Source organism: Boleophthalmus pectinirostris, unplaced genomic scaffold, assembly GCF_026225935.1.
Source record: "Boleophthalmus pectinirostris isolate CB_2022bp ecotype Guang Dong unplaced genomic scaffold, ASM2622593v1 HiC_scaffold_14, whole genome shotgun sequence".
Lineage (NCBI taxonomy): Eukaryota > Metazoa > Chordata > Actinopteri > Gobiiformes > Gobiidae > Boleophthalmus > Boleophthalmus pectinirostris.
The window spans coordinates 18,275,331-18,346,341 of record NW_026571047.1 but is presented as its reverse complement, the minus strand read 5'-3'; the positions used below and the strand labels follow the sequence as shown (position 1 = coordinate 18,346,341).

Below are 71,011 nucleotides of genomic sequence, written 5' to 3'. Positions count from 1 at the left end.
ATCCTTGATCTCGTGAGCTCAGAATGCATGGCTTCGTCTACATCCATCTCAACCGCTTTGTTTACTGTTGTGCTGTACCACAAAAGGGACCCAGTCATGGTTTTAGTCATGCTCTTCACTGATTGGCCAGTTCACGGTCTACAAATTCCGGGGATCTTGCAGACCGTCTAGTGTATTCCGATTCCTGACCTAGTTGCTGGAAAGAAATGAGATTGAGCGGAGGCACTAGGTGGCGCCAGCCTGGCTAGTATATACCTCACCACAGATCTGACCTGTAACTTGGTCTTCTTTGGTCTCCATGAAGATAGAAAGATTTAATACGATACTGTGAAACATTTCAGACAAAGCCATAACAACTCTATGGTTGGGTTTTTATGTCAGTGGCATAAATTAGTTTCAGTATTATCATTTATTGTCTATATTTACTTCAACAATATGTCACACTTCAAAATGTGTTATTGTGACAGGCCTAGCAAAAGCCCTTTCTGCCTCTACAGCAGTCTTTTGGTTGGGTTATTGTGTTGTATTTCTCTTTGTTCATTCGCCTCAGTACCAGTTTACCGCCACCAACCGTGTCCCATGAGCCCGTTTTGTTTGGCATTTAATCTTTTGTTATGGCACCACTATCTCATGACCCAGAGCCTGTTCGTGCCATGCTTGTTCTACATCTCCCTAGTTCACATCAGACAGTATCACAATGACTTTTACAACACTGGTTTCTAAATAGGTCAGTGCAGAGGCTGGACTGTTTCATCTTTGTACTTGTTTGTGAGCTTGTTGTTTAGCATTAGTGAGTCGTGTTGAGCTAATGGGACATGTGTCAGATGAGGTAATGCCAGGTTTACCCAAGTCATAGTCATACAGTACAGGATAATACAGTAGTGTAGGTTGCAAAACAGGGTGATCCAGTGAGCATAGATAGATTAAAATGCAAAATCCTATGTTTATTAAAGGTGGGAGTGGCAAGATTTGAGATATTATACATATAGATATTAAAGGGAGAGTTCGGAATTTTGGGCATAGGACCTCATTTCCTAGTGAGCCAGAGTGTTGGAGATGTGTGGAGACACTTTTTAAAATATTCCATGCAGTCCTTGTATTTGCAGAGGTCGCTGGTGCTAGGCTAATGCATGTCAATGGCCATAGTTATCCTGCCACTAAAAACAGTCTTACCCACTCCACAAAACACCTGAAGCAAATCTATTATTATGCCAGACTGTCAATGTGAATGTCTGTGTTGATAGAATAAAGTTTAAAGCAAAACCAACCTTGCATCACATGAATTGTCACATGTTGAGGGACTATTTTCTCATATATCAGTCCGCCGCTGCCAAGCTTTCTGTCAGGAAGTACAACTCACTGCTGCTACTCACACATAAAACATTCAAATGCAAGGGTGGTTTTACTTCTACTTACTTTTACTTCTTCTTACACTCTGGTGTAATAATAGATTTGCTTTGGGTGTTTTGTGGTGTGTTTTTAGTGGCAGGCTAACTATGGCCATTGACATGCACTAGCCTAGCACCAGCGACCTCTGCAAATACAAGGACTGGATGGAATATTTTAAAAAGTGTCTCCACACGTCTCCGGAAATGAGGTCCTATGTCCAAAATTCCGAACTGTCGTTTTAAAGTTGCACAGTGTAACTTTTCTGGAGAGGATCTGTAACCAGTTTGTCTCCATGGTGATGTTAAATGTTGGTTAAAATTCACAGTATAGTATTTAACTAATCTGCCATGTATTTATTCCACTACAGGTGTTATTTATCTTAAATTCACCCATTCTTACTGTGAGTGGGCTCACCTCTGCACATATCTAACCTGTAATTTGGCATGCAAGTTTCCATGGATATTCTTAAATTTGTGGCCATACTGTGGAACATTCTAGGCACATCTCCATGAAGACAAGCAGCAGACAAGTTACAGAATGCACCTTTAAGAAGTTGATTAAATACATATCACAAAGACACTGCTATATTATCCACAGAGTAACAGCTACATGATTTTTAACAGGACTACAATTTTTCAAAGAGTGGACTAAGGCTCCACACATCTTGACAATCTTTTTTCACTTTCCCGCAATTTAATCTATCTTCCACAAAAAAAGAGTATATCTGAAATAAATTCATACATTTATTTTTTATAGGCATTAATGCTTTCAAACTTGATTTCAATACTAAGGAATTGACTCAATACTGATTAGGACTGAGAGCAAGAGCAATAAGAGCAATCACATTATCAGCTTATAATGAACCAACCTATGCATTATTTATAAACCTTCAAACTCTGACATTTTACGAATTAGTCGACCTTTACACTTTGAAAATCATGTTCAAAGTAAACGACAATCTCTTCTCAAAATCATTACAGAATATGATCAAAATCCGAAATAGCCAATATGAGCTCAGAGGTACAACCATGTTTATCAAAAAGAAAACCAGAGCAAATATTATGAAATCTGTTAAAGGGGAGGAGCTCTGGAAAAAATAAAATTGTGCACCACTCTCTTCTAGTTTATTAAGAAGTTTAAATGTTTAACTCTGGGCCGATAAATGAATTATGATACTTAGTTTGTGCTGTCGTACTTCACTGTACTGTTACTGATTTGTAAGTTTCCTCTTGCTGTATTTATGAAGATGAACTGGTGTCAAAATGACGCTCTAACAAAGGAATAAAGGGTAAAGGCAGAATAAGCTTAAGCTTCACCCTGAACCTTTTCGGTCTGTGTATGTTAAATATGACTATGTCTGTGAAATAATGTCAGATTATACCTGTGATGAAATAAATCAATCAAATCAAACACCACAATGAAGATAAAAAATGCTCTTTTTTTAGTAGAATGTAATTTTCAAGTTATTGTTGCAGTTATCATAATGTCTTATACTTGTTCTGCTTAAGATCAAAATTATCATCAAAAACTGTTCAGGAAAGCAAGAATTTTGACCTGTAAATGTGATTTTTTGCAGTATTGATACAGTATAAGTCTAGTTTGGAAATTAATTTGTGTATTCACAGTTCTGACAGTACCACAACAGATATGCAATGATGAATGGGACAAATAACATAAGCTCTTTAGCCAGCTTGTTGTTCAATATCTATTTTCTGATTCACCTGTAGGACTGAATACGAACATCCCTGTTAACCACCCACAGCTTGTCTGAAATGTACTGTAAAAATCTCACACATAGCAGAACATATATTCAAACCCCATGACTTCAGCGTCGAACTGAAGCATGACTTCAGCGTTATAAATCACCATTCAAACCTCCTCCCGCGTGATCCATCTTTGACGTTATTAGCTACTAGCTCCTCCCGCTGCTGAAGCCTTGTCCTTGCATGGCCCTGGATTACGCACACGCTGTCTTTGCTCTCATTTCCATATTGTTACTCTGATGTGGCGCTCTACATTGAAATGCACCACCCAGCTCCCCCCTAAAAGACCCAGGCCAGCCTCCACCTGCCTGTGTGCTAATGGGCTCTCAGTGTGTGTTGGAGGGTTTTTGGCTCGGTGAAGAGGGAGTGGAGAGTGAACAGGTGCAGCGGAGCAAAGCGGGCATTTTAGATCATTTGTACTAGTTTCAGGTCTGGGACGGAGAGAAGAATCTGCTGCTGAGGCTGAAGTGCTAGGGGGCGCTACAGGCTAGTAAACCCCATTAAAAATCAATTGTAAATAATTTGAAAATGGCTTTGTATTAAAACACAAATATGACACTTTTGAGCTTTAAGAAATGTTATAATGTTGTTACCTCATCAAAAACATACCTGATATTGTGTTTTATTTCATTCTCACATGTTTGAGTAATTCTTAATTATTAGTCTGTCTACATCTCCAAAAGTCAAAATGTTCTGTTCCACCCCTTGATGTCATGCAGTGGTAGTTTTCAAGTTAACAACTACATTTTACTAGCCAGGTTGGCGCTACCTAGTGCCTCCGCTCAATTTCATTTCTCTTCAGTGACTAGGTCAGGAATCAGAATACACTAGACCAGGGGTCGGCAACCCGCGGCTCCGGAGCCGCATGCGGCTCTTTAGCACACCCCTAGTGGCTCCCTGGAGCTTTTTCAAAAATGAGTGAAAATGGAAAAGGAATGTTTTTTTGTGTTGTTGTTTTAATCAGGTTTGTTTAGGGGTAAAACCCTCGTTCATCTCTGGTCATGGATCTGATCCATCAGCTGTGTGTGCAAATGCAAAGACATTAAAAGTGTTTCAGTAGAACAAACAAGGTGCCTCCACCTGAGAAGCACTTTCCCCGAAAAAACAAACAAACAAAAAAACAGGTGCGCAGACCGACAACATATAACGAACCAAACTGGATTCACGCTTCTGTCTGGATGCTTTGCACCACCTCGGAACCAGCCGCGGTCGAGCTCGAGCTCAGCGCTTCTGATCCGGGCTGATGTTGCGTACAAAGTTCTACATGCTGCTGTTATATGAGTGCTCCTATGCACGATCAGAAGAAATGCGACTGCTGCTCTGAATACTTCCATCCATCAAAGCAACAGGTAAACGTCGGTCGCACTTTCAGCGCGTCAGCTCCTAAAACTCCGTTTATCTCAGTTTACACACAAACGTGAAACCGGAGTTTTTAGAAAGACTCGTTTTCAGAGGCGAATTCACCGTTTGCGTGTAAACGATGTGAACAAACTAAGGGAAATGTCTCAGTTTTTACAAACACCCGTGTACATGTAAACGGGGCCTAAATGACAAAGGAATAAACACAAACCACCTGATTTCAGTGTCTTCATATTAAGCTTATATAAGTCTTTTAATTTTTTGCAGCTCCAGGCAGGTCTGGTTTTTGTTTTTTTGGGCCAATATGGCTCTTTGAACATTTTGGGTTGCCGACCCCTGCACTAGACGGTTTGCAAGAACCCCAGAAGTGCGAGTCCAGACACCAGCCAATCAGCGAAGAGACATACATTATGTGTTGGCAATGATTCCTGAGGATTTATAGCTGGAACAAAGAGAATGTTTGGTGAATTTTATCAAGGGGAAAGATGTTATTGCCCTTCTTCCTACGGGATTTGGGAAAAGCTTAATGTACCAGTTAGTCCCATTAGTGGTGCATTACATACATCACGACCAAATTGGTCGATTGGTAAAATTTTAAAAAGTACCCACCGACAGTTGAGCGAACGAATTCTAATTCTGCGAGGTCAGACAATTTCTACGAAGTGAAACTGGCTGATGAATCAGGCTAACATTTTACCTTTTGTTTAGTAGAAATGGGCAATTTTAGGGTTCAATCTAGGGAATCATCCAAATGATTGCAGTGAAGGAGCATGGAGTTTAAAAACACAGTGGAGCACTTCCTGTGTTACGACATGACATCACAAGGTGGAACAGCGTGGAGCCTAAATTTGCAGAGTTTGTGTGTTAAACATGTGTGAATGAAACATGTTTGTGATGAAGAAACATTATAACAGATCAGAAAATAACATAAAAATCTTTAAATTGACTTAATTGAAATATTGGGTACAACTTGGAGAAGGGCGATATCTGAATGGAAATGTATCGTAGTGCTGTAACTTGCATGTCTCTTTTTAGATTTAATCTATTCTGTGGAGTAGGGATGTAACAATAACCGAAATATCGTGATATCGCATCATCAAAAGTCTCACAATAATATCGTAGACCGTCACAATATATCAAATTACAAGTCCCTTTACTTAAATGAATACTTATGGTGATTTTTATGTCTTTCTTTGTGATTTTAACGTCTTTCTTAGTCTGTAAAGCACTTTTAATTATTTTGTGTACAAACTTGGAGAGAGAACTACATAGACCATGATTCTTTGCTGTTGTCAGTACAGACAGCATGAAGAAACAACAGTTATTAAACACTTTTAAATCTTAGGTCTTCATATTATAACTGTACCAAAGGTTTTTTCAAGGCTTTTATAATGAAAAAGTAGCATATTCGCAATTTTGTAATTTTCCACCAAATATCGCAATAAATATCGAACCGTGAGATGCATATCCTGAAAACATCATATCAAGGGATTTTGATATCATTACATCCATACTGTGGAGCATTTTAAAAAGGCGGTGGACCCTCGACTATAAATGTTACGCAGTGCATCTTTAAGAAAATACATATGTAAAGGATTGAGTCTGAAGAAGCTGCTATCCCTCTGTTCACTCTCCAACTTTAAAATCAGTCCTAGGAGAGGCTCACTCACCCAGTTTCACTTTGATCCTTGGCTCTGACTCAACTGCATTATCTCTGCTGCTCCTGTGTATTGTACAGTAACACACAGCCCCATGAAAAGTGTGGGGAAATAGTGTGCAGAACTGAAGCTGCAAGGTTTAAGGTGGGTATTGTTGTACAGTGTATTCAATAAAAGGATTTGGTGCATAATGGGATTAGGATGAACATCTACAATCCTCACTCAAATAAATATCCAAAAGAGGAATTACTACAGGCATTAGAGCTATTTACAGATTGTTTGTTAATGCTTTATTGAATTGCTCTTAAAATCCACTGTACTGATTTTTTACAGAACTAGTTTATTTTAAATGAGTGTTGCTCTTCAAAGTTATTTATTACTTTTTTGATGCATTCAGTAAACTCTTCATTGTCATGAGATTATAGTGTTTTTCATAACTTTCAGAGGCCTGTGTGGAGTTTTGCAGTAATGCTAACAGTGTACTAGCATTTCTTCCTGGTTCACAGAGTAACCTACTGGGGGAAAACCTGCTTGTCTCCATGGAGATTTTAATGTTTGGCCTGGAATGTCCTGATGTGGCATTAAACGTATCCATCTTGCATTGGCTCAATTACATGTTTTTTATTGACCTAAAAACGTTCTTACTGTGAGTGGGCTCGCCTCTCCACAAATCTGACTTGGCCTTGTGTTGTCACCGTAGAGATAAATACGTATAATGCCATTCTGTGTAACATTCCAGACAGTGGTGGGCCGTCAGAGCCTTCTCTGCTGGCTTAAAAAAATCTGAATCACAGACTGATGTTAATTATATTATTATTAAATAATTTCAAATGGTCTGTCAGCTTCCTTTCAGTGCTTTTCCGATGCTGCTTCCAGACTTGTATTTTCATATTAAAGCATTTGACCAATCACATTTCAGCTGTCATTTGTTGCCAGGCAGAATCAAAGTCAAAGAAGTGTCCCTGAGGCCTTCACAAACCGTTCTGCAGGCCCTTGAACACAAAATAAATGTCCATGAAACTGTTGCTTCAAACAATCAGATTTTGAGTTGGTTGTCGCCAGGGCCTTCTAGCAGGAGTACAACGTCACCGGATTGAGACCCAGTCAGAGAGCGAACCAGCCAAAGCAGCAAACTACATCTGTAAATCGAAATTAAAGGAGAGAGAGAGAGAGAGAGAGAGAGAGAGAGAGAGAGAGAGAGAGAGAGAGAGAGAGAGAGAGAGAGAGAGAGAGAGAGAGAGAGAGAGAGAGAGAGAGAGAGACCCTGAGCCTACGGAGCAGGTTGACGGGCGATGGCTGCGCATCGTTCCGTGAGGCATGGAGCTCTGCGGTCACACGACGGTCTACACGGGGGCACCTCTGGAGTCTTCCCGACACTCAGTCCTAGTCTAGTTCTGGTTCAGTGCTGGTCCAAACCTGGCCCAGTCCCAGTCCAGACTTGGCCCAGTCCTGGTTCAGTCCTGTTTTAGTCCTGGTCCCTCATGTCTCAGGTCTTTATCAGACAGTACTGCAGATATCATGAGCCTATGCAGGTTGTTTTCACCATTGCCAATAGCTCTGGTTTGACATTTAAGTTGTAGCTATTTCATATTTGGTATTTTTTTTATATGTCACATCAGGAGAAGTGGGTGGATGGCATATCCCTGTGTACTACACCCCTGATTGTGGCTACAGAAGTTGTATCTGTGATACAATGGCTCCTTATACTGTATTTCTGTGTAATAAGATGCTTTTATAACCATTAAACAGTTATTGAGGAGTGGATTGTTTCAGTTGGAGCTGAAGGCCTTCATGACGAGAAACAGGTGACGGACTTTCCACCTGAAAAGTTACACAGTGCACCTTTAAAAATGTTCCATTATTAGATGAAAAAAAAGTGTATAATGCATAGATTTAATAATATTATATTAATAGTATGTAAAAATGTTGTTTAGATATATTTTCAGGCTTTCACCTTCTCCTGTCACTCCTGCGTCAGAGCGTGTGGTGCGTTTCTGTGCAATTTGCATATTCTCACTATGCTCGTGCCTCCTACTGCTCTTGTTTTCCCCATAAACATAAAAAGAGGAAAAAAGTAAAAGGCACAAATGTCACTCTTGCTATCATCAAATTGCTGTTTCCACATTAGTTTTATTAGATGTTTTCTTATCTATTACAATAAACTAATCTCAATATAAACCTACTAGTACATCCAGATGCGGAAACGATGGTGCAGTCTCTAGAGGGTGAATATGACGGAAAAAAAGGAGAAGAAGAAGGGAGGATATAAAAGGACATGAGTCTCTGAGGATTACAGCACCACGTGTTCTCTGGCTGTAATGTATGAGACTTCACTGTAATTGCAATAATGAAGGTAGCGCTAAGGCCCGACTAGACCCTCTCTGAGCAGTGCAAATGAGCCCCCTGGTCCTGGAGATGGAGTGGTCCGAGCAGGAGGAGCACAGGGGCAGACAGGGCTGGTGTCTGCATGTATATGGGTGATGAATGGAGGTTTTCTGAGCAGGAGATGAGGAAACTGCAGCTGATAAAATGGATGTCTCTGCATGCTCCTCGTTCATTATTTCATACTGAAGTGGAAGTGTACTGGGTTATGTATAAGGCGAGGAGCAGCGGGCATCACAGTGTGGGGTGGGTGACTCTGGCGGTACACAGGGGGCTCTTGACAGTGGGACATAGGTCTTGTTTTGATAATACAATGGTTATTAAAGCATTAAATCTACGGTTTTAGTCCAGCCTCTTTCTTCTCTCTTGCTTTAGTGTTTTGAGATACCCTTAGTTCTGATTTAGGTTAAATTTTTTTTCTGAGGGTAAGGAACACTTGATTGTCCCTGTTTATGGAAATTTGTACGGTGGCGCAGTGCTACTCTATGTAACTTTTCTACTTGTTTCCATGGAGATGTTATTGCTTATCTTCGAATGGTTCACAGTAGGGGTGTAACGATACACAAAAGTCACAGTTTGGTATGTACCTCGGTTTTGAGGTCACAGTTCAGTTCATTTTCGGTACAGTATGGGAACAAAATGCAAACAACTAACTGCACTAACAGCTCCAGGATGAAATTTTACTCAATCTTCATATTTCTGGCCAGAACAACTTGTCCACTTTGTCTGCAGTAAGTGCAGATCTGCTGCAGTTACAAAGTCAATGGGGTGGGGAATTGTGTGAGGAATCACATGATTTGGAGGGACGTAGTCAAGGCAATTGTTGTCAAGGTGGCCGCCCTAACTATAAAGCACTGTGGGAAACACTGCCACCTCAATCACGGACGAGTTCCTTTGTGAATATTAAAGAGCTGAGATTTCGTGTAGCTGCACATGTCGTGGCGGAATGTAAACACACACAAACTCACAAGAACTCACCCGTGCACAGCCACGCACTGAACCGAACGTACCATACTGACATGGTTCAGCACAAATACATGTATCGTTACACCCTACAGTTCACAGTATGGCATTTAACATAATCAATTTATTTCTTTCTATTTTTAGTACTGAAATATATCTTGCAAAACATGCAATCTTGAATGCTTTTAATGCCATACTGTTGAACATTTTGACTAAGTAATTACATTTTCCTGGAGACAAGCAGACAAGCACCCTCCACCACAAAAGTGACAAGGTGCTAAAATGTTGTTATTTTTCCTTGGCCCTACCTTTGGTTTTGTTGATGCAGCTATGCATATATATATATATATTCTTTAAATCTTAGATGTGTGATTGTACTGTATATAAATCTACACATGTCTGTTGTATGATCAAAGGTAGAGACACTTTTGATTTGGTTTATTGTGTTTTACTATAACTAAAACCATAGTTAGATCATTTTCTTTCTCTTTTCCTGGTAGAGCTATAACTTGAAATTGTGCCAAAGAGATACACTCCCCGAACGCAATCGCAATGTCTACCCAATCATCAGATGCACTCGGTTTCCCTCCGTTTCCCTTCATGCATAATGATGTGCTCAGACTGTATGTAGGCAGATGGAGTATGCTGTTTCCATAGAATATTGATGGAGATGTGGTAACTACATACAACACCACTGCAAAATAATTCATATGACTGAATAAAAAGGCAGAGAAAGTACACTATGAGATGTATAAGTAAACATCTGGCTCTTAATGTACTAAAATAGGGACCTTTTTGACCAATAAGCACCAACAAGGTCAGAGCTCCCCCTGGTCGAGTGTGCTTAAACAGGCTCTTGAACACTGGATGGTGGTTGCTGTGTTATTATGGTGGTGATTGAAAAAGCTTTTTATACGACACAGATTTAAATGGGGTTGGACTGAAATGAAAATACCAGAAAGTTGTCAGTGATTTTCCATGATAACCTCTTTGATAATGATGATGTATTCTTTATTTTTTATATTTTATTTCATCAGTATCTTAGGAACGAAAAAACACTATGATATTATACTGTTTACTTTATGGCTCCAAAACCTAATATGGAGTCTTTAAATAAACCTGTTCTTCATGTACTTGATTGCTTAGTCCATTTATATTCATGCCTCCAATTTTGGAAAATTTTACAATATTTTTGCAATTATCATATTATCATACCTTGAGGAAGACATGTTCTTATTTTTTATATTTCATTAGCTCCAAAACAGTAGATAAATATAAATATAAAGCTGCAAAACATAACTGTCATGTAGACTTAGGCCTGTCATGATAATTACTAAATTAACTTATCTTCAATACGTGAAAGTTGGAACAATTTATTTTTGAGGTCAGTATTTATCATGTATACATTTTCTTTGCACTAGTGGGATATTTTTGGTTATTTTTTGGCAATATGATAAGATTTAAGCCTTCAAATGAATAATTTCTATGACTCATTACAGATGCAAACTAACTACTAAAGTGTTTAATTCAACTGCTCATTTATTGTAGCTCATTGTTTTTTTGTTTTGTTTTGTTTTGTTTTTTTAACAGTGTTGTACGTTTATAATAGTTTTTGTGGTTTAAATCTGCCCTTGTGTCAAAGTCCTGCACAGGTCCATATTTGGAGACCCACACCCAACGCACCCGCACAGTACAGCACCGCACCCGTATGTTAATCAATGATTTTTATTAAAGTTAAACCCACACTCGCCTGGACCCGTTAACATTCCACTCATTACCCACCCGTGAAAAGTTACGACTTCAAGATTTGTAACCTCTCTCTCTCTCTCTCTCATAAATCCAAGATTAGTCCTGGTTTAGACCTAGTTTAGACCTGATTTAGTCCTCGTTTAGACATGGTGTAGTCCTCTTTTAGACATGGTGTAGTCCTGGTTTAAACCTGATGTAGTCCGGGTTTAGTTCTCACCTGTCTATGTGTAATCACTACCCGCCTGCATACCCACCCATAAAACTCCAGAACGTTAAAACTAGCCCGTTTAAGCAACTATTACCCATGCGTACCTGACCCGGTGCAGGACTCTGCCTTGTGCCAATTATTGTTGTGTCAATGACTTAAATTATTTTCAATATTATCTTTTATCATCTATATTTACTTCAGTAATATATCGTACTTCAAAATTTGTTATTGAGTCAGGTCCATGTAGACTCTTAATAATACATTCATTAGGTTAAGTTACAATTTCATTCTTGATAGGGATAAGCACATTTTGTAACCACAGCGCGTGCACTCTAAAATCACACAAAGACAAGCTGGGTGAAGTGTTTTCCCTAAGGACACAGTTCATTTCAGTTCATTTTTGTAAAGCCTAATATCTCAACAGCAGAACGCTGTAACCACTGATTCTCTGACACATTCTTTATTTTACAAATATTGCACTTGCTATCTGGTTAGTTGTTGTATAAAGTATTAGTATATATTTATTCATACCCATCATCAGAGTTAACCGAGGGCTTCTGTCCTCATCCAAAGGTGCATTGAACTATTCACGCTGCCGTCTGGCTCTGCACTATTGAAACATTTTAGCATCCAATGTTAATGCTTTGATTGCACCACTAGAAAAAGCACTCAGTCTCAGGAGAATTTATACTTCAAACTTATATCAGAATATTCTGTCTAAATTGTAACATTTTCTGATCAATCCTCCAGCAAAGCACTTTTACTCTTGACATAGCTAAATTCAATTCATATTTGTATTTTGGAAGTACTAAAATGGCTGAAGTTAATACATGCCTCATCTCTCAATGTACATTTTTGTTTCAATTTCTGTTTCCTTATTTCAGTATTTATTACAACAATGTTTCTTGCCTAAATATAACCATCAAATCTTGCTATATTCTTACAAGACTTTCAATTTAAAACTATGAAACACTGAAATGCTCAACATACAATATTAATTCATGTGACAGCGTAATGTACCAAAGTAGGCCTATAGGATCAAAAGCAGGTATGTGTCCTGTGGGGAAAAAGCTGTTACATACAACATCGTCTCTATAAAAACACATTGACACACCATTTTATTAATAGAAGTGAGTTGATGAGAGCTGTGATCAAAGTGGCACTACAATTCCCCAAATGTCTTTAATATATTCTACTAAACAATGTCCAATGGGCACAATGGAGATTAAAAAAAGGATTGCACCTTCCTTATCATGTATTTTTCAGTTAAGGGTTATCTTTGTTTTAAATTGAATACAGTATAGTAGTTGCAAGCACATTTTAAAGGGCTCTTACTAAGCTATTTTGTGATCTATGTTATAAAGTTGTTTCCTCGTGAAAAACATACCTGGAGCACAGTAGCACAGTAAACTACATGGACCATAATCCTTTGCGGCTGCGACGGTGACAGACAAACAACAGACAGTATGCAAACACTGCAGTTCACTTCGGGAAATACTAGCAGCATGAGAAGTCACTTGATAAGTCGACACACCGAAAATTTTCAAGAATGTTTTCAGAAAATCAAGTCAGGACAAAAAACAGCGCTGCCTCACAACAACACTCAAGAAATACATCAAAGAAAATTAAGCAAGTCATTTGCATCCATTTTTCTAGGTGGATGGCGTTGGGTTTAAAAGGTTAGTGGCTAAACTGGAGCCGAAATATAAAATGCCATCACATTCAAGTTTGTTTTTTCATTTCCTGCGAGGAGGAGTCAAATATACATTGAGTAATAAACTTAAACTTTAAACTTAAAGCCACATGGCTCATTTGCATAAACTATAAGCTCTGAAAAAATAGCTCGCTCCTTGTGTGCTGATGTGGTTCAGCTTCTGTTGGTCTTACTCCGCGAGGGTCCTGACTATTGTAGCTGTAATGCTCACAGTCCATCATATAGTGCGGCTTTGTAGTTTACCAAAGTCATACTGAAACTTTGTTTAGTTGTTACTTGAATTTTGCACTTCAACTTCAAAGGCTTTTCAAGCTGTTCAAAATGTCACTGATATGAATATGACAATAAATGTTGTACCAAATGATGGTCAAAGCATTTTATAATGTCAGTCTTGTTATTATATTTAATATCGTAATATCGTGAGCCTCCATACCATATTGTGAGCTTTCCCACGATATCGCAATAAATATCCAATAAATATCGTACCGTGAGGTTCATACCGCGACAATATCGTATCATGACACTTGGATATCGTTACACCCCTAATAGACAGACTGATAATGCAAGATAAATGAAAGGTGTGTGAATGAAACAAAACACAACTCCAGGTAAGTCATAATAATGTAGGACCTTATACGAGGAAGGTTTGTTTACTCCCACTGAAATAAAAATTAAACTAATTATATATAAAAATATATATAAAAAAGAAATTGATAAAGGCAGTGATAAATTGAGTATGTTTTGAGGCATTCTGGCATTCTCGCAACTTGTGAAATGTTAGCTTTGAATCATAGAACACTGAACTGGGGAAAATTGCTCTTATTTTCAATGGGTGTAAATATTGAGTTTCCCAGTGTTTTGCAGTATTTGATCCACACATGTTTTGTGTTTTATCTCATCCTCTTCAGTTTTGGACCTGTTTTTGTGCTTGTGCGCATGTGGGAGGGTCTTTGTAAGCTCACTGTGGATCTCGAGGCTTCAGCCCCTCTCCTCTCTCCAGAAACACCAGGAAAACAGCAAAGCGAAGAGGAAGGGAGCAGATCAAAATAGCTCAGTAGGCAATGGCTGACTCATACTCACTGCTCGGAGTCAGGGAGCCATCCAGTTCTCCGGCATACATCAAATCAACTTGTTGTATAACGCAAACCAAAACTATACAGGCAATATATGACTTCATGTCCTCACAGTGCAATGGGGTAAGGAGACGTTGGTGGTACGAAAAGGTGTCATTTATCATTTGTGACAGTCCCTCCGATAGTGTCCCGTGTGGAGGGGATGAGGGGGAGAGGCCAAGGCCAAGCTGGCAGTGAATGGTCAGTTGAACCCCGTGCTCATTCATCACAGCACGACTAGAATGTAAGATGTCATAGCTCATGTTTTATTAAGGCCAATGAAACGCCACATCGGCACAGACGAAGGTGGCCTCCATTTTGGCTCATTTGTACAGGAAGGAGGAAGAATTATGAATAGGAGACCAAGAATAGGTCAATATGGATTTTTTAACCAATGCGCTATCCGAAATTTGTCTTGTTACTCTGACCAATAACTAGAGATCAACCAATGTTTTTTTTTTCTTTTTTAAAGACTAGTGCCTGTAAGCGTGGCCAATAGGGATGTAATGATAGCCAAGTCTCACGATACAGTATTAACCTCACTGTACGATATTTATTGCAATATCGTAGGAAAGCTCATGATATTTGGGGAGGCTCATGATTAGGCATGTGACAATATCCAAATTTGTCGGTGCGATATTCTCATGCTAACAAAATTAACAAAACTGTTAATATGCTACTTTTTCCTCTTAAAATGCCTTGACAAGACTTAATCCAAAGAACTAAGACTTAAATGTATTGTTTAGAACTGTTTAGAACTTTAGATTTTTTTTCTTTTAGCTATTTCTGCACCATGACTCTTAATTTAAGTAAAGACTTCTAATTCGATATATTGTGATGGTCCATGATATTATTGTGAGAACTCTGACAATAAGATATCGCGATATTTCAGTTATTGTTACATCCCTATTGGCCAATATTGATAATTTTCTCCAAATTTGAATTTAATGTAAACTCATCCAGGAAGTTGTTTTGCTACAAACAAGATAATAGAGCAGTCATTTCTACAGTAAAGTATTCATATAAGATGTCTAGTTGACCAAAACAAAATATCGGCCTCTGTTGGATTAAAGCCAATGTGCTAAAAGTGCAAATATTGGCCTGATATATGAGTCTATGTTTTAAATTCACAAATTAACATTTCATTCTAGTTAAAAATAATAAAATGTATTTAAATGGGATGCAAGATAATTTACTGCATTATTGTTAAACATACAGGCATATGTTTAGCGCTCTAAGCCTAATGACACAGGAGCACACACAGACGGGCCCAGTTTAGAAAATATATCAATTTAAATATCTGGCACATTTTTGATATCAGACCGATAGTGCTATCAGGCTCTGATATCAATGATACTGATATTGGAACCAATATGTGGCCTGTTCTTACAGGAGACAGACGTGATTAGGTATTGAGTATAGATGTGATGTCTACGATTACACTATGTGACTTAAACAAGTGCATGTGTTTTGTGAACTCAAACGTGACTAAGCAGTTAAAATAAAAGCATGAGTCATAAAGGGCCAGGGGCTGTTCTGCAAATATAACAGTGATGATTACTATTGTCAGTGAAATAACTGAAGAGAGCAATAAAAAAGATCCCGTAGTGCGAGTGCGCCCTGATCAAATTGTATTCATGATGATGATGTTCTTTTAGTGCCAAAAGTCATTGCTTACAACTAAATAAATGGGACAAGTATATGACACCAATAAAACTACCTTGTCATCTTTGTACGGAAGTACTTTTATGCTAATTGAGCTATCTACCCTAATAGTCTGAATTTTATGGTTTAATAAAAGTTTTATTTTTGACTATTGCCTTTCAGAGGTCACCACAGCAAATCTAGTCCCTCTATTACATTACATTATATCTATAAAGCTCCACTCTGTTTTCTATTATCTTAGCTAAGCCTGTCACAATAATTACTATATCAAGTCATTCATTCATTCTTTTGTTTTATTTTAAACATGTGTCTTTAATATATTTATAATGCATCTTGGCAGTGAAGGTGAAAAGTAGAAAATAAAGCACACAAAAAACGAAATAATATATATACATACATAAACATACATACACTGTACATATACACACACATACAGTATACATCAGATGTGGGACCAAGTCGTTGTTCTGCAAGTCTCAAGTAAGTCTCAAGTCTTTGACGCCAAGTCCAAGTCAAGTCCCAAGTAAAATACAGGCATGTCCAAGTCGAGTCTCAATTCACTGGCCTATAAGTCCAAGTCAATTCCAAGTCGTCTGCTTTAAGCTTCAAGTCATTTCAGGTCTTTAAACCAAAGTACCAAATATAGTTTTGATTTTTGCAATTTATATGATTTTTAAACTAAATTGTACTTAAAACATCATGGTATATGATGGTTTATATAGGAGTATTTATAGAAGTTATATGTCATTACAGTCAGAAAGAATTCACAAGTGCTTCATATCAGTTATTTTGTCATGTAGTCTGCACTGAGATGGAAGGATCATTTTCTATGTAATTCCCTCTGTATTACTGTATTTTAATGTATATTACTGTATTGTACTGTATATTACTGTATTGTACTGTATATTACTGTATTGTACTGTATATTACTGTAGTACATATGAGGATACCACATCACAGTACTTCAGTTCCAGTAACAGATAGTTACTTGTGGGAGGGACATAAAATATTTTTAGGAAAAGTATCAAGTCTTCTCAAGTCAAGTCAAGTCAAGTCTGAATATAGTTACTCAAGTCTGACTCGCGTTCAAGTCACGACTTGGAAGTCCCACCTCTGGTATACATACATACATATATATATATATATATATATATATATATATATATATATATACACATACACACATAAATACGCATATACATATACATACAACAATAGCACAACACACAGTGACATACAACATTGTTCAAAACATAACAGAAGGAAATATCATTGTCAGTATTTATTGAACTACAATGAGATTAGAGCTGGTTGAATGAATAAGTTTTATGTGCAGACTTCTATTTTATTCTGCTATTTATTTATTTCAGTTACTGTTTTTTTTTTTTTTTTTTTCATAAATTTTTTACATTTATAGTATTTTTTGGGATAATTCTACTTTAGGATTATTGTCTCAGAGGCACAAATTAGATAAAATATTATCTACAATAATTACGTCAGCAATATATCGTACTTGTGAACAACAAGTCGATATAGTAATTATTGTGACAGGTCTAGAATAAACAAAACCTTGTGACTTTCCTAATTCATTCTTTACACTGTTTCCTCAAATAGCTCTTCAACATTTTCAGCTCTTCCTTCTGTCTGCATCTCTAAAATTGCTTTTCCACTGTCTTGTACACAATCAAGTTCATATCAGGCTACTTGGTCTCATCCGCTTTCACTTATGTCATGCACTTACTCTTTTGAAATATTTAAAGTGACGTCCCGGCCAGCTAGCACACTGTGACCTTTTGACTTTATGCAAAAAACTCCAAGTCTTGTGTCTCCTCTTCTTTATTGTACACTGTGAATAATTGATGTCTGTCTGTGTGTGTGCTTGTCCCAGGTTGACGCTGTGAGCCATGCAGTCTCTCTATGGCGGGGGCGAGCTGGAGCTGTTGGGGTCCGGAGGAGGAGGAGATGCAGGGGGGGGCCTGAAGGACGACTGCGGCTCTGTGGCGTGGCGTTCCTCGTCTGTGTCCAATGACGATGTGTATTCCGCCTCCCACTTCGCCCTCATCTCGGCCTATCAGGACATCAAGACGCGGCTGTCCTGCCTGGAGCGCGAGAATACCAGCATCAAGAGGAAACTCAAGATTTATGAGATCAAGGTGAGAGAAGACTTTTATTATCAAGTATTATATAAAAAACCTACGCTAACATTAAAGCAAGGCAACATTTAATATGCTCTTTCTATGGCTCAGCTCTACATTTGGTTAGACCTGTGGTTCTCAAAGTGGGGTCCTTGGGTCATATTTTCTAGCCTGATTCATCAGCCGGTTTCACGTCATGGAAACCCTCTGACATTAGAATTCAGTCACTCGATGGTAGGTGGGCACTTTTTTTCCCAAATCCTGTAGGAAGAAGGGCAATAATGTCTTTCCCCTTGATAAATTTCACCAAACATTCTCTTTATTCCAGCTTTAAATCCTTGATCTCGGGAATCGTTGCCAACACAGAATGTATGGCTCTTCACTGATTGTCTGGTGCCCGAACTCGCACTTCCAGGGTTTTTGCAAACACTTTTGCCTATAAGAAACAGTGCAGTGTGCTCAAACAATGGCAGGACTACAGATTAGTTTATAGCCAATGTTTTGGCTGCATCAACCTTTCATTGGGATTGTGCTGATGTAACCACTTCTTTGATTTAAATAGGGACAAATGTCAAAGCATTATACAAAATGAACACACATTTTTGTTTGTCGGGACCAAAAATTTGGTTCCCATGTAGTAAATACTTCAAGATTAGTCAAGTAGTAATTATTGTTGAAGGTCCTATATTATGCAAAATTGATTCTTGTGAGCTTTTAGCCATGTTATAATGCTGTTACTTCATTAATTAAAAATTACAAGGAGTTTCAGCCCCAGTAAAAACTGATGGAGTCCATTCTTTGTGAACATTCTCATCAAAAACATACCCGGAGTTGTGTTTTGTTTCATTCACACATGTTCGAGTAATCTTTTTGTATTAGTCTGTTTACATCTGCAAAGCTCAAATTGCTCTACAGTATTCCACCTTGTAATGTCATGAAGTAGTTGTTCTCAAGTTATCAGCCAAATGATTCTATTTTATGAAGTGTATGAAGCACTTCCTGTATTATCACATGGCATCACAAGGTGGAACAGAGTATGTTCTGTTTGAGAGAAGGACTAAATATACAGAATTTGTGTGTTACACATGTGTAAATGAAACAAAACAAAACTCCTGGTATGATTTTGATGAGGACACTCATAAAGAATGGAATCCGTCGTCAGTTTTTATTGGGGCTGAAACTCGTTGTTGTAACTTTTAATTGATGAAATATTTTGTACTGGGGTACATTTAGCCAGCTCCAGCTCCATCTGTCTGGTCTGACATATTGACCAGTGAGCACAGAAGTGAATGACAAGCCCTTGTAATAGCCTATAACAATCTGTGGAGTCTATTTTGGGCAGTGCAGTCGGGCTGAGTGAGCTCTCTTTCATAAGCAATGAGACTGTACACAAAGATATAAACACAAGGAGGACTCTGGCCAGCTTTGATCCTGTGGGGACATTATTTAAACATAGAAACTGATCTGCATTTTAACAAAAGTGAGCTCCACATCATACACAGGGGAGAATAGAACAGGCCAGAATGTTCTCAGATAGATAAGAAAAGGATAAAGCTCTCTTCTTAATCAGTATTAAATAAAGGACTGCAGAGGGAAATTACTTCCTTTTCAAATGTAGAATCTGATACATCTTTACACTTAAAGCTACCATCTGTAAGCTTTTTATTTATTTATTTTGGTCACCAATAGATGGCTTATGTGAAACCTTACACATTAGATCTGTGGAGAGGTGACCCCTACTCGTGCTTAAACACCTGGAATTGAATGAATGAATCAGGCTATATTTATATGATGACGGTCTGAACAGAAGATGCAAAAGTGGCATCGCATCTTCACTTTTTATTCTACATTTAGAGAAGTGTTTTCAGGAGGAAATCTGTGTGCACAGGGTGATGCTTCAGTGTGTGGAATTCGACTGGGTATGCATGCCAGGTTTCTGTGTATTGTATGTATGTGATGTAAACCCGTACGCGACGTGAGCAGATCTGAACAGAGTTTTGCGTCTTGGGCAGTGTAAAAGCTACGGTGGAGCGTATTCAACTTTTCTACTCTGGAGGGTGGTTTCAGAATTTAGCATTTTTTTAAGCCCCGAAAATGCCATCACCATCTAAACGAAAGGCACTTCTGAAAAAATATTTTGTTGTTTTTACTTCCAAGCGTTCTCGTGTAAACAGGCCCTCAGTATGAAATAAAAATTGAAGTTACTAGTGCTTTTATTGCTAAAAGATTCCTGAAAAAACATGTGTTCCTACTCTGAGTTAGGTCACCGCTCCAGAGATCTGACCTGTACCTTGGCCTATGCTGTCACCTGCTTGTCTCCATAAGTTTAAAGCCAAAGTGTCAAACATTGTAAGTGATGCAATAATATCTCCAAGGAGGAAAGCAGGGAGCAGGCCCACTACTAGGAAAGGTACAGCATCATCTGTTTTATTTTTAGTTTAGTATTATAATTTATTTTGAAATATTTATCAAAGCATATTACCACATAAAAAATAAAAACATTAAGTGACATTTTCTTCCAAGGGAGAGCAATAAATCAAAACAATGGATAACGCTGTGTCCTTGTGAAGCCTATGGAATCCATTCCAAAAGCCTCAAATATTGGATCATGTGAATTTATGTACGAGCAAGAGCAAGAAACGCACCAAAACATCTACTGCGCTCTCCCAATATCACTATCATTGGGAACATTTCTGCTTGGCTGGAGACGCTCGAATGTGGTGGTAATCAAAGCATTTTTGGATGGATTACTGAACTGGTGAGGCAGAAAAGCACCACGCAGCAATAGGGATACAAGAGGAGACACACACACCAGCACACACGCAGGCACACACACAGGCACACATACATATAGATACACACACAGACACACACACACACACACACACACCCCCCCCCTCTTCCCACACACACACACACACACACCAGCGCACAGCCTGAGGACACCAGATTAGATAATATAAAATATGAAAGCGTAGTGAAGGAGAAATTATAGACAAAAGGAGGATTAGGCGTTGATTTACTACATTCTTGATGGTTTAAATTCACTCAAAGATGTTTTATGTAACTTTTCTGTTGGAGGGTCTGCCACCTAGAATGTTCCACACTTAAAGGTCTTATATTAAATATGCAGGTGTGCATACATGTGTTAAGTGTGTGAATAAAACAACTCCAGATATGTTTGTGGTGAGAAAACAACATTATAATATCTCAAAATAGTGTAACATGAGCTCTTCAAACATTAAAGTTATGTTGCATTTATTCAGTTTTCATTCCCCAACAATACCTCAATAGGCATTCTTACTGTGAGCGGGCTCGCCTTAACCTGGCTCACACCAGGTTGACACGAGTACCAACAGCTATCAGAAAACACCATGATGAATATTTGAATCTGATTGGTTGAAACATCAACAACAGCAGGAACAAGCCAAAAAAAATATCATCCTTGTCCACAAATGCACAAAGTGCTTACCCTCAGCATGTTTTTCACAAACAAAATAGTCTGTATTGATGATAGAATAGGCTGAAGTATGTCTGTCATCTGTCCACATTCAGTGGTGCGACCACCAGAATAACCGTACGGCATGTGTGCTCTAAGATGGATTCTTATGAGTTTGTGAACTTATGAATATGATGAAAATCCATCTTGCTGTGCAAGGTTAGGCTTGCTTTAGCAAACAAGCAGGTGATAGATCCTCCATCAGAAAAGTTACACCTTTAACTCAAACAGTATCTGAATGTCATTGTCATGGCTATAAGCCTGAATTCATGTGTTTTCATTATATTGTCATGTGGCCTTTGTTTGAAACTGAAGCGGAGGGCAGGTCAGAATTAAATCATTTTCTTTTCATGTGTCAAAATGCAAATATTCTCTCCAGGTTTTGTTTAATATAAGAAAGGAAAATACTGAATCTATTGAAAATCGTCTCTGCTCACATAAACTAACGGCATACTAGACTTTGTGAGGGGGCTCCTCCTGCACTGGGTGCTGGGTAAACAGCACCCTTTACCCCCCCAGTCCCACGCCCCTAGTTGAAAGTGCACATAGCTATCAGATCCATTTGGAAGTTTGTAAAACCACCCTAACAAAAATAAGTCCAGAATTTGTGCACTTTCTGATTGGATATTTTCTTCAAAAATAGTGAATCAATAGACCCCAAACTGAAATATCGACCTTAATTATGTTATGTACCTAACCTAGTATTTCTCCAACTCCAAGCTTCAGTCCACTAAAAGAACAAGTCCCAGTATTGTGTGCATGACTACAGAGAACAAAATGTTTCAAAATGACAAAAGCCGTCAGACTCTGTTGTTCTGGAGGAAAACTAGCAAACGTGAACCAAGGAGAGGCAAGCTGTTGCAGCATTATGGTCCACACAGAATACAGAGAGGCTTTGTTACGTAAGAGACTCAGAAGAGCAAGTCATCAAAAGAAGACTGGAGTTGGATAGCACACATATTTAACTTACTAAGCTAACTGGTGCTGTTTATTTGTAAGACATATCTAGTGATGAAAATGGTAAACGGTAGAAAAAAATATGCAAAGTTCTAAGGCTTCTGGTGTAATTTTTTTGTGCTCCATCTCAAGAGGTTGTAGGGAGTATTATTGAAAATGTATACAAATTGTGTAATAGCATAATTAATACAAAAAAACTGAATGCTTAACTGAAAGACCTCCTCTCTCCCTCTTTCTCCTCCTTTCTTTTTCCCCTTCTCTCCTCATCCTCTCTCTCTCCTCCTCTATCTCTCTCCTCCTCTCTTTCCTGCTCCCTCTCTCTTCTCTCTCTCCCTCTCCTCTTCTCTCCCCATCTTCTGCTTTGTCTTCCCCTTCTCTCCTTGTCCTCTCTCCTCCTCTCTTCCATGCTCTCTCCTTCTCCTTCTCCTTCTCCCTCTCTCCTCTCTCCTCTCTCCCTGTCTCCCTGTCTCCCTCTTGCCCTCCCTGTCCTGTGTTTACTGTAAGTGAGACTAAAGTCCTGATGGTCTGAAGCTAACAGCTGTTAGTTCACTCTGCAGACTGCTGTTGACTCACTGGCGGGTGCGTCCTGTCCCACACGGCTTCTCGTGGATCTGCCCCGAGACAGGTGCGAGCTGGGCAGATGTCGCTTTGTTTGGGCCATCACACCTGTGCTTTACAAATATATGGCTTTCATCAGCAGAATTGAATAGGAATGTGTTCTCGGCAAGAAAACTAGGTTTGGAAAAAGAGCAGCTTAAACTGAGACATATGATTTTATTCATTATTTAGATCAATTGATTCTATAATAAATTTAAATCATCTTTCATGTTTTCACTAAAGCTACCACCTTTTATTTTATTTTATTTTATTTTATTCTGTTCTATTTAATTTTTTCACTAGTAGATAGCAGATGTAAACCTGTAAAACTTCACTTGGCCTTTGTTGAGCCTCTGGTTTTCTTCAGTCAGACCAAAGTTGACAGACTATCAGACTACAGTAGAGTAGATATCATCTTGTGATGTGTGAGAATACAACAGGGTCAGTCTAAGTACAGATTGTAGCTTTAACTCACCACACCAAAATGTACATGTTTTACAGCATTAAACACTTTTTCAAGTTTATTCAATAATTTTTATCAGTTAATCTAAGCAAAACATGTCTACTATATAAACAAAAAAAAGAAAATATGCACACTTTAAAAGCACCATGAGACCCCCTTTCCTCATCTCCTGTCTCCACTGCAGACACCTGTGTCTGTAACATTCACTGCTAAACTGAGCAGAGAGCTGCGAGGCTGAATGCGAGATGGTTGTTTGGTACTCGAACCGAAAATGACTTCACTTCCACTGCCTTTAAGAGTGTAAAAAGCCTGCGGCACTCTAAATGTAAATGTGTGTAGTTATATAAGTGGTCCTCTGTTTATCCATCAGCGTGTCTGTAACAGCCATTTAGCAGCAGCAGTCTAACCTTTGCATCTGCTCCAACAGAAAATGCTAACTTGACAAAACTACGCTAAATATTTCACGGCCCATTAGCTCTTACATTCTTTATGGTTGTATAATCTGTCACAAGCTTCGCCGCTGAATATCACTGGGCTTCAGATCACATTACAATATTGTAAAGACCTGTAATGTTGAACTGCAGGAGATGGGAAAATGTCTATTGTTTATTTGAACAGTTTGCAGTGTAGTGTGATAAATGGAGCTTCATCTAAATGATCAGTTTTAGAATTTGTGAATTTCCTTTTTCAGTGAATATACCACATACATGAAGACAGGGATACTGGGCTATTCCTAGTTTTTACTTCAACAATTTTTCACTCATTCAATATGAAACCCATATAATACATGGTCTTTATATTCCAGGGCTTTAAAGCAGAAATAACAAAAAGGATAATTCAAAAATGCTGAACCACAGAATTTATTGTAGATCGTCTGTAGTGACAAAACAAGTAAAAATGAATATATAGGGCTTATATTACACAATTTTATTTTCTAAATCAACACATTAAAAATAGAAATCATATGTAATTTTTATTGTAAACAGTATTTAACCAGAGCGTTGCAGTATCATTTGAAGCCCAGCCATTATAGACCATCTATATTTCTCCATAAATCAGATAAGTTCGTCGTATATATTATGTAATATTAATGAGGCTCACCTGAGGAATGTAAAACCTTGCAGGCCCCAGAGTCCTTCAGAGCTTTAGGCCCAGGACATATTGATCCAACATGTGTTTATGTAACTGTGCCTCACCTCCAAATGAACTCACACAAACTGCAAGACTCTCACTCTATGCACATTTTAGGTTTGAAATGCAAAAATATCTTAGCTTCACATGTTAAATATACTGTATATGTATGATGTTATCTCAAGAGAAACAAATTAGGTTAGATAGTACTTTTGTCATGATATCAAGATTACTGTCACAATGATTAATTAAAAATATAAAATAAGTAGGAAAAGAGTTTGCGTCTCTTCAAGTGGTGGGAGATTATGGAACAATATGAGTGTGGAAATAAAACTTTCTATATACCTAAGGCAGTTCAAAAATAAATAAAAAAGCTCATTTTCAAAAGCTACAGAGAGAGAAGTGCAGAGATTACTGTGAAGTTAATTGTATGCAGAAGTCTGGTATTTAGTGCAGATACACAGCAGGAAGCATCAAATGTAAAATCCTGCTATTAAATGTAAAGTAAAGGAGTGGAATTAAATAAATTGTTAAAACTTCTTTCCCACTAATGAACATGATTACATAATATATTAATATAATATATGTATGTATGTTTTGTGCCTGCAGTGTTTAAAATAAATGATCGAATGAAAAATGAATTTTGATGGCAGTAGTTCTCTAAAATAATGAAGGTAAACTTAAAATTGTCTGCATTTAGATTTAGTGAAACAAAGTGTGCAAACATTTTAATGTGAACTAAGCTACTGTTTACTGCAGTCATATCAAACTCAGGCCCAGGGGCCAAATTTGGCCCGCTATGTAATTATTTTTGGCCCGCGAGATCATATCATTATGTATTAGAGCTGGCCCACCTGATACAAACTATGGAGACATTGTTTATCTACATTTTTTTAATTATTATTATTTTATATTCTGCTTATTCTGGATTTAGTGTTTAAGCAAAACTGTTATTAAACATTTATTTTAATAAAAAAAGGTTTAACATTACATATCTCTAAAGTAGAGAAAACATGCAGGTGTTGTTGAAATTTTTCAATAAATGTTTAGTTTGGCCCACGATTTAGTCCCAGTTTTTAATTTTGGTTCTCTGTGAATTTGAGTTTGACAACCCTGGTTTACCGCAAACAAGAATCTTGCTTGAACCTCCACACTATTATAATACACAATTTGACACTTAAAGGTACACTATGTAACTTTTTAGTTTGGTGTCTGTCACATTGCTCAGCCTGGAATGTTCCACACTGTGACATTAAACAGGATCTACATTACATTTATTCAATTACAGGTGGTTTTATCACTCATGAATATCTAGAAAAACAAGCAGTGGGGTGAGCGGGGTCGCTTCTCCACAGATCTGACCTGTAACTGTAAACATTCCAGATAAAGCACAAAAAAAGCATTTGATGGACCCTCCACCAGAAAAGTTACACAGTACATCTTAATTTATTTATTTTTTTTTACTTAGAAATTGCTGTTGTGGCACCTTATGTAGGTTTCAGAACATAATATAGTGTATAATTCTATGATACTGCTACTTCCTTTTTCTGCAGCCGTAGCACAAACCTCTGATGTATTAAAAATAAGTGTATGCCATCAATACTACACAGTCATATCTGGGGCACGCACAGTTACAGTTGATATGAGCTGAATTTTTCATAATGCCAGTGTGAGCTCATCAAAAATTACCAACATTTGTGGGGAAAGCGTCGAGAAAGTGCAAATGTAATCAAGCAACAAAACAGGAATAATAATGAGTCAGGAAATACACACTGTTACTTTATTTTTTAATCACATCTAAGCTTTTGTTTTGTTTTTCGTTCACAGTTTCCGATGATCAGTGAGTTTGGAGAAGATAACTCATACTGTTCCTTCGAGAGCAAAGAGACGGCTCTGCTTCAGTCGGAAAATGGGAATCTTCTGGAGAGGGTCAACGTCCTGACACATGAGGTACTGATTATCACAAATCAGTAAGTCTGTGTATATAGTGACTGAACAGGTAAGAATGAATATTAAAGGTGCATTGTGTAACTTTTCTTGTGGAGGGTCTGTCAAATGCCTTTTTCCATGGAAATGTTATTGCTTTGTCTGGAACGTTTCACCTTTCTATCTTCATGGAGACCACACCAGACCACGTTACAGGTCAGATCTGTGGAGAGATAACCCCACTCACTGTTTTTTTTGGGGGGGAGGAGGGTTGAGTTATAAACCTGTAATTGAATAAATGTAAGGTAGAGCTGTTTTATGTCATACTTTGGAACATTCAAAGCAGAGCAATGACATCTCCATAGAAACTTGAAAGTGGCATACCCCCAACCAAACAGTGCATCTTTAATATGAATCAAATCTTCTGGTTGTAAAGTAAACATATTTTCTATTCACTGCTGAAAGCTGATTGGGCAAACATCAAAACTTTTACCTGACCAGCCAGAACCACATGCTTTGAAAATCGTTTTGAAAGATGAGTGGATCTGCAGCTGTATCCGGTCTCCCGGAGAAAAAAAACAAAACAAAACATGCTGCTTACACATAAAAATGAGAAAAAATGACATGAGACTGAGAAACAGTGCAAATTTTCTCAGACTCAACAATTAAATCACCAAACTATTACTTATCTTGGGTAAAAGAAGTTATATGTTGAAGTATACGTTTTCTCCAATCCCATTACCCAAATGAACTGAACAAACTTTACTGTTTTCACATTTAAAGTTTGTTTTCCTTTCACACATATTTTCTGGCACCAGAATATAAAAATCTTGTTTCATATCTCTTCCTGATGCAGTCCTCCTTATTCATGCATGCATCAGATTGGCACCAATATAATCAACAAATAAACAATTTCTCCATTTTGTTGTTTTTATATCAAATCCATTTCTACACTGAAGGTGCAATGTTTTGGCCAAAGAAATTGTTTAGTTCTTTGTCTGGGAACAACAACCAAAAAACAAAAAAAACAAAAAAACAAACAAACAAAAAAAAAAAACATGTTGAAATCCAACATGAAATCATAAAAGCTTTATTAAATTACTTGGCAGTATTTAAATGAGGTCAGTCCTTGTGGATACAGTACAGCAGAAGTGTCCAAGGCTAATTAAAATGAGCAGTCTAAGCACAATGCAGTCTTAATGTGTTTAAGGATAATGTATGTTAGCGCTGCTGTAACATGGGACCATAGCACAGACTTTATTTTTAACATTAAACATAATTGGGACCAAACTTGTCGTCCAAGAGTCTGCTTATGTGTTTGCCATAAGGCTTCCTACGCATTTTGGACCAACCACTGAGGACAAATATAGATTCAACAAAATCCTTCTGTTCTGTGCCAGATTCATGGTAAAATTATAAATGTAAATCTACAATGAAAAATGATCTGGACCAAAAAAAGTATCTTAAGCCATATTGAAAGTTATAAGTTATACCTTAAGTTATAAGGTACACGCATGCAGCTCTCAGTACGGTGGTGTATTGCTCTCACTCCCCAAAAAATATTTTGGCTCAGTATCACGTAATTACGTGAAAAGTTTTACGTTATAACGTGATATTTTTCACGTTATAACGTGGAATTATCACGTTATTTCATGATTGAAATTATCACGTTATTACATGATATGAAATTATCACGTTATTTCGTGATGTGGTATTTTCACATTATAACGTGAAATTATCACGTTAATACGTGATATGAAATTATCACGTTATTTCGTGATATAAGGACCCTGATAGCATTAGGATCCGCAGCAGATTCGCTTTCGGTCCCCCAAATTCGCCCCACAGTCAGTCCGCTTTGCGGATTGGCTGTACTATCAATGAGCGAATCCGCGGCTAAACCGGTTCAGATTCGCTTTGCGGACGCGTCATTGACTCATCAGCTGTTAGCGGGACCTGAGTGGAAAGGAGGAGCACTCACCTGTTGTCCGCGGATTTAACTGTAAGTAATAGTTTAAAAGTTAATTGTATTAGTCATCATTAATGTACACAACGTTAACGTTACATTGTGATGTCTGTACGTCTGTGATTGTGTGTTTTATCAGTTTTGATGAATGCAGTAGCAGTAAAGTTAGCGACAGTAGCAGCTAACGTGATGAAGCGAGGTTGGGTGTCGAGACAACTCCATCTCTTGAGGTAAATCTCAACCTAAATACTATTTTTATATATCGCTACTTATATTCATATATGTTTTTACGATTACGGAATTAAAACTCTGCTCTGTGATCATTAGTTGTTGCTAACGGGCTCGGTTCTGGCTGGACACCGCTCTTGAAGCTCTCCCCTCGGCTGTGGAGCCACTGTGACACCGGTGTCTGAACTGGTTGTGTTTTTAACCACAGATTATTATTATTTGTGCAGTGTGTTGACTCTTAAGACTAAAGTGCAATCATGTCGGTGCGTTAATACAATAATGTAAGGCATAACTTTTAACAACAGATAACATTAGCTAACCAACCAAAACTTATATTCTTTTCCCCAGATGACCGCTCTTCTGCTGAGTGTCCCCAAAAGGAGCCCCTGCACATTGATCAGAAGTAAAAGTTAAGTTTTAAGAATAAGATATTTGGCTACTCTCATCTGTCCATGCTTTTACTCATATGGCTTATATTTGTATTTTTGCTTTTTTTTTAAACTTTGCTTAATATGAACTATTTTAGTAAAGACTGCAAATTGTAATTTTCATTTTTAGAACAATGCATTGGTTAACTCAAAGGGCATACAGTCCTATACCGTTAATAATAATTACTCATGTTCTAAGATTTGTAATAAATGAATAAAATAAACATCGTTTACACTGTAAAAATCTGCTGCTTCTTTTGTTAAATAATGAGATTTAATGTTAGAATATCACTGATCCAACTTTGAGTTGTTGAGGTTCATGTTTTTAAATGTAAGCATCTACATCCTAGTTGTGATACTTGCTGTAAAAGGTCTTTTATGTACAGTTTCAATGCAAATGTTGCTGTGCGTATTTAGGTCAGTAGGAAGTGGATCAGAATTAAATCTGAAGCACATTTAGGCTCCTAACGACATAATAAACAGATCCGTGGCAGAACCGCAGCAGATCCGGGCCAGATAACCCGGTTCTGAACGCGGATCCAAAACGGGTCCTGGGCGGGTCCGCGAGATACGCAGCTAATTAACAAATATCAGGTTCTCTGTATGTTTAGATTAAAACATTCATGGCTACAGCCACAGCGAGCATCAGTCAGTCTTCACTTCAGCTGCATTTCTCGCATGAAATGCCACCAAAAGTTCCTCAGGACGCTGAAATGTCCCAGTTTACGCCAAACACTACCAAACTGTCCTGGTTACGACGTCACAGCCAATGAAATGTTACACATTACAGTTTAATGCAGCTTCCAGCAACAATTAATGTTCGTGTTTACAGGCAACACCTTGGTATGTTTACAGTATTTACCGGTAAGTATAACGTCACTGTAACGTGGATGGATTTGCTAATTATAACCCATTATAACTCATGTATAACCCATTGTCTGAAATGTAGCTGAGATGAAGGTTAAGACTGACTGATGCTCGCTGTGGCTGTAGCCGTGAATGTTTTAATCTAAACATACAGAGAACGCCGATATTTGTTAATTAGCCCTGGGATAACGTTACGTCGGATGTCAGCCAACTGGCTACCACTATGTTATCTAACATATAGGTGCAATTTCCCGTTCAAAGGAGGTGTTTCTACACAATATTATACAGCAGCGTTCGGTTCCCGAATTCAAGACATTTTTACAATAGATTTTAATTAACCCACTTGTTGGTCGCTGTTGTAGCTTCTTGTGCTATTACTCTGTGTTTACCCTCTGCTACAAACTTGAGCATGCGCAGTCTTGATCTTGATCGATGTTTCTTCTGCTCGATGAATAATGTTTGTGAAGTGATGACGTATTTTTGACAGTAAAGTTCCGTCTGTGAATTCGTATTCGTACTGATGAAAGCGTAATCGTAAATTTTCATTTCGTGATTGTAATTCATGACGTCGTAATTTTTCAATTCGTATTCTGATGGATAAAATACACACAATATACGACTGGAGTCATTTGAGAGTTTACAAATATTTATTTTATGCGCAACTACAGCCAAATATGCACGGATTTCCCAAATACGCACGGATTTCTATTTTACGCGCACGAATATTTTTGACAGCTTTCTTACTCCATACCCTTCAGTCAACTCCAACGTGAGCATGGTCCAGGCTGAAAGTGTGGATTCTCCACTCTCGAGATTTCTTTGGGCTCGTGGTGTACCAGAACACTATCTCCTTCCCATGGAGCAAGATCTTGTAAGAGTATTTTACTGTTTCGTCCTCAAGATAGCAGAATGCTCAGTAAGCAACTGCTGAACGAGTGCTGTAGCGAGTTGTTCGCTGTGGGCAAAGAGCTGCTAAAATTGCAATTCTGTTATAGCTCCATAGTTAATGACAAAAGCATTCGTTTGACACATGTCGGTGTTTCAAGTTCTTCATGAATAAAGACCATAAAACACCACGGCCGTCCTCATCCCAAGTTATCATCATAAACTCATAAAACAGCACATGTAGCCTACAACTTTGTACACAACTCGCTGCACATCAGCCCAGAAGCTCTGAGTTCGGGTAACAGCAGCAGCCAACAGCAGTAAAGACATCGCTGAGCGGTTCCGTGCCGTCCTCTGCGCGCTGGTTCCGTGCGGGGAAAGCGAGAATGCGCAGTGAACTCTAGGTCCGTGCGGGTTGCTCCGGTGTAGCGTTGCGGCTGGTTCTGAGGTGGAGTAAAGCATCCGGACAGAAGCGTGAATCCGGTCTGGTTCGTTACTGTTCTGAGCCTCCGTGCACTTGGTTCTTCTCGAGAAAAGCGCTTCTCAGGCCGAGGCACCTAACCACTCCCCGCTCCAGATCATCTGAGCCCGGCCTGAACCGGAGGAGCACAGGGACCTGAGCGCTGTCCCCTGCCCAGGCCGGGCTCAGATGAGTTGAAGCGGGGCTTAGCTTAGCTAACTACACCACATTTTCTGAATAACCTTCTCTTACACTGTCTATGTCTGAGTGCATACAGGCAACAATGTTTTATGGTCATTATTCATAAATAACTGGAAACACCGAAATGTGTCAAATGAATGCTTTTGTCTTTAACTAATTCTTAGGAGCTGTAACAGAATTGCAAACAGACTAGGTACTTTTAGCAGCTCTACCCACAGCGAACAACTCGCTCCAGCTCTAATATTCAGCAGTTGCTTACAGAGCATTCTGCTACCGTACGACAACACAACTTGGGGACGAAACAGTAAAATACACTTACACGATCTTGCTTCATGCGAAGGAGACAACACGAGCCCGAAGTAATCTCAAGAGTGGAGAATCCACATTTTCAGCGTGGGCCATGCTCAGGCTGGAGTTGACTGGACCGAGGGAAGCGTGGTTTGGCTGTGGCTGATCTTATAATGAAATCACACAAAACCATAATTGATGTTTTCACGTAATAACGTGAATATATCATGAAATAACGTGATAAATGCTTATCACAAAATAACGTGATAAATTCATATCATGTAATAACGTGATAAATGCTTATCACAAAATAACGTGATAATTTCATATCACGTTATAACGTGATCATTTCACGTTATAACGTGAAAATACCACATCATGAAATAACGTGATAATTTCATATAATGAAATAACGTGATAATTTCACGTTATAACGTGAAAAATATCACGTTATAACGTGAAACTTTTCACGTAATTACGTGATACTGAGCCGAAATATTTTTTGGGGAGTGATAGCAATACACCACCGTATCTCAGGGACTCATCTGCATGATAATGTTTCTAGAGTCAGGACTAGACTAGAGTTAGTCAGGAGACTACCTTAGAATTGTAACTATTGAGCATGTTTTGGGTTGATGGGAGAAACCTGTAACCTGGCTCATACCAGGTATGGTATGCCAGGTACATACCTGGCTGACATGTGTGGCATTTCAGTTTTGCACATTATCAATGTGGGATGGCTACTGAAAGTGTTCAGAAAATGTGGCGCATCATGGCAACTATATGAATTTGATTGTCGAAGCATCACAACAGCAGAACAAGACGAAAAATTCAAACTTTTGCTACATCCATTTGAGAAAAAAGTGCTTACCTTCTGCATATTTTTCACAAATAAAATAGACTGTATTGATGTTAAAATAGGCTGAAGTACATCTGTTGGTGTTGCCATGTTTGTTTTGGTTTGTTTGGGTGCTTCGCCTGTAGCTTCTGCACAAACCTCAGTTCTGTGACGTGATTGGTCCCCCTGCCTATAAAGTGGGCACACTCCGAGATGGATTCTTATGAGTTTGTGAATCCTGAGTGCCCAGAGTACATCCACACAGACACAGAGAGAACATGCAAACTCCGCACAGACAGCACAGAGCACAGAGCACAGAGAGCACCTGAAACTCTGTTGTTGTAAGAGTGGTATCCACTGAGCCGCTGTGCCCACATAAAACAAACACATACACTAAGTACCCCTTATGTAAAACAAAGTGCTAAAATGGTGAAGTGTTGGCAGTCGTCTTGGCTTACATCTCTGCATTAGGCCTGAGGGAATATCCACTGAGTGATAATTAATTTAACATTCTTTAAAATGCAAAAGCTGTTTAATAGATTGAATAGATTTCTATGTCGTTATTTAATCAAACTTAAGGATGTATGTGACTTTTTTGTGTCCCTAGAGACATTACTCATTTGCCTTAAATGTTCCACAGTATGGAATTATTTATTATTATTTATAAATTTTATTTATCTAAAAGTTACAGGTCTGATCTGTGAAACGATTCACACTAAAACTTATGTTTTTTTTTCAAGGTATAGTAAAACACCTTTTAAAAATCAGTGCAGGGTTTAAGTTTAATGCCATACACAGAAACATTCAGATGAAGCGATAACATCAAATAAGTTACATAGTTCATCTTTAATACTAATATTTTATTTGTAAATCCAGTCTCAATGCACCCAATAATCTGTTGTTGATAATTAGATATAGGATGCTGAATATGGTTTGAATAACATAATTATTGATAACTTTTGGAGACTTGTATAACTCTTTTTAGCTGAACCAACTTTTCCAAATTTTCTACCATTAATTAAAACTATTATCTGCATTCATATTTATAGATTCCTTTGCTCGAAAAGCCCGTCCAAGTACAGCCAAGTTCCTTTTCATCCATTGTATTGTTGTTGATGAACACAGCTCACCTTGGCAACAGTTTCCACAGAAAAGGATTCTGCTTGATAGGCTTATTTATTTGTATATCTTTGCACATAAAACTCCCACTTCTTATCCCTTTACAGCTACACTGTTCTAATTTATATCCGTTTCTATCATTAGACTGACTTCCTGATCTGCCCTCTACTCTGTCAAACAACATGTGATTAAAGCATCCACAGACACTAACCATATTATTAAACTGAAGAATAGACCAGCGGGATAGCAAAAGTACTTCAATAAAGAGGAAATATAGTCTTCAATTTGAATCACAATGTCAAAAGTGTTCCCATTTCTACCTTTTAAGAGACACTTCTAAAAACCTCTACAGACAATGTTGGATTAGCCCATCACTGTCACACTGTGTGTGACTGTGAAAAAATGAAGACTTTATTATGTTTCAGCTCCAGAAGAGGAAGGAGCGCGAGGAGCAGCTGGAGGACGTGATCCAGGCCTATGAGAAGATCCACCTGGAGAAAAGCAACCTCCAGAGAGACCTGGACAAGATGGTGAGAATATTTCAACTATTTAAGTTACATAAGCAGTAAAGGAATATAATATCCAAGGTGGGACAAGATACAATTTTCAGAAATGAGAGTAGGTCAACTAGAATGAGACAAGAGGAGATTTTGATATAATTTATAACGAATCAAGTGTGTGGTCCAGTTCACAATCTTAGCCTCATAATTTATCATATTTAATATTTATTTATGATGCACTACTTTTTTGTGTGAGGAGTGAGTGAGAAGAAAAACATTTTTGATTTTGGAGTCCAATTAGAAGTGTTTTATGAGACTGATGAATAATCCCTTTTTATTTTAAAAGCGATAGAGCTTTATGCAATTGTCTATATTCATATTTGTAGTAATTTAAAAGTCAGCCCTTTTCTGTATTGAATTAATTAATTATTGTGGCTTGTACTTATCCTTGTAAGTTTCAAGAGCCACTTATTTCGAATCCCCTTAAAATAAGATAAGATGAAGTATATTTGAAGTGCAACCATATTGCTTAAACACAAATAAAAGCACAAGTGTAGGAGCATACGTTATATGTTTCAGAGGAGCGTGGGAGGAGTGACTCTAAAGCTGCAACAGAGCCTCGGGGTTGTTTGGCCGATAAAGAAGAAATTAATGTTTGAAATGTGTCTTTTGGTCCAGGTCAGGTCCAGGTCAGTGTTGAACACCAGAAAGCTCCCATAATGCATCTCTGTAAGACCTTTGCTTTCTCTATTAGTTGTGCTATAACATGGGGTCATTTGTTGCTTAGTTGCAGTGTTATTGTGTTAAACAGAAAGAAGTGTTTCCAAAAATGCATGTCATATCAAAATCATCAAGACTACAGCACACTAGTGACTAGACAAAGGCACAGACGACTGATAATTTGCAGTGACTGTTGGGCAAGTTATTTCAAAACTGTCATGTGTTATTTTTTACTTGTTACTGTCATTTCAAAGTGATTTGTTACATTACAATATTACTGCATTTAAAATGTAAGAAATTACACAACTATTGCAGAACTTTAAGTTACTCTCACCAAAATAACTGTCGCTGATCGTTAAATTACAATCAGCGGCCGAAGATGCTGAACTTTTGCGCCCTATATGAATGAGGACTAAACCAGGACTGAACCGAGAACTAAACCAGGAGGACTGAACCAGGACTGAACCAGGACTAAACTAGGACTAAACCAGAGCTGAACTAGGTCTGAACCAAGACTATACCAGAACCAAACCAGGACTAATCTTGGACTAGGACTTGGAATCTAGGACCACTCCTGAGAGAACCCCGAGCTAATGGAGCAGGGTGTCCGCAAAACACAATGGGGCATCAGCTGTAATTAGCCCCATGGAGCGTGGAGTTCTGCACCAGTCCTTTCACCTGCGGTCACTCAACTGTCTACGTGGCCGCACCCCTGGTCCCGCCCCAACATTCGGAACCGTAACTTTCACTGCAGCTAATATCGCGGTGATTTTATTTGTATGAACATAAACGAAAAACCGACCACTTCAATCTAGGTTAAAAAAGCATTGTAACACGTGTTACTGACATTTGTACTGAATAAAATATCACAATTTTTTCCCTGTAATGCCAAACATTACTGCGTTACAGCAAAAAGTAATGCATTACAGTAATTCTTTACTTTTATAATGCGTTACTTCCAACACTGTCTACGTGTGTGTATGACGGAATCAGTCATCAATTATCATGGAGACACAATGCACACATTATCAAACATTGCCATAAAAGTTTTTAGATGAAAGAAAAATACATAATGGATTTAAAAACACATTTTCAGGAGCCTGTGCTCAATAAGGGGGGCATGTTTAATAGTAAAAATCAGCTCATGTGTTGTAGTTTCAGCTAAGTGAGTTCTTTCTGGTCAGATTGTGGTAAAACAGATTAAAGTCAAACAAAGTCTCAGACAGAGCATGCCTACTGTTAGAATCACATCAGCAGTGAATATTGATGACATCAGATGCAAATAATCAATAACAAAATGAACATATTTACACTGGAGACAGTCTGTAAAATGCTCATTTGTTTGACTAAAATATGACGGTGGATCCTTTTAAGACTCACTTCAGATTTCTGGCTGCGCACATGACAAGGAACATTAGACATACTACATTAGCTCACTTTACTATTTCTGTCCTCAAACCCATTAAAAAGTAATTTCCTTTTCATACAAACTTTTTTATTACTTTTTGAACTTTGCAAAGATCACTAAACGCTTTTCCCACACAGTGCAGTTTTAAATGCGATCCAGATCAGGTAGGTCCCCATGGGTGGACAGACTGAAGCTCACATTTATTATATAATGTTTGTGATTTCCTCTTAGTGGAATGTAAGTACTGTACATAAGTAAAAAATGTGGATATCTGTACTTTTACTTTTACTTCATTTCATTTGAGAGGATATATCTGTACTTTCTAATCCACTACATTTTGCAACAGAACTGAAAAGTAAAAGCATTTTTTATTATAATTTGACACCTGCTGAAAAGTCTGAGGGTTCATTTTTAACACATTTGTAGTTTGAGCCAATAAAAATATATAAAAGTAAAGAAAATAAATAAAAACAAAAATAGCTAGAAAAAAAAGTACTGATGCAGTTCTTTCTTTCAAAATTGAGCACAAATCTTTCTCAAAGTCAAGACATTTGAAGCCTCATAATACCTCAAAATATGCACAAAATATTTTTACTTTTTACTCTTTAAGTACATTTTGTGAGTGTTTTTTTTTTTTTTTTTGCTCCATTATCTGTAGTTTTAATAGTTAACAACATCGAGTACTTCTTCCACCACGGATGCAGACTCAGCAGTTTTGTGTTTGGACAGATTTAAAGGGATGAGATCTGGACTGATTTAAAGGGACGGGGTTTAGTCCGGGCCTGACGGATGGTGGCCAAGTGACACAGGGTCGATGTCGCCTCCAGACTGAAGCTCTTCTCATTAACATGTCCCTGCTCCGAACTCTGACTTCTGCTCATTGGATTTGAGAACACTTCTGATTAAGAGCTCTTTATGGATCTTAAAGTTTAGAGTACAGACCTTTATATTTAGAGTAGTTACATTCAAGTACTTATTACACAGATAAGGGATAATTCAGTTTAAGTCATCTAGGAAAGAGAAACGAAAGAGATATAGCTGACTACATTAACATTCCTTGGGGGTGTGAAGCTCTGTTACTCAAAACAATCTGACCATGAAGAACTGATTTAGCTGGAACTAGGAACTGGAGCTGATTTGTGCTCTTAAACAAGTCTCTCATACATATAAGATCTGTAGCATTAGGCAGCAGTTTTTCATTTACTTGCACTCACCATTGTTGCTGAACAGAACCATGACCGCTCGTGTTGATCACAGGCTCCTGAGGCTTTGTATTTTTTCATGAGTTTTCAGACGAGCTTACAACATTTCTCTCTGTTACTAATGTGTGTATTGTGTCACCATGGTAGCTCCTCAACATTTCACCTTTAGAGACACATGTAGAAGAAATTATTGTTGAGAAAAACGACCTTTTCCTCTCGTGTTTGTTAGTTTCTGCTTAGATAAAAATTACACTTGTCATACTTGTACTAGGAGTCTGTGCTGACATTCCCATGCAGAGACTCAGTGTTTATGCCTATACAATGACTTTGGCTACGTTCAGACTGCAGCCTGAAGTGACCCAAATCTGATTTTTTGGCCCCTGTGCTCCTGTATCTGATCTTTTAATGACAGTATGAACGACACAGATCAGATTTTTTCAAATGCGACCCAAGACACTTGGATATGTGGTCCTAAAAGCGATACATATCCGATCTTTTGACACGCGACTTCAGTCTGAACGGCCAAGGAGCATTCATCCCACCTACACGTTATCAACAAGCCAGAAATGTCACTATTCTGAGCTGAAGTAGGTGAAAATTGTTAATGAACTGAAGTGAAGAACATCGTTATCATACCACTCTTGGCTACGTCTCCACATCCACACGTTCCTTTCAATGGACTGCCCCACAAAACGCCATGGCCAAAAACCTCGTCCTTCTCCTTCTCAATCTCCTCCTTAAAACAAGTAAGTTGTTCATGTTCTGGCTCCGGGACAAGAGGAACTTTAAAATTTCCAGGTGCTCAATGCAGCGTCCATGTTTGGACAACTTCTGTAAACACAGAGCACACTCGCTGTGGTTGACATCATCGTGTCCTCCATTGCGCATGCGGGACACTTTTGGGCTGTTTATTGTTCACACTGGAGATCACATACAAGTTGCAGTTAATTGGAAATGTGAATGACCTCGCAAAAACATCGAACTTCACAAAAAAATCCGAATTAAGCGTTAAGCCCTGTAGTCTGAATTTAGCCTTTAATACGCAAACTATAGTGGAAGGACACTGTGGTTTAGACTTGGAGCCTCTTCATTGGTGCACGGGCCAGCCAGACCTCTTGGCACATTGCATAGTCCAATCAAATCAAATCAAATCAAATTTTCTTGTATAGCATATTTAAAACAGCCAAATCTTACCAAAGTGCTGAACAGTGAAATAAAACATACAATAGACAAACAAATGAGAATAATAATAAAAAATTATGATAACAGCAAGGTTCCATCCGGAGTGTTATCTGGCTAACAAGTCATGATATCATCCTTATCAGTAGTTCTTGTCCTGTTTAGTTAGTTTGCTGTTAGATTGGAATAACCTGCATTTGTCTTGACATATATGTATGAGTCTCACAGCTGTGATCAAGGCCTTTATCTTCAAATGACCCCGGTACAATAATGAACTATAGAAGTGATTATACAAAATAGCTAAGCCTAGTTATTTATCCTAACAGTATCAGTACCAGAGTACACTTTGAGCCAGTCCCAAGTCTGGGAAAATCTTTATATAACTTAATGAACATGTTTTATTATATTAGGGAGGAGGTAAGCCTATGTAGTTATCACACACAAATAGTATGAGCGCTATAATAAGAATATTTTATGTATTAACTTCTGAGGACAATTCCGAGGACAACTGAGCATGATTTGTACATTTGAGTACACTTGACATATTGTAGGGAACTCTACTTGTAAGAAGTTGGTAGCAATTTCATAGATCAGAAGAAGTTCAAACTTTAACACCATAATCCTACTGCTCATTATTGTTGTAGTGTGGCCTTATTTGGAATACTACATAAAAACTCTGGATTACGCTCTCACTTTCTTAATCTGCTCTGCTTTATAATACATATTGATTGTATTAAATAATGACAAACATACTGAGTGGAGATTATGAGCTGTATTTTCATGTGTTTTCAGACGAGTCTGGTGGAGAAACATGTGGAGAGGATCCTGGGTCTGGAGGCGGCTCTGAGACAAAGAGACAACTCGCTCCAAAAACTCAACATCCAACTGCACAGCAAAGATATGCAGTACCTCCAACTGCACTCTGGGCCTGATGCTCACAGTGAGTACTATGAATGGGTACTCTTTACACCGATGTACTCCTAGAAAATGTGTTTATTTGTTTATTGGGAATGGAGTCAAAATGGAAAGAGGTAATATGGATTGAAAGCATAAATAAGGATTACTAGAACTGAAAAATACTTTTTTGCAATAATCAAATTATAAAAGTACAAAACTAACTTATGATTTTGAAGTCAAACTATATAGATTTTTGTTTTGCTAAAGTGTTCATCCCTACACTAAAGATTCTGTTTTTTATAACAAAAAATAAATAAATAATGACTAACTGATGAAGAGAAATATAAGGTGTTTTCTAATTAGCAGATTTTACAACTATCCCTATGTCCTCTCTCTTGTAAATAAAGGTCCTAAAATGGATTTTTGTGAGCTTTAAGCCATGTTATAATGTTGTTACCTCCTCAAAAACATACGTAGAGTTGTGTTTTGTTTCATTCACACATGTTTTAGAAACCCTTCTTATCTGTCTACATCTCCAAAGCTCCTATCCAGTTGTTTTAGTGAAAGCAGAGTTTAAAACACAGTGGAGGACTTCCTGTAGGGAGTGTTTGATGAAAAAACAATATTATAACATAGATCAGAAAATATAGGTGCTTTATAAGGAAGCAAAACACTCTACAAGAAAAACCTATTTGATAAAGGTCGCCTTGTCAATATCACACCAGCTACTCACTCAAACACATGAAAACCCAGCAGGTATTACTGAGAACATGTGGATGTACATTTATGCAATTTAGTAGTTGTTTTTATTTTTTTGGTTTGCAGTTTATTGTAATCAAAGCATGATTACATGAGTTAAAGAGCCGATATTACGCTATTTTCAGATCTATGTTATAATGTTAATAGCCTGATTCATCAGCCGGTTTCACTTTGTGGAAACTGTCTGACCTCGCAGCGTTAGGATGCGTTCGCTTGACTTTAGGCGGGTACTTTTTTATTTAAGCAGTCACTGCTATTTGGTCTTGACGTATGTAATGCACCGTTAACGGGGCTAACTGGTATATTAAGCTTTTCCCAAATCCCATTCAAATTCACCAAACATTCTCTTTGTTCCGGCTTTAAATGCTTGATCTCAGGAATCGTTGACAACACAGAATGTATGGCTTTTCGCTGATCGGCTGGTGCCCGGACTCGCACTTCTGGGGTTTTTGTGAACCGTCTAGTGCACAGGTGTCAAACATAAGGCCAGGGGGCCAGATCCGGCCCTCCAAGACCTTTAATCTGGCCCTTGGCTGATTTTCAACTTAAATATTTTAATTAAAATATTGGTCTCCAGTGTCTCTGTACGTGGCCCCTCCCACCAAAGCAGCACAAATGAAGACTTGACTCTTTCCAAACGCTCTTAAAGGATGATTGTTTTGACGGTTGACCGTGACACCCTCATCAGAAAAATGTCAAAAATGAGAAAAGTGGAGCCGAGTGCAGGATTTTCCAAGAAAAATTGACTTATTCCTATTTGCATACAAGTTCATGTTAAAACATTGTGTTGAAATTGCATTTTTCTTAAAGTTTCAGGTTCTTCATAATAATATAATATTTTGTAAAAGAAAGAGTTCATCAATTTAAAAAGATTTCTGTAATAGATTTACGTTTCTCTGCACAAATATTTGAACTTATTGTTATTTTTGGGGTATATATTCCATGAGTTTTCGGATCAAAGTAGGTTGGATATGGCCCCCGGACCAAAATGAGTTTGACACCCCTGGTCTAGTGTATTCTGATTCCTGACCTAGTCGCTGGAGAGAAATTAAATTGAGCGGAGGCCTGGCTAATATTTCCTCATCAAAATACACAATACACAAATCCTGCATATTTAGTTCAAACAGTTCTTCTCTCACCACTGTGTTTTTAAACTCCGTACACCTTTAGTTGAATCATTTAGATAATTTCACTCCTAAAATTGCCAATCTGTACTGAACAAAAGGTAAAAGGTAACTGTTAACTTGAAAAGCAGAGCATTTTGAGCGTTAGAGATGTAGACAGAGTAACATGTGTGAATGAAACAAAACACAAGGATCTTTAACGAGTGTATCTCAGTGTAGGATCGCCACTGTTCCCCAAGCTAAAACCTCCTACACGAGACACATATCTGATGAATTATGTTACTGTTTACATATTCCACGCAGTCAGCAATACTATGACCGTAAAGCATGGTCTCTCTCCTCTGCACCACATGCTAAGCTCACTCCATGTTCTCCTCTCAGAACATTGTACAGTTATGTCCTTGTTGAGGCAGTGGGAGGATTATGGAAAAAAATCTGAAAACATGTCAACGCCACCTCAGCAGATGCCTCAACTGACGGCAAAGAAAAGACATTTTGCAAAGGCGTTCCATCGATTCAGAGACATGAATAAATGCGTAGGCTACTTTATGATGTTGATTAGTATCTGTCCAGAGTTTGAAAACACCACTGGGTATGTACTGTCTCTGCTTATATAGATGAGAGTTGATAATAAAAGGTGTTTCTTTTCTACATTGGTGTGTTTTTTCTGGCTAAAGGACGGAGTGTGTACGCGGCTGAATCATTGTGCCCACGCAGATCACATCACCCAGGTACAAGCTGAAAGACACTGGCCTTGGAAGAAGTCAGCTCTTTTGTTGTACAGTAACAGAAGCAGCGGCGTCAATAGGAAGCATAGAAATTAAAGCAAAAACAGGAATCTTTGCACATATTTAAAGGGCTCATATTATGCTTTTTTCTCATCTATGTTATGTTGTTTCCTCTTCAGTAGAGTTGTGTTTTGTTTCATTCACACATATTTAACGCACAAATCCTTCATAATAATTAAGTTAGAGTTCTTCTCTCATACTGAAAACACTGTTCCACCTTGTAATGTCATGTGGTAATACAGGAAGTGCTCCACTGTGTTTTGAACCTTCATACACCTTCACTAGAATCATTAAGGTAATTTCAGCTCTGGAATTGCTCTACTAAACAGATAAAACCATAGCTGTTGACTTGAAAACTACCAGTGTATGACATCACAAAGTGGAACAGAGCATTTTGAGCTTTTGAGATGCAGATACTCCAATAATTCTTAATAATTACTCAAACATGTGTGTATTTAGTTAATAAGGTTCATTTGGTCTACTGATATTTTATGTTATTAGGTTCTTTTTTAAGACCAAGAGTTTGTTTTCATACCTGACAGTTTCGACTGCTCACTAGCACTCTTCCTCATAGTGATCATGTGATGTTGCTGTGACGTGTCCGGTCAGCAGATTTTTTTTTACAGGGGTTGGCGCTGTCTTCCTACCGGTGGAGGCGGGATGACAGCGCCATCTGCAGTCCCACTTCCTCAGGACAGTATCCCAGGTGTGTGAGAGGAAAAAGTCCCTCTTTCAGTACACGAAAAAGGAACATGGAACAGAATGTGACAAGGAAACAGCGAAGGCAAGCAACAAAACACAAAGCAGAACAGGAACAACTCAAATCGGCCATTTCTGACCACTGTAAAAGAGAGAACCGCATTATGGACTGGGACGGAATAAACATCACTGGGATAGAGGAAAACAAACACCATCGCTGGATTAAAGAGGCAACTGAAATACGGAAACATGCCCATGGGACCATAAACCAGGATGAGGGGCTTTTTTACTCTCACACACCTGGGATACTGTCCTGAGGAAGTGGGATTGCAGGTGGCCCTGTCGTCCTGCCTCCACCAGTAGGAAGAGAGCGACAAAACCTGTTTAAATCAGCTGACTGGACACATCACAGCAACATTATGCGACCACTCTGAGTAAGAGCACTAGTGAGCAGTCGAAACTGTCAGGTATGAAAACAAACTCTTGGTCTGAAAAAAGAACATAATAACATAAATGTGTGTATTTACTGAAGCAACAACATTATAACATGGCTTAAAGCTCACAAGAGTAAATGTTGCCTCTAAAATTTCTATGCAGTAATTGCCCATTTATTACTTACTTATTAAGGTGCACTATGTAACATTTTTGGTTCAGGATACTCTATTTGCGTGTTCAGATATTGTAGATATTTATTACTTTATCTAGAAGGTTCGATAGATTGCAAGTCAGATCTGTGGAGAGGTGACTCAGCTCAGTGCACATTTTTTCATGGTATTTTTGAGTAATAAGAACTAAAACTAATAATTAAATGAATACAAAATGCCATACTGTTGAACATTCTGGGCAGAACGGAGAAACAAGCAGGTGGTGGATACGAACCATAAAAGTTACATAAAACACCTCAACTGTAGCAGCTGTAGTGCTTATAATGTTATCTCCTATTGATTAGTGTGATTTCTGTGGCTCTCTTTTAGTGCTGGACTGCCCCGGTATGACCCTGCAGAGCTCCCGTAGTTTGGACGCGCTTTCCGACCTGAAGCTGCAGCGTCTGGAGGCGGAGCTCGAAGGGGCGCGGCACGAGGCTCAGGGGGCGTGTCAGCGGGAGGAGGAGCTGAAGGCGGAGTGCGAGAGACTGAAGGAGGAGATCAGACAACTGCAGAATGACCAGCGCGAAAGGGTCAGTGCATAAACCACACAGATGAAATACTTTGAACATTGTAAAAGGTCTAATTTAGAACTTCTGATACACATCCAGCTTGTCTTTTTTTATTCAAATCATGCTCAGCTAGTAAAAAATATATCTGAGAACTTCTAAATCTCCTGAATATTCATTTTGACCATAACCTAAAAAGTCATTGTTGAATTATTAATCAACACTGTGATGATTAGAGATTACTGAGAGCTACAGTTAAAAGCAGAGTTGGGTCTGACCCGATAAATGGTAAATTATCACATTTTTATGCAGTGCTTTTCTGCTTTCACGGCACTTTACATCGAGGAACAACTCACCCATTCACGCACGTATTTATACGCCGGTGTACGCAGATACTGAGGGTGAGGTGGATTAGTGTCTTGCCCAAGAACACAACAGCAGGATTCTGTAGGAGCTGGAATCGTACCGTCAAGCTGTGGGTCAGTAGATCTAGAGCAGGATTCAAACTGTGGAAATAAGTGAAAAAATACTTTACAAACTAAGCTACTGTGGCCCAATAGTGTTCATATTATAAAAGAAGACTGATTATTGACACGTGTTGTAGATTTTTAAGTGAAATATTCCATTTAGATGCTTCTTATGAAATCAGAGAGTAAATGAAAATACCTTAGACATGACTAAAGTTGAGTTTAGCCAAGTTGAGTCATTAGTGTGTAATCACAGAGGAACCCTTCAGAGGCGGCTTTGCGAGGGCACTTTTTCTAAATCACTTCTGTCGGAAACTTTAATAGCGTTGCAGGTCTATTGCACGTTAATGGGATATTATTGTCAAATAATTTCTACCATTAAGATAGCGTCAAGCGTAAAATGACTTCTCAATCATTATTAAATAAGCCTTTAATTAAAACTAAATAGGGAGAGAGAGAGAGATTTATCAAGTGGATACTAGACATTTTTAAAATAGTAAAAATGAAGTAGATCATTTTGAACTTTGGAAATGCAAACAGGCCAGTAATTCAGCACTGATGTAACATGAGTGAATGAAACAAACTCCAGGTATGTTTCTGAGGAGGTAACAACATTCTAACATGGTTTAAAGATCACAAGAGTCAGTTTTGTGTCCAATTCAATCCAACTTTATTTGTATAGCACATTTTATAAACAAGACAGTTTCCAAAGTGCTTCACATAGCAATGTAAAATAAATAAATAAATAAATCAGCAGAATTATGTTTCAATAAATAGAATCAATAAATAAAATAATAATAATAAAATCAATGAACAAAAATGATAAAATCAATACATAAAAGCAGTACTAAAAAAATTAAAATAGATAAAAACAATAAACTCTAACCCTAAATAAATAAAATAAATAAATAAAAGACACAGAGGAGCACACAACTCACACGGTGTTAAAAGCCAAAGAATGAAAGTGGGTCTTAAGACGAGACTTACAACTCTCCACTGTGGGGGCTGTTGGGACGTCGAGGGGCAGAGTGTTTCATTGTTTGAAGGCCCTGTCCCTCCTGGTTTTAAGTCTTGTTTTAGGCACCACGAGCTGGAGCTTCCCCTCGGACCTCACCGCACGGGTTGTACATCTGGAGGAGGTCCGAGATGTGTTGTGGGGCCAGTTCATTCAAAGCTTTAAAAACAAATAATACAATCTAAAAATATGTTCTAAAATGTACAGGAAGCCTGTGCAATTGGGGTATTGGGTGCATTGGGGTAATCTGATCGCGCTTTTTGTTCCCTGTGAAAAGACGTGCAGCAGGACTAACTGCAAGCGATGAAGTACGTTTTGGTTGATTCCTGTGTAGAGTGCGTTGCATTTGTCCAGATGAGTCCAGATAAAAGCATGCACGACCTGTTCAAAATTATTAAAAGGTAAAAAAGGTTTCACTTTGGATAAAAGACAAAGGTGATAAAAACTGGATTTAACCACAATCTTTATGCAATTAAAGTAACACAATCAAATCCGGGTATCATTTATTCATTTATTTTTTTAAATAAAAGCAAAAATAAGAAAATAAAAAAAAACTACTGTTTTCCTCATTATTTGTCTCCAAAACCAAAATGAAAAAACAGATAATGATTAGTTTTTTCAGTTTTCGATTTTGTGTTGAAATGAATAATGGTAAAAATGGATCACCGCCGTTTCTGTGACTGCGACTGAACCAGGACTAAACCAGGTTCGACCAGACCGGAACCAGACCGGGACTAGGACCAGGACTTAGACGGGGACCAGACCTAGACTGAGCCTGGGACCAGGACAAGGACTGAGCTCGGGCCTGAGACCGGGGACCAGACCAGACCTGAGACCAGGACTGAGACCAGGACTGAGACCGGGAACAGGACCAGGACTGAGACCAGGAACAGGACCAGGACTGAGACCAGGACTGAGGCCAGGACCAGACCAGGACTGAGACTGGACCAGATCAGGACTGAAAACATTTTAGTCCTGGTTCAGTCCGTATGGGGTATAAAAGTCCGGCATTGCAGTTTAAGTCACAGAAACAAGAAACAGTTATCCGTTATCCGTTTTTTCCATTATTCATTGAAACACAAAATCGAAAACTGAAAAAAACTAATCATTATTCGTATTTTCATTTTGGATCTGGAGACAAATAATGAAGAAAACTGTTTTTTTTTTTTTTTTTTTTTCGTATTTTTGGTTTTATATTGAAAAACGAATGAACGAATGATACACGGATTCAATCAACCTAAGGAAATTAAACTACATGTGTTATTTACTCTGTGTATTCCCTTTGTGTACAGCTACTGTATCACTTTACAACACAAACCACCCCCATGAGGGACAGTTTAACCGTAGCACAAGGATGATGTTAAACAGAGCTGTCCTTGTTGGGAAATGCACCTCTAACCTTGTCAGTTTAACGCTGGCACTGAGCTGCAATGGAAACTGCCGGTCCCCAATATGCCACTGTTAAGGATTAACACAGGGCTAATGCGTTTGTGATTGCATCTTAAAAAGGCCAAAGTAATCATTTAAAACAGTGTGGCAGGAAAGGTGCTGCTTGTATTTAAACAGGGACCATCGCAAGCTAGAAAAACACAAATCAGAGCTGTGGAGCCATAAACAAGCTCTGCCTATCAAGCTTTCGTAACCATGTTCTTTCAATAGGCTTCAGGTGTCAAATTGTGTCCAATATTCCTACCTGGCCCTGCATACTAATCTAATTTCACGCTCTACTTTTGCAGGAAATGACTTCGCCTTGCAAGCAGTGCGATGTGGAGTGGATAAAGAAGGTGGGAGACGAACAGTAAGTACCAGTGCATTGTGGGTAGGTGGGAGGAGGGGGCGGGGGTTCAAAGTGCAATTGAATAAGAGAGGATAGATACAAGATCATAGTGCAGAGATGGAGAATGAGGATGTCAGAAGTGATCACAAAGGAGATGAGGAGATGTGCTTCAAAGTGGGGTTGGATGAGTTACCCAGTCACAGACACAGAATCACCTCACGTCAACTATTCGTGGATATCAGGTATAAGGATTCATGATTGAAGATTTGGCATAGCAACGGCCCTCCAAATAACACAATTAAAAGCAAAATATTATATCTTTTGAATTTGGGAAGGTCCTCACTAAATAATTCATATTACAAAGGAATCTTGAAACCCATGAATAGAGCCCACTGAGCTCCAAGTTGTGTTGGAGACATAATACTACTCCACACGTCTTAAAACTAACTGTGTTTTTCATTCAGCCTTTTTCAGATCATATCATTTCACTATGCCACTATGTACGTTTTCTGGTAAAGTCTCCTCCACCTACTTGTGTCCATGGAGATGTTATTGTCCTGCCTGGAATGTTCCACATTATGGCATTGTACTTATCTGTCTTACATTTATTCAGTTACAGTTATTTTATTGCTTAAGAAAAACATGTATTTCAACTGTAAAGCAAGGTTGCCCCTCCACAGAACTGACCAGTAACATAGCCTGGTTGTCTACATGCAGCTGCTCTACTCTCCAACAGAAAGGTTACATAGTGCACTTTCAGCATTTAAAAAATAATTTTCTTTGTGTGAGAAAATTCTGATCTGTTGTGCACTGAAATTGTCAGTATGTAAATTTGCATAATTGATTTAATGAATCCTCATAACATAAATCTGAACATTCAGAGAAGAAGAGAAGAAAAAAATGTTGTATGTTTGGGGTAACTGAACTGAAGAAATTAAATTGCTTTTTTTTCCATTTTCACTGTTTGCACTGACATGTCCAACTAACGCAGAGGAAGTGACTCTTCCCAACAGTAGATGGCAGTGTTAGCACAATATGAACTGCCTTACTGTCCTAGACAGACTAGAATTTTTTGTACTACTTTTTTGTGTCAATAAGATAATATTTATGTATCATGCAGGACCTGTGACTACTGATGACATTGATGACATTTAAAAATCTGAAATTACCTGATATGACCTATTGTAATCACTCTATTATTTCACTTTCTTTATCATTTTTACTAATTCCAGGTAGATTTACGTTTAAAATTGTAATCAGAACATTTGAGTCAGGTGTTTTTTGTGTCGAGGTGAGTGTACTGCGGCATGTTCCTCCCACACAGTGAAACCCCACAATTGTTTCTATGGGCACAAAGTGAAACTAAAACTTCAGACACTGACAGAGCTGTGGATGCCTACAACTTTTTCCAACCCTCGGTCACCTCTTAGTTTTAGTCAAAAATATCAATCACACCTGCCACACAAGCCTACAGCTCTGTTTCCTTTGGCAGAGCTTTTTCTTGTAATTGGCACATTTAGAGTAAACTGCAGGGCCTGGGTTTAAAAGAGGAGCTGAAATTTTAAGTCCTTTATGCATTTATTCTTCTGTTTGTGCAAAGCTAAAACTGGCAAAGTTATCAGAAGTAGTTGTTGATGTAAATTGATTTGGGTAAACTTTGCACAAGACTTTGAGTTCAATTGATAAAATTGCTCCAAATTGGAAGTTCTAAACATAATAAATATGTGGGATTGATTTTAAATGTTTTTGTTGTTGTTGTTTTATCAGAAATAGTGAAAATTATTTGTCTGTTGGGATTGATTTTAAATGTTTTTGTTGTTGTTGTTTTATCAGAAATAGTGAAAATTATTTGTCTGTTGTTTTTCCCCCTAAAATTATGCTAGCTGCATGAAGCCTTTTGTATTTAATTCCTCAAACATGAATTCCCTGTTTTTTAACCAAAAGTCAACCCACTATTACTACGAACTGATACATTTTCAGACTTTTATTTTCATATTTGACTAAAATCTCCCATAGACCACAACCACTAAAGTTTTGAAACATTGCAGCCACATGTCACTACCCCCTGTCTCTGACTCACTCCTCTGCATTTTTAGAAACTCAACTGGTTTACAATAAATGGCTTTACTTCAGTGATCAGGAGAAAATATTATTACAATTATGAACGTCATCGGGGTCATAATCACAGTAGAAGCATGATTAAAAGCATGTATGGAACTACTATGAAGGCTCTGATATTGAAGTACATTGTATTGTTGGTGTATGTGCGTGTCTTTGATCATAGAAGCGTTTGACACCTCTGTGCATTTCTCTTAAAGAACTCTTTGCAGAAGTCATTTTTGGAGTGTAATGTGTGAAAAGTCCTTCATGTGGTCTGTAGCTCTTAAGAATCATCGCGTGTAGGTCAGTGAGGTGAAGCTATAAAAAGATGGTGCACAACACACTTCTGAATCTATGTCCCCGGTATGGTGTTGATCTAAAATATAATGCAGTAAAAGTAATGATCTTAAAACTAAGGATGGTAAATATGTAAAGTTTCTTCTGTTTGTACTGTGTGGTAATGCTTTGACGGTACGTAACAAATACATTACAAATTTGAAACATTTTATCACAGACGACATGTCAGCTGATGATGACATCTGCCGACAATGTGCATGTGCATGATGTATGCACAGGTTAACACGCTCACATGCAGGTTTGGTGCCTGTACAAGACACATTTTTAAAGCGTACTGTATTATACACGACACACCTGTGATCAAACTACAAAAGAGCAAACACATGCAAACCCACTGTGGCGTATAATGACGGCTTAAGGATTCTGTTGAAAAGGCTGAGATGGGAAAGTGCACGAAACCTGTTTGTATCATCAGGCATCAGAACTTTTCAGGTAAATATGCTTTGTTTAATGCACAGATTCATCTGTCGCCTTAATGATTGTGAGCACAGTTTTTTCATGAGCCCAAGTAATGACAAACTCAGTACCACGAGGTACCAGCCTCAACTGTGGAGGCATTGCTATAGCAGTTTGTTATGAGTATTGCTGAGTGCGTTTGTTTTTTGTTTGTCTTTTTATTAAATTCTGGACCAAGAGTCTGTAATAAAAGTTTGATGTATTTTTTTTTTTTTATTGCACAATTTTAGGACTCTTTTGGTAAATAAAATATAAGTAAAATATAAATGAATAAGGATTACTTCTGTAGTGTGTCTTTAAACAGGTTAACATGCCGTTTTGAGTTGTTTAATTCGCTTATGCCTGAACTGAAAATAGTTCACTTTTAAATCTGAAAACCTTTAAGTGTCTGTGGATGTCCAAAGCATTATGTTGTTCTTGTTTTAGTTGAAGCTAGTCCCTCCTAACAGTAGTTCATTTGTTTACCTGTTCTATGTTGATGCACTTACCGTAGTGAAATAGTAGAACAGTGATTAAATGTTGCTGGAACTATTTGTGCAGTTATACAAAATAATGCACAGCAGCTGGCATTAGAATTCTTACCAACCGTGGTATAAAATGTAACATAGGCCTATCTATATTACAGCCTCAGTAATTTAAGGGATGGGTCAAATGCAAAGAACATTTTAGTGTAACTATAAAGGATACAATTTGAAATATTTGAGTAAGAATTGCACTGCAAAAAGCAATATCTAGGTAAATTAAAATGTCTTAAATTACGAGTATTATACTTCATTTGAGTAGATTAACTATGACATGTAAAATTACCGATGGAATATGTGTGTTTTCCTTAATTCAAGCAACATTAGATTTTGTTTGTTACTGCAAAGCATTGTTCTTTAGCAAGATATATTTTCATATTTTACGTACCAAAAGTCTTATTTTACTTGTCAAGTGAAATTTACTCAAATCATGATTAAAAAAAAAAAAAACTAAAAAATAAAAAAAAAAATTAATTAATAAGTAATCTTAACTTGGATAGATTTTAGTTTTTGCAGTGAAGGTAACAAAAATGATATTGATAGAATATATTGTTACTGAATCTTATCACGAGTTTGACAGACTACACTTGTTGATATTGGATCTGTATATGTATGTGTATATGTATTTATTCATGTTACAAATATGATAAAACATTTACTCTTTCCATCAGACCATCTTATTATCTACGATCAGTCTCCTTAGTTTTAACTCATGTGTTTTTGCCAGCATCAGACAGAAGCTTTCATCACGCCCACGCTTACAGTGCACTCTACACTGTACCCATATACGCAGTAGAATAGTACAGTATGTGCTCTATCAGTGACGGAGCCCGCAGTACGACACTTAATAGACGTGTTTTTGTGGTTGGATACAGTTTTAAATGTGCACTGTGTAACTTTTCTGATGAAGAGTTTGCTGCAGCATTTTCTCATTTTTTTTTTCTGTTTGGTTTTGTTTTTGCAATTCCAGAATCTGTAATAAAATAAATGTTAGATGTTTTGGGCTCATGAAGTTGGACTAATCGGCAAGAAAGTAACATCACCATGGAGACAAGCAGGTTGCGGACATCCAGCAGGAAAGTTACGATAAAAAGTTGAGATAAAAAAATGTGGTAAATACATATGGCGACATCTATAAACTAACAGCATTACCACCTCTAAATATGAATCTTAGCATTCGCATAAAGAAACCTATATAACATTTATTGTCACTTTGGTAATATATGACTAACATATGCTACGCCCACATTCGCAAGTAAAAAATGATGTTGTTTCTCAGAGGCTTCGTAAATTCACTTTATCACTTCAGGGCGGATTTACGATGCCGTTAGCTTAGTGCAAACTCAAGATGAATATTACAGAGTTACAGATTTGCATGCTCCAGAAAATGAAATGAAAAGGGATGATGTCTGAAGTGGAGAGGCAGGCAGGGGGCTCTGAGTCAGACAGCAGGAAATGCTGGTGGGCAAGACTTCATGTGCTGGTGGGTTCTTTTTGACAGTTTACAGGAAAACAGTGTGATTTTGAATTAATCATTTCAGTGATTTGGCTCTGATTTTTTGCTCTGATTGTTACTTTGAATAATAACAGAGATTTAAAACACACACACACACACACACTCACCAAGAATAAACTATGTCTTTAAATGTCATTAAAGGAGCCATGTTCTGCTAAACTCACTTATTAAAAAACATACATCTGATATTGCGTCATGAAGCATTTCTTGACAATCCTCAACACTACCAGCTGCAGTTCTAAATCTAATTTTAACTATTTTGCACTTCACATTGCTGCTGAAAAATTAAAATGTAAAAAAATGGTTTACATGGGATCTCTTGAATATTACGACTTCATTGTCAAATTGTCGTTTTCAGTACACATACACTATAAAAACTAAAATGCAAATCTAAAGTGGCAGGAGTAAAGCATGCTACTGTTATATATAGAAAAAGAAAGATACAATGTGTACACAAAGTAGTTCAAAAGGCTTTATGTAACAAGAAAAATGAGTTAAAACCACAATACAAACATATAAAAGCATAAATAATACAATTTACTTTAAGGAAAAGGGATGAGAGGGTCTTAAAATGTTGAAACCTGTTGACTAAACAGAGCAGTATTCCAACCTTATTAAATTTCCTTATAATTCTGGACATGAATAGCTGTAAGTAGCACAAAAAGGCCTACACACATGAGTCTCTGAGTGGGTTTAAATCAGTCACTTTGTTAATCATCTATACTTCACTAGCCTAACTGAAAGCCTAGTATGGGGAGTTATATTAGTGAGCTTTCTCATTATTGTCTGATTATCCGTTGTAATTACAGTTTATTTCCTGCCCACATAGGGTGAAGAATATGCGAGCGACTAAAAAATGCACAGAAAGAGAGAAAGTCGCAGTAACATATTTTGTGCTCGGCGGTGTGGGCAGGAGTTATGTGTTTTGGAAGTGCTCGGGTAATAAACGGTTGTATATTTGCGGCGAAAACCAGGGATTGAGGAGAAATATTGTTTACGATTTTTTATCTGTCACCATCAACAAGAGGAAGGTTCCGGGATCAAATTAGCTATCGAACGGGTCTGAGTAAAGGCTGCAAAATAGACTGTGACAGGTACACTTTAAGCTCAATTCAGTGTGGATTTTTGATTTTTACTGTGCAGAGATAACAAACATTACATTTTAAGACTTAACATTATCTTTTCTTATTTAACTTTCTAATCTAGGTATGAAATGAGTCTATTCCAGGCAGTGAGTGGATGGTTTATAGAAAATTGGGTAGACATTTGAGATAAGATTATCTGAGGTTGCAGGCTGACTTTGACTTCCTATTTTCGCATCTCCCTGTGTTTCTCAGTATTTCAACATTCAGCTCTAAACCACATACAACTATACTATATCTGCAAACTTATCTTGCTTTATCAATGTTTATAGAGCTACTGCGTTACACTGCAGATCAGAGCTGTGGTTCCATAACTGTAAAAAGTTACAGTACATATGATTGTATATTTTACCTAAATTAAGTTATCATTTATTGATCAAAACCCCAGAAAACTAACTCATTTGCATGTAAGACTGATCAACTAGATAATATAATAAAAAGTGTAGGCTACTGGAAAATTCTTGTTCCATGGCCTAAAGGTGAACATCTATGACAAAAATTTACCAAAACTTTGATACACTTTCGTTATTTTACATACACATGAACAGAGCTGATTATAATTAATTTAATTTCATGTCACTTTTCTGGAGAGGACCGACAACCTGTTTGTCTCCATGGAGATATTGTCCACAGGATGGTATTAAACTAATCTGTCTGGCATTTATCCAACTATATGTGTTATTCACTGCTCAAAAATATCTAAAAAAAAAACCAACAAAAACAAAAAACATTCATACTTCCTGTGAGTGGTTTTGCCCTTCCGCAAAACTCACCTGTAATTTGGCTTGCAAGTCTCCATGGAGATTTGTATATTTACTATATGGTGGAACATTCTAGACACATCTCCATTTAGAGAAGCAGATGATGGACCCTCCACCGGAAAAGTTACACAGTGCACCTTTAAGACAGATATAAATACACAGTGATTCATTTATTACCCATAATAAGACACAAACAAAGCATTTATACATGGCAAATAGTTTATAAAGAATGATTCAGGGTTAAGGAATTAATTTAGCAATAACAATAAGTCTGAATCATTCTTTTGTTGTCATTTGTTTGTTAAGATTAAGACATTTTCATGCTTTCAGTTAGTATAAGGTGTTGACAACTTTATTTACTCAAAAGCCAAGGGAAGGAGAGGTAGGTACACAGCTGCACTAATATGAAACTATCACTCTGAGTAACTCTGCAGAAAAGAGTTTCTGAGGTAATCTTGAAAAGTAGGAGGAGTTTTTCAACCAGATATAAGCAACATTTATGCGTGATTTTTATGCATTTCTTATTCTGTAAAGCACTTTGAATGACTTTGTACAAATCAACTTGCCTATGCTTGCAGTGTTTCCATCCAATTTGGGCATTCTCAGTAATTAATAGTATTTTTAATTATTATTTATGCCTCTTTATGTAAACATATACCAGAGCATCCTTAGCGTTATTACAAAAGTCCCTGCTCACTCATTACAGATGCACCGGATTACAGCCTTTTGTAGCATTAGCATGATTACATTATTAGCTCCTATTCTCAAGCTAATGACTTGAGACAAAAAAGTCATCCGTTGCCATGGCCACGACACACTCAAGCCTCGTATAAGATAAAAACATGCGTTGTTTATGCCCCTTTTAAAAATAGACTTGCTCTGTCAGTACGGCCCCTGGGAGGAAGTCGGGGGCACATCTTGCATGAAATGGTGCGATTTTATAAACTGCAATTATGCAGTGTGACCGTGGCAACGCTAAAAATACTAGGAGAATATGGGCTCCTCAATTAGACAGGCGGTGTGGGGAGGTGAAGCTCAGAAGAGTCATTCAGAAGATGAAGTGATGATTTGTGAAACAGCTCAGTGTACACAGGTTATATTGCATGTTATAGATGCATACTGGTCATGACAGGTTCTTTAGACAAACTTTATTGATCCACAAGGGAAATTATTTGGACATAGTGGCTCACACATCACAATATAATAACAAAGAGAAAAAATATAAATGGTAATAATAGATTCAAAATAAGTAGTAAAAATAGCAAGAGACTAGTTGTCAAATAATGTATATGCACAAGTAAAAATAAAATATAGAAATGTAGTAATACAAATATATATAAGAGGTCATAAGGAGAAACAATAACTCAGTAGCTCGTGATTTTGCTATAGACCCTGGACGGTACATGTACTGAAAATACATATTCTGAATACTAATGTTGAGTACCTGTATTCTGGTGCAGTTTTTTCTCATCTTATTGTATTCAGAATACAGTTGCTTAATGAAATTAAAAGAAATACATGATGGTACTTCAGCATGTAATTTTGGCTTTGAACTGCAAATTATTAGTGATGAAAAAAAAAAGAACAGATAGCTCTGGCAAAGCGTGTGCATGCAGTTTTTTCCTACTCAAATGAGACACATATGCATGAAAACAAATAGGATAACAGAAATAAATCTATTATCTATCTATAATGTAGTTTTCTTTTTTACTAAACTATAATGCACCTCTGTGCAAAAGTATTCAGAATACAGTGGTCTTACTGGCCCATGAATAGATTACGAAATACATTTTAATTTAGGCATTCAGTATTTTATCACTAAATGCATTTTCAAAGTATTCTTCCCATCACTGGCCATGGAGAGACTTGTACACAAACAAAGCTGCTTTAAAGCCACAGGACTAATGTGCCACTTTTAGAGGCATGTCAAAATGACACATTATATCTTATATATCTTGTTTTTGTGCATTGTAAAAATAAAATAAGTGCGAATCATATCATTGCACAATAATGTACAGGCATATTTCATGTGTTTTCATGCATTTCAGCTTCCTGTTTAGGTGATATTTTAAAGTCTTTTCCCAGTGAGAAGAGATAATATTTTATTTTATTAACTGCTACGGTAACGGTGATAGAATGGATCATGTAACCTTGTGCCTGTGTGTTGTTAGGGTGAACCTGGCGCTGGCATACACAGAGCTGACGGAGGAGCTGAGTCGTCTCCAGGCTCTGAGCTCCAAACAGACCGAGATCTTGAGGAAGGCATCTCAGGAGCAGGCCAGTCCAGGTCTGTACACAAACAACTGTGAATGTAACACTGTAATACACATGTTTGGTTTAAGGGAAACACACCTTGAAAGAAAGCGCTACAGACTAACTACTGGGTATCCGGTTTAGGTTTCTGTCACTGCTCAAACCGAGAAAGTGAAAAATATTGAGTAAAGATGTCCCAACTTCACCTGCAACTACATCAGTCAGTGATTTTCTTAGTAAATCAGTGTCTAGTCACACAAGATTATTTCTAATGTGACTTGGACTTCTACTGGAAAAGTTTACTTAAAGCCAGACAAGACCAAATGGAGGCATAAGGACAGTAATATTTAATAATTCAGTTTTTTTTTTTTTTTTTTTAAATCACAAAATATATAATAATATATTTTACATATTCATACTGATATTGATCTGTATAAAAATATCACTCTGGATTTCCAGGCAACAAAATGTATAGTCCATTTCAGATACTGCTGTTTTTGTGATTTAAAAAAATTTAAATGGATATTATTACATATTGTTTATTATTACATACGTTTATTATTAAAATAAACTACTCTTATTGTTTTAACTTGTTTTTTTATTATTATTAATTGTTACAACCCCTTCTAAACAGAATTGATGCTGTAACATCTATAACTGGAGATAATAAAGACTTATTTTATCTTATCTTATTTTATCTTATTTTATCTCTTAACATTATAGTTTAGCAGTCTAATTCTGAAAGCATATTTATAATCAGTTCTTTGCATCAGTTTGTTTTGGCATGAAACTGATGGTATGTCAGATTGTGTGTGTGAAATGCAACATGTATTATGATGTGAAGATGCACAAATCTGTCCACCGAAAAACCACAAAAAGTCCTCAACAAAAGGAAATGGTTGCAATGGTGCAAGCTTTAAATGTTATAGAACTGACTTTGTTTTGTTTTAGAGTGAGGGAGCTTTTTGTCCTTGATGTAACTTTTCAGGTGGAACAGAGACCTCTGAATCTAATTGTCCTAAAAACTGAACAGAATTAAGGGTGGTACAGAATGCTGTATGTGAGAGCATACTGGACATTTTGTAGATATTATTTATAACTGCTTCAGTTTTTGTGTTTAAAGGAATTGTAAGATTTTGATTCTAAATTTCATAACCATGACCAAACGGTGACCCGGAGGTAAACTGATAACTAATAACAGCTGCAGTGCTGATTTATTCTTAATTACAAAAGCGTTGGACATGATGGTCAAGTTGCTTCTGTTATAATTTGGTCTTGAGATGAGCTGAGAACAGATTGAGCCTCACTTGAGTCTCTCATTTGGGTTGCCAGGTTCAGTCCCGAAATCCAGTTGTTTTAAGCCTAAAAGCACTTTCTGTCAATCCTCGCTTCTTAAACCCCAGCATCTGCAGCTAATCATGAATAGGTGCATGTGCTGCTGCAGTACATGCTGTCCATAGAATAAGGATGACAAACACTCGTATGTGTCTTCTACATGCAGAGTAAGGCACAAGCAACCCAGGTTCAGAGTGTAAAACCTTTTTTAAAACTGTAAGAGTGCAGGCTGCATATGGTGCCTTTAAGTCTTTGCTTTTGAGTTATTTTCCTTTTGCATCATCACTGTTTTTGTTTCTGTTTTATTTTATCTGATATAATATAAATTTAAATCAGGAAAAAATTAACAAACTTTTGTCTTCTGTTCCTCAGTCCAGCGTCACTCTCCCATCCAGCGCCACTCTCCTGTCTCGCAGCGACACTCCCCCATCTCCCAGAGGCACTCCCCTGCCCCTCTGCCCCCTCACTCCCCTTTACAACAAAGACGCTCCCCTGTCCTCCAGCGCCTGTCTCCAGACATGCACCGCCGATCCCCCCTGCTGGATGTCAGTGATCATGGCCCCGCCTCCTACTCCTGCCGCCCCGCTTCCCAGCACCTCCGCGCCAGTTTCCAGGGGCGGCGCAGCTATTCGGAAGTGACCGACCCCTCTGCGTACCACTGCCCGCCAAGGTTCTCTTTAGATCCAGTGTCCACTCTGCCCAAGCCTCGCCCGTACATCGAGAGCTACCCCAAACAGTCGTCTTTAAGCTCCTCCCATAGCGGACACCAGCTGCGCAGCCCCACGTCGCCCATCCAGAGCCCACTGTCGGACGGACCGCTGGGAGAAGCGTCTCTGCGTCACTCCAGGGAGATGCCCTTTCCGCTCTCGGAGGTGGCGCACTTACATTTTGAGCCTCCTCCCCCCTCCTCGCCTGCCCCCCAGCCCCCGCAGTCATCCGAGGATGAGGAGGAGTGGACTCAGCCCATCAGCCCGCCGCGTACTCTGGGCGTGCTCAGTCCCACCGTGGGCCCTGGCTCCATGAGGGGTCCGGCTTCCTGCACCGCCTTCCCCATCCCCCAGAGGCCCAACACCCTCAGCTGTCACCCGCAGGGATACATATCTGCAGAGCACGCCCAGTCATGGCCCTCCATCAATGTGAGTGCGAGATGTCTACTAGTTAAGTTGCTTGGAATAGACTTGCAAGTTGTGATTTGGACTCGAGTCAGACTTGAGTCACTATTTTTAGGACTTGAGACTTAACTTGATAAATGGACTAAGACTTGGGACTTGATTTAGACTTGAAGGTTACTAACTTGAGACTTGACTCGGACTTGAGGCCTGTGACTTGGCAAGATTTGAGAAGCACTTTTAAATCTGAATTCTTTCTATTCTGACTGTAATGATTTACACTAAGATCTTGTCAAGACATTTAAAAAGGAAAAATTTGCATTTCTGCAATTCTTATATAGTCTATAAATACTCATATATAAATATACCATGATTTTTCAAGTATAATTTAGTAAAAATTAATTCATATAAATTGCAAAAATAAGCTAAGCTCTATTTGGTACTTTGGTTTAAAGACCTGAAATAACTTGAAACTCAAAGCAGACGACTTGGCCTTGACTTGGATTTAAGGGACAATGACTCGAGACTCAACTTGGACTTGACTCTGACTTGAGGTCAAAGACTTGAGACTTACTAGAGACTTCCAAAACGACGACTTAATCCCACCTTTGGACTTAGATTTAGTCAAACTTTATTGATCCACAAGGGAAATTATTTGAACACAGTAGCTCACACATCACAATATAATATAAGAACAAAGAGCAAAAAAAAGCCACAAGTGTTGTATATGCACAAGAAAAATGTAATTATAGAAATATATGGTTGTATAGTTGTAAGGAGAAACAGTGCAAAGACTAAATATTAGGGGTGTAATGATATCCAAGTGTCATGATACAATATTTTTACAATATACATGTCACGGTACGATATTTGCGATATTTTGTGGAGGCTGTTAATATGATACTTTTTCCTCTTAAAATGCCTTGACAAAACTATCCAAAGAACTAAGACTTAAAAGTGCTTAGAACTGTTATTTCTTCTTGTAGTCTGCACTGAAATGGAACAAAGGATCATGGTCTATGTAGTTCCCTCTGTCTTTTTTTAGCTATTGCTGCACCATAACTCTTAACTTAAGCAGAGACTTGTAATTCAATATATTGTGATGGTCCACGATATTATTGTGAGAACTTTGACGTAACGATATCACGATATTTCGGTTATTGTTACATCCCTACTAAATAGTGATTGACAGGGTTTTCTATTACATAAGGGTGAGTTGTTGTACAGTTGGTATGAATGTAGTCCTGTATCTCACTGTCTGACGTAACTTTTCATGTGGGAGGGTTCAGCGTCTGCTAGTCTCCACTCAGATGTTTTGACTAGAATGTTCCATAGTATTTCTGTTTCCATGGAGACACGCAAAGACTGTGGTGTGGCAGGCCCACTCAAACATGTGTGAATGAAACAAAACACAACCAGGTCTATTTTTGAGAAGGGGATAACATTATTACATGGCTTAAATCTCACAAAATTTTGCTTAATATAGGATCTTTAAATTTGTTGTGTTCTTTCTATCATGTCTTTCACTTTGCACAAATTGTTGTACTTTTATTGCTATTCAAGATGGTCACCCAATAACTAATCATAATTAATACATTAGTCATCAAAATGAAAATCTACCCTCATAGTTAGTTAGTCTTGAATACATGTAAAGGTTCTTCTTAGTAAAAATAAGCTCAGGTTTAGACTAAAGGACTTTAAGTGGCACTTGCTAAAACAGGAAACTTCACACCCACAGAATCAGCATTTTAGAAGTGTTTATCAAGAACCACCATTTCCTAATTACAGTCCTTAAATGACCAGAAGCTGTCTCTTGAATTAATCAGGAATATTTATCGCAAAGTGTCATAAAGGTGTGAAGTGGGAACTCTCCGCTGTTTCCGCCCACTGAATGAGTAATGCTACAACCACTAGCACTACGCTGCGAGTGTGTGTGTTAGATATAGTGTATTTATTTACTGTACTTGTATTTTTTGTTTCAGTTGTGGATGGAAACCGAGGAGAGCGACATGCGGAGCTGCCCCCTGTGTCAGCTGATCTTCCCCGTGGGTTACCCGGACGACGCGCTGATCAAGCACATCGACTCCCACCTGGAAAACAGCAAGATCTGATCGCTATGGCAACACACACGCACCTGTCCTACACACTATATAAGAAGACACAGGCAGGCGGGTCATGAGAAAAGACCTACAGGACCACAGAGATCAACAAATCGTGGTTTTTAAGGAGAGGATGCGGTATCGAAATATTTCTATTTGCTTGAGGAAAGTGGACTTAAATTCGTTCTGGAGGTTGCTTTGCACGTTTGGTATGGTAGACGCTGCTGTTTTGAATGTTGTTGCGTGGTTACAGGCGGTTTCAGGTATAGTCTTACTGCTTCAAAGTCTTTGTAGCTAAGGTTTCTATTTAAAAAAGTTAAGGGGCTCGGTACACTGTAAAAAAAAATAAAAATCAACAAAATATGGTAAATACTGGGAGTTATGGTTGTCAGAATATGACTGTGAAATATACAGTGACTACAAATATATTGCAGATCATGCACATTGTGTTTTAGTACAATGTTTCCATTCCGAAGTTCAACAGAAATTAATAGTGCAACGGCATAATAGCTTTTCTATATGTAGTATATGTACAATGTTTATCAATTATCAGTGTTGGGAAGTAACTTAAATACTTGAATACTAATTCTGAGTAACTGTAACTGCACTGTATACTTTTCTAAATTCAGAGGAATATATTATGATATTTGATGACACAACTTAGGCTTGAAACTGTACAGAATCAGTGAGAGAAATAGAAAACACTGACCTTGTGGTGAGCGCATGTGTGATTTTTCTTTGACCAATTAGTGATAAGTAAATGCATAACAAACGGTCAGACGAACAAACTCTTTTTAATCCCATGTTATGTATTTACTACAATTTGAATGCAACTTGATGTAAGTATTTCAAGCAGAATACAGTACTCTGATTGGACCAAGTAACAGACTACATTACAGAATACATTTTAAATAGATTTTCAAAGTATCTTCCCATCACTGTCAATTATGCATTTTACATTTTACAGAAATGTTCTGAAAGCCTTTTCTCCTAGTATTTTATTGTATCTTGTATCTAGATTGTTTAACAGCGTATGAAAAATTGTGAATGAAAATGAAACTTTCAACATTATTTAAAAGATCAGGGAGAGCAGAAGTGTCACGACTTAGCTTTAACGCAGCTAGAGTTTTCTATGTTTCACTTTAAAAACATTTTGCAGAAGAGCCAGTGCAGTAAGTGCCAAGGACAGTGAACTGGCTTTCAGGTTTGCGTGTTATAATTTTGTAACAGGCAAAAACATTTTTATTGGATTATATGTTTATTGGAAATGAAATCCTGTATCAACACCAAATTTTAGTATTGTCTCAATTTCCCATGGCATAACCAATGGTAATTCTTAAGTATGGTTTTTTGAAAATCTACACCGTTTATATACAAGACTGTTATTACCATGTAGTTTATTCCATATTTTCAGATTACTCAATTATTATAATATATAGAGCCCATTTAAAATTATTCAAATGAGAAAAAATGCCAGTTTGCTTATTTATCTACGGAAAAAGTTTGTAACAACAGTTTAACATTCCTCTCGACAACAGCAGAAGTAACAAAGTGAAAGTGAAAGTAAATGCCAGTTTGAGCAGCCCTACAGGAAAGGGCTCCTTAGCTAATCTTTAAAAATAGGTGGACCTTTTTAGCCAGATATACCTTTATGCTTGCGGCCTGTTGAAAAGTATATAGCACTTTACGTTAGCATAGCCTATACAATGTTTTCAGTCCTTCTTGTAACATATTGATTTATATTGTTTATCTGTAATTTTTGGAGGCAAAAAATATGAAGATATATTTTTGCAAGTGACAACGCACACGTTTCACACCAGAGATGCTTGTTGTACATAGAAGAGACCTGAACTACCATGGCACACTGAGAGACTGTACAAGGACTATAGAACGGGGATTTCGCTTGGTCTTCCTAAACATTTGCCCTTCAATTGTTTGATGTCAAGACTGCCCAGACCGCCCACCAAAAAAGAAAAGGAAAAAAAACACACCCACAACTACTTAGTTTGTTTACACAGTCCGCTCCAGGTTTAAGATTATGACCACCTGCCCATGAAAAAGTTACATTTTGCGTGTTCTAGTTTATCCACCTATTCATTCTCATATTGAAACCACAGCTGCCCCGGTGTACGTGTCAGCCAATCTGCTCCAATGGCTTCTCCAATCAAACTAAAAACAAAAAAACAAATCAAAAACAAAACCCTCCCACACCTCACTCCTCTCTCCACACATATTTCTGCACACCTCTCTGCACACATATTTCAAAAGTCACCGCAATCACCAATCTTGCTCATAAAAACAGTACTGGTTATAAGGTGATCACTAACCCCAGTGAGTCACTTTCACCCCCACAAAAATATAATTTTCTTGCTTATAGGACATTATATTGACAGAACATTAATGGCACACTGTGTAACTTTAGAGAGGCCTGCCATCTGCTTGTATTCATGGAAATATTATTGCTTTGCCTTGGCAGTTTTTATTGCTCTAAATAAAATATCCTGAAAAGCACTGCCGCATCCCCATAGATCTGATCAGCAGAGGTGGGGACTTGCAAGTCGTGACTTGGACTCGAGTCAGACTTGAGTCACTATTTTTAGGACTTGAGACTTGACTTGATAAAATGGACTAAGACTTGGGACTCGACTTGGACTTGAAGGTCACTGACTTGGGACTTGAGAAGACTTGAAAGGCACTTTTAAATCTGAATTCTTTCTATTCTCATCGTAATGATTCACACTAAGATCTTGTCAATTAGCATCTCTATAACTCTTATAGAAATACTCATATATAAATAACTATGATATTTTAAGTACGATTTAGTTTCAAATTCATATAAATCGCAAAAATCTAAGCTGTATTTGGTACATTGGTTTAAAGACTTGAAATGACTTGAAGCCCAAACAGACGACTTGGACTTGACTTGGACTTATGAGCCAGTGACTCAAGACTCGACTTGGACTTGCCTGTATTTGAGTTGGAACTTGACTCGGGCTTGAGGTCAAAGACTTGAGACTTACTTGAGACATGCAAAACAATGACTTGGTCCCACCTCTTCTAACCAGTAACTTTTCTATGGAGCGATGAAAAATGTTACACGATTTCCATAGCAAATAACAATTTAACTAATAATATGTAAACATATTATCTTATGAATGCTCAAAATGCTGAAACCCAAGAATATGGAGATTTTATTTCTTGTCATAGTGTGAAACATTCCAGACAAAGCAATGACATCTGCGTGTAGAAAGTTACGTAGTACATCTTTAACTTGATGTCTGGTGAGTGGTCATAATGCTACGCCGGGTTGGATGTTGGGTACTGTTTTCAGTGTTAGTTCTGCAGGGTATAAGCAAAATACTTCTATCATTTACTTATTGTGTCATACATGGGTTCATTTTTTAACCACAAATTCTCGTAGGACCTTTGAAACAGTTACAGTGATGTCAGTGACACTCAGGCTTTCAGTTTAAATGTTTCTAATGTAAAGGGGAGGTCCCAGGGCACATGAAAACATCACGTTGTACACCACTGACTTTAAGGGGTTTAAGGGGGTCCACTAAAAGAAGTCAGAGAGCTTTTTACTGACTCACGATCTTTCATGTATTTTTGTGATTTCCTGTAAAATATAAGATGTGTACATATGTTTGCAAGTGTGTGCGGCTAATGCTAAATGTATCTTATCCAACTTCAAATTGGAGTGACTGTAAATTAATATATAAATCCCAAACGCGTATAACCCCCGATGTTTTAGCAGTAATGTGTCCTCTGCTGATAGCCCCAGTTTTTTTTTTTTAAAGTTGCATCTTGACTGAAAAAAGTGAGTGACATCTAACTATTCCAACTCATTCATTTTAAAAAAGACAACATGAAAAGTTTGTTTGCGAAATATTTTAGTAGCTAGTTCTAAAACATGAACTTTTACATCAAAATTATAAAAGAGACAGTACAGCCGATGTTGCAAGATTGCATCAGTCTGAATCTGAACTAATTTATATTTGCTTTATATTTGCACAATGTGTGAAACTAAATAGTAAAAACAAAGAAACTAAAATCAAAAACGACCATACCTAAATATTGTCATCATGCTTGTTAGTAGATATGAAATTGAAACACAGATATTAAGGAACTATATTACACTATTTTCTGATCTCTGTTATAATGTTGTTTCTTATCAAAATCAGACCTGGACTTGTGTTTTTTTTTTTTTCATTCACACTTTTTTTTTTCTTTTTTGTCATATATATTTTATTTTTTATTTTTTCCCCAATATTGTGGTCTTACGGTCACACAATAATGCCACAGATGGCCACCAATGCCACATTTAACCCACTTCCTCCCCATTCCCAAAACACAAATAGAAATACAATAATAAAAGTAATACTGACCAGAAAATAATAATGAAGGATAAAGTAAAAATTATTATATTAATAATACAAAAACTAACTATATATACAAATTACATACATATGCATACATACACATGAATGCACACACATAAGCACACACCCATAAATGTGCACACATGTACACATGCACTCATCTCTGTGTATATGTGCACGTGTATATACACATACACATACACACACGCACACATACACACACGCACGCGAATAAATAATAATAGACACCCACACACTTACATAATCATATATTTGCTACATACACACATAGCCCGATATATTAAGTAAATCCACATACACTCAAACACAAGCACATCCACACACATGCACACACACACACACACACACACACATTCACACTTGTTTAACACACAAATCCTGAATATTTAGGCTGAGTTCTTCTGTCAAACAAAACACTCTTTTCCACCTTGTGATGTCATTAGGTAATAAGTGCTCCTCTGCGTTTTTAAAGTCCGTACACCTTCACTAGAATCATTTGGATGATTTCAGCCCTGGACTTACCTATCTCGGCTGAACTAAAGATAAAACGGAGCTGATAACTTGAAAACTACCACTACATGACATCACAAGGTAAAACAGAACATTTTGAGCATTGGAGATGTAGACACACAGCTCCGGGTATGTTTTTGATGAGGTAAACAACATTATAACATGACTTAAAGCTTATAAGAATCATTTTTTTGTAATATTGGCTTTTCGTTTTTTACATAAATGTAAGTATTAGATTCAGTACACAGTGAAAAATATGGACACAGTTGCTCACACAATATAATATAATATCAAAGAGCAAAAATATATATAGTAAAAATTAATAAAAAATAAACAAACTAATAAATAAACAAAAATAGCAAGAGACTGGTGTCAAACAAGGCATAATTATATAAATGTATATGCACAAGTAAAAATAAAATACAGAAATACAGTAATACAGTAATACAAATATATCTCAGCTCTATACAAGATGAAATAATGACAGACAGGACATTGGGTTATCTAAAAAGTAAAAGAAGCACAATGCTCAAAATCAGTTTCTCTGTGTGTTGAATGCAGTGTGTTCAAAACTTATTATATAATTTCAAGTTATAAATGCAGTCTTTGCTTTCCAGAGTACATGAGAAAAACAGAATTTCCTGTATTCTGAATTTACGCATGTTTGAAGTGAATATGGGAAGTCTCTGCTCTGTGGTTAATGCAAAGGGAGGGTTTTAGCTTCTGTCGCCCTGAGTGACCCCACCCCACGCTTCTGCTGATCTGTTCCCCTGCACATGCACACAAACTGAAAAGACGGCTGTTTCTGTGCCCAATTTATTTAAAGTGCGTATGACAGGTTTTTATGATTATCTAATTTCTGCTTAATTTGGTGGGATGATACCTGTTGTAAATATAAATTATAGTTTTACACGACTCAAGAAGCAGTTTGAGAAGAAGTGCATATTGTTGACATCACACTAGGGAGAATTCTATCCAAAAAGTTTGTCACAATTTACACACAAGAATTTGTTTTTTCTTCTAACATTATTTCAACACAATAATGGTGTTTTCTTGTGTGTTTTTAATGTAATTTTAGAATTTCTGTGTACTTTAGAGCAGTTTTGACCCAATGTACATTATGGTTACTGGGAACAGTGATGAAATTCCCTAGTGTGATGTCACGATTTCCAACCAAGAAGTAAAATTTTAAACCTAAAAAAAAAATGCCAAATTGGGAGAAGAAAAGTAAAATCTTTAGTAAAATCTTAACCTTGTTTTGGTGAGATGTGTTGTCCAACCTGTCATAGGATCTTTAAAACAAAACACCATCTTGTAAATCCGTTTTTGTGTATTATTTTACTCAGGAGATCCCCACAGTCAAAAATCCAACGTATACCTGTTTTGCAGCTTTGAGATAAATAGAAAATGAAATTAACCAAAAAGTCCAAACCTGAGTCACTTTCCCCACTATCCTCAGGAGTAAAATGGCTACCTTCAACAAGAAACTCACTTTGTATGACTTCATCCAGGAATTTTCTGTAGTTCAGGGTAAAGTGCACACTGTCCAGTTTCCACACCCGTACACACTTTTAAAATGTAATTTAAAAAATAAATGTATAAAGATGTTCCCCATTTGTCTGTAAATATTTGAATAAAGATATTGGAAATTGCACTCGCGTGTGAGTTTTTGTTTTTGTGAAAGTAATTACTCTTTAAAGGCGCACTGCGTAACATTTCTCGTTTCATTTCTGCATTTCGACCTGCTTGTCTCCATGGAAATGTTATTGCTTTGCTTAGAATTTTCCGCATTGTAGATTATCACAAGGGAGACAAGCAGGTTACAGCACTACACTACATTACAATTCAGACATAAGGAATAAAAAAAAAAATTACAGAAATAATCGTAATGAATAAACGTTAGATGGTTAGATGGATATGTATAAAGTCATACGGTGGAACATTCCAGGCAAAGCAATAAAATCTCCATGGAGACAAGTAGGTAAAAGGCCATCCAGTAGAAATGTTGCACAGTAAACCTTTGAGTATTGTGTATATTTTGAAGGAAAAGTACATAGATTTGCTACAGAGCTATTACTCTCTTTTAATACTCTTTTGAATAAATTGCACCATATAACGTCTAAAATGTCTTTACAGAGACATGATCATCACACTAGTCAAGGCCGCCCACAGTAAAACATGTTTTTCAAGGTATCTTTTCAGCATTAAAATCTGTTACTGAATAAATGCAACTGCAACTATATTGATTATAGTTGTATTTTTCATTGCACAGGCCTGCTGCATACATGGTTCAAAATTCCAACAGAAGCATCTTAATGATATCTGCCTTATATCATTAGTCTCCATGACATTATTTTTCTTTGCTATTTCCTTAACTTTCAGCTGTGTGTATGTAACCCTAACTTCTGCACCTCAGGAAAGGCACTCCTCCCATCCGGGCCCTCACACCACAGAGGCCTGCAGCAGAAGGCAGAAAGCATACACTAGAAAAACCACATACACATTGTCAATAAGTGATGAAACATTTTTTCACTCATCAAAAACAGCTCTGGACTGAAAATACCCATCCACCTCAGAATCACACACAGTCCCTAGAACACAGGTGTCAAACATAAGGCCCGGGGGCCAGATCCGGCCCTCCAAGACCTTTAATGTGGCCCTTGGGTGATTTTCTACTAAAATAGTTTAATTATATTTTCTATTAAAATCTTGTTAATTTTCTGTGGTGTTTATCACAGCAGCGTCTCCAGCGTCTCTGTACGTGACCCTCCCACCAGAGCAGCACAAATGACTTGTCTCTTTCAAAACGCTCTTAAAGAACGATCGTTTTGACTGTTGACCGTGACACCCTCATCAGAAAAATGTCCAACATGAGAAAAGTGCAGCCGAGTGCAGGATTTTACAAGAAAAATTGACTCCTTCCTTTTTTCTTCAAGTTTCAGGTTGTTCATAATATTATAATATTTTGTAAAAGAAAGAGTTCATCAATTAAAAAAGATTTCTGTAATAGATTTGCGTTTCTCTGCACAAATATTTGAAGTTATTTTGGTTATTTTAGGGGTTTATATGACATGAGTTTCTGATCCGGCCCCTTTGGGATCAAAGTCGGTTGGATACGGCCCCCGGACCAAAATGAGTTTGACACCCCTGCCCTAGAAGGTACATCCTTTCCTATATTGGGTGTATAGCTTCAAACGGAATGTTATGAACTGTTTTGTTTACAGCTATTTTGGGAGTAGATCATTTGTATTCAATTGCCAGTTTTACATTGATAGTCAAACATATTCTCAGACTACTTTTTTTTAATATATAGGCTATAAATCACAATGTAGCCCTGTAAGTCTTGTAAATATGGCCTGTGCTGTAACTGAGTCCATTCTAGACAAAGCAATAACATTTTCATAGCGATAAGCAGGTGGCGGACCCTCCACTAGAAATGTTTCGCAGTGCACCTTTAATTTTGAGGACTAACTGAAGATGGTTAAATAAAATATAAAGTAATCAATGCAATCTAGAAGACTTAGCACTCTGTTTTGTTTTTGTTTTGTTTTTACTGTACATTAGACAGTAGGCTCAACAGATTACAAATGACTTCAGTAGTTCAATCCTTATTTTTAACCTTTCAGTTTCCACACTGAGTTATTGCTAAAGTCCACTAGATGGCCACATAAACCACAAAACCGCAGAGACTCGTTTAACCTACTTCCTGTTATTTTAACCACGTTTTTTCCCCTGCTATGTATTTTATTACTGCAAAGACAAAGATGATATGTTTTTAAGTATAAAGTAAGTATAAAACATGTTGAATATATTTGAATGCATTTCTTACACTTGACTCTTTTCAGGAAGCATCAAACAGAGAAAATTATTAACACGTATTTGGCACGAGGCTACAGTTACAATGTCCGGAGTGATGAATAGTCAATAAAGGTTGAATTGATAGATAAATAAATAAAAACACCTTCTTCTTCACTTACTTCTACAGGCTTTAATACGTGATGCTTGACTCCATGATCTCAGGCGGTCGGCTGATGAGTTGAACTGTGTTTGAACCGGTGACCTCTGAAACCCGCGCGTATTGATGGAGCAGGAGCAGGAGGCCGCAGAGAGCTCACAGCGCCGAGCCGCAGCAGGGCGTGGCCCCGGGGACCAGAGGCGTCAGAGGCACCGGGTGAACGGGAGACGGGTGACCGAGCAGGAAGCACGAGAGAGAAAGCGAGAGAGAGAGGGGGGTCACGTTTGGGGATGGCGTCACTGTGGGTCAGGTAATGTTGGAAAGTAATGTAGTACACGTTTGAGGTGTCTGTACTTTACTTGAGTCCATACTTTTTTCCTTTTACTTCACTACACGACTGGTCAAAAGTTTTAGAACACCCTCATTTTTTTTCAGTTATTTATTGCAATTCAAGTCGTGCAAGTCCAATGATTATCTTGAAATGGTACAAAGGTAAGAACTGAACAGAAGGAGGTTTAAAAAAAAATAATAATAATAATAAAGAAAAAAGATAACAAAACACAAGTGCTAAAACTACCTGAGGAAAAAAGTACAAGATGGTAAACTTGAAAACATGGAGTGTCCAGCACAGTCTCAGACTTAAACCCCGTCGAGCTGGTTTGGGATGAACTGGACAGAAGAGTAAAAGCCAAACAACCTACAAGTGCTACACATTTATGGAAACTTCTGCAACAGACTTGGGAAGAACTTTCTGAAGAATATTTGATTTCTATTGTATCCAGCTGTTATATCTGCCAAAGGTGGACGCTTTCATGAATCAAAAGTTTAGAATATGTTTTGGTCAACAGTAAACGTA

General features: G+C 37.6%; 1 protein-coding gene across 1 annotated transcript; it reads left to right on the top strand.

Annotated features, from left to right (window-relative positions):
- Nucleotides 1-17,866: 17,866 nt before the first annotated feature.
- Nucleotides 17,867-67,807, top strand: tbkbp1 (TBK1 binding protein 1). Its single transcript, XM_020918102.2, has 9 exons — nucleotides 17,867-18,115; nucleotides 26,572-26,694; nucleotides 34,376-34,480; nucleotides 39,752-39,899; nucleotides 44,201-44,403; nucleotides 47,598-47,659; nucleotides 56,663-56,778; nucleotides 58,452-59,215; nucleotides 61,171-67,807. Exons 1-9 carry the CDS (start codon nucleotides 17,867-17,869, stop codon nucleotides 61,297-61,299), a joined length of 1,899 nt encoding a protein of 632 aa, XP_020773761.1. The 3' UTR covers nucleotides 61,300-67,807.
- Nucleotides 67,808-71,011: the final 3,204 nt, after the last annotated feature.

Bases quoted from the DNA above. Each gene is read 5' to 3' on its own strand.
- tbkbp1 (XM_020918102.2), top strand. From the start codon at position 17,867: ATGCAGTCTCTCTATGGCGGGGGCGAGCTGGAGCTGTTGGGGTCCGGA. The intron at 44,404-47,597 runs GTCAGTGCATAA...CTACTTTTGCAG, and splicing joins AGAATGACCAGCGCGAAAGG to GAAATGACTTCGCCTTGCAA. The intron at 47,660-56,662 runs GTAAGTACCAGT...GTGTGTTGTTAG, and splicing joins AAGAAGGTGGGAGACGAACA to GGTGAACCTGGCGCTGGCAT.